Here is a 72089-nt window from a genome sequence, read left to right as displayed (position 1 = left end):
GAGCTATTCAGAGTTTTATTGGGATTAGAAAATATGGGTTTGCATCTATTTCGAAATTGCAGAAAATAGAGATATCAATTGCACACAAGCTGCTCGAGAAAATCGTTCACCGAGAGATGTAGTTTCCCATATAATCCACTCCATTTAAACACTCTATTAATTGTGAAGCTTTAATTTCTATTTGAATTTATCAAGAGGTGGGTGTAACAGTTTATTTATCCATCAATTTACTTATGTATTATTCTTTTCAAGTGTTTGGGATATATCTAATAAGTACGGGTTTGAGTGATGTAGGTATATGGTGGAGTCGGTAACTGGGAGGAAGAATTTAGGTGGAGTAGAAGAGGAAGAAGGCATGGATGTGGGTTTTTTCGTTCCTCCATTGTTTATTTTTCCCAGAGTTAATTTTAACCAACGGTGTGACAAAATCGTCAGTTGACTTTGTTGGACTAACGGATCAACGACCCAAATCCTAAAATGGACAAATTTAGGACCCAAACGCAAAGACTTACCAAAACTTACGACCCAAATACTAATTAACTCTTTATGAAAACAATGGTTCCTATTAACTTATCAATTCAAAACTCAACCTATGAATGTCTCTGTTTATTACACGTAGAAATTCAATCATCCAATCAATTAAGTTTTTTATACTCATCAAGGCCGGTCCTGCCATACATCCAACAAAATCCTTGCTTGAGGCCACACAAAGAAAATGACCACAAAACTGAAAAATTCCTTCTCGGTTTCAAATAATAAAATAAGGATTTCATGTAAAACTGATAACATATGTATGGCATAATTAAAAAAATATATTTGTAAGGGGTTACTAATTAAAAGAACTGATTTCTGGGGAAAAGAGAAGTGATATTTTGACTTTTGTATTTATAATGGTTTTTCTTTTTTTTGCTTACCGTGGTGCCACAAAAAAGAAATTGGCTTTAGGCCACTAGAAAAGCAGGACCGCGCCTGTTCTTCTACAATAATAATTTTATACTGATTGGTTGTTGGAGTATTACAATTGAAGTCGTCTGTAAGTCAAGTATATATAATAGCCTTTCGTCTTCATTCCTTTATCCAATTTCCTTGATTTTTGTCTTCGATATATAGCACTCACGAGTTTCCCTTCGTATCATCAAATCAAGCATGGTAAAATTCTTAACATATTTCGTATCCGTAAAAAATGAAATCGGGAATGAAATTTAATAAGGATCATAGTTAATCACGTGAAGATCAAAATATAAAAGCATACTAAAAAAAATGTTGCGAGAAATTTTTCCTTGAATTTCCTCCTTCATTATTTCCTAGAAGCTCTTTCCTTTTGGGATAGATATTAATACCAAACAGAGAATAACGTTAGTTGGGTGCCATGTCATTTGAAATTATTATCCATTGGATGGATAACATCTGATGGTTAGAAATTTTGTTAACATGGTTTGTCAAAGCATTTTGTTCACGTATCCCAACCGAAAATTTTATAACCTAACATCTTTTTTCTATTTGTGAACTTTTTGTTTTTCCTCAAAAGTAAAGCATTTAACGAGATTTGGAGGGGGCAGATTTTTAAATTAAATGTACGAGGTCCGACCACATCATAAATGGAGGGGTATTCAACTAACATTTATTTTTGAAAAGGAAAAATTCACGAAAATAGAAATGAAAAAACAATTCAAATAATTAAAAACATGTTTGAATTACAACTTTATTTTTTAGTCCTTATCAGGTTGCATAGATTTATTACAACTAACGGTCGTCGGAAGTAGTTAATTTCATCCACGATTTTCATTTCTTTTCTTTTTTTTTATAGGAAAATTTAGAGTGCCGAAAAAAACACATAAGGCTGATACATATAATTGTTGTTAGAATGACTGTCCATCCTTCCAGCATTGTTCTTACAAAAGAGAGCTACATTAAAGGCATCCATATTTTGAAGTCTATGGATGAGCTTAACATTAACTAAAACAAAAGATATTGGGTTAATTTCCGAATAACTTTCTTCCTCTCCATTGTTACTACATTCATAGAAGCTTAGATGGAATCTTCCTTTGACAACTTTATGGTAGAGAAGTTTGAACCGAATTAGAGTCTCCATGGATTCAACATGTATCTCCATATTTGTGTGCTATATTTCTTTGGCCCATTGGAAAGCTAGGTATGCACCTCCTGTTGCTCCCCCAGCTCCAAAGTGTCCTGGATGTCCTATGGTATCATTGATGTTTCCTGCAAAATCCATCATAGTCAGAGCAGTATAGTAAATCAAGGTTTCAGGATCTTGCAGAGTACATATTTTGATGATCTTCCCATAGTCCAATGGGACATTCTGATTCCGATTGTAGGGAATGATATTGTGTGGCATATTAGAATCTATTTCCTCGGGTAAAAGAGAGAAATCATTCATAATATGCTCTGGCATGTTGTGAATTCTGTTGTAGTTGCAAAGATGTTGTTTAATGCGCATTGAAGTGATAGCCGCATTAGGTTGAATTTTTCTGAATATCAGATCATATCTAGTGATAAGTGCATATTTCACATATATTTGGTGTCAATTCCATGCTAGTAATTGCTATCTTTCTGGTGAATTATTGTATATTACGCTTGTTTTCTTGTATTTGTCTTTCATTAGGTGAATCATCAAAAAAAAAAAAGTGAAAATAGCTACAAAAGTGAAATCACAAGTGAAGAAGGTCCAAAGACCCAGTGGAACTCGTTCAAATGGAGGATTTCTAGTTATCATTTTGTAGATGGAGAGAAGACGAAGTCAATGGCGAAAGAACGAAGTCATTCTGAGTTCGTACGAAGAAGTTATGAGCAAAACAAAGACTTGGAAGACTAGAAGGGCAAAACGTTCATTTCAATGGAAAAGTGCTATCGGAACCTCCTTGTACGTTAAGGGGCAGTCATCCTGTTAAGGGGTGGACTGTTTCAAAGGAACTAATAAAATCAGTCAAGTCAATTACTAAGGGGATGCCACTGATTTAAATAGTGTTAATGACACCAGCCATTTTACTCAGGGGCACTCTGGTCTTCTTCCCTAAAAAGAAGAAGTCGACGGAGGTTTGGTTTCCAGGAACCATTGTCGATGAAGATGGAGTTTGGAGATTAACAGGGAATGGTGATCGATGGAGTTGATCAGAGACTAAAGGAGATGGGTTTTGAGCTCATGTTGGCAGTGATGAAGTTTAGCTCGATCTGGTTGTTGCTGGCAATGATCACGATGGTGATAATGGAACAGAGTTGAAGAAATGGACAGAGGAGAAAGGGATAACGGTACTCGGTAATGATGGCTGCTGCCATTGTTGATGGATAGGAGTTTATGCCATTGGCAGTGATGAGAAGGGATGGCTCATGAAGAGAAAAAGAACTTGATGTAGCAGCGAGAGAGGGAAGAGTTCGAGTTTAAGGGACTGCTGCCATTAATGGCAGTGATAGTGATGATCATGATGGAGAACAGACGACGAAGATGAACTGATGGTTTCTATTATCGATGAATGGAGCTCGAGTATGTATGGGTGGTAAACCAATGATCCTTCTGCTCATCGGTGACGAAGAATGATAGTGTTGAGACTCGAGCTTTGCTGTTGGTGATATAAGATATGGTATAGATACTCGGTAACTGAGAAGATGAGCTTGGCAGTGAAGATGGAACTCGGGGGAGTTTGAGAAAGTTCAGGGAGCAGCTGTGAAACAGAGATGATCTGAGATGAAGCTGCAGTCTCGTGTTTGGATGGAGAGTTACTGACGGTGGAGGCTGGTTAATGAAGAAGAGCTCGATAAACCAGGGACCAAGTCTTGCCAAGTTAACCATGGCTCTTGTGGCCGTGTATGAGGCGTATAGGAAGATGCTAGGAGATGTTTTCGACACCGGCAAGGAAAAATGGATTTGGTTCAGAACCAGTACTTGGCCGAGAGTTCAGTCGATAGAGAGAGTTTAAGAAAAACAAGGAACATGGAGCTAGGGAGAGTTTATCCGTAGGAGGAGTTGTCTTATGCGGTGAATAGTGGCGATTTGCTGTATTCCCTTACAACGAGTTGGATGCATAGCTAGTATCAAAAGAAGACACGTCAGCCTATAGAGTTTCTATTGAATTACAGACCAATCATAAGCTGTGCTTACACAACTATGATGTTCCTGGTTACACCGAAACCGAAGCACATGTTTTCCATAGTTTCAAAACTCTGCTAACCGACTTTGGTTCCTTATCCGACGAGGATATTGCGTGGGCGCAAGATTTATTTCCTTGCCTATATAAAGCCTACGGATGGCCAAGTTTAAAAACACAACTTTGGAGAGTGGGAAAAATACAGAGGGAAGGAGAGAAAAGTTTTTTCAATTTTATATTTTAGGGTTTATCCCTTTAGGGGAAACCAAGATTTTCTTCTCTCTTTTGTAATATGTTTAATTAATTATTTTTTTGATTAGGGATGATTTCAAATTCCTGATTTTTCATAATGGAATTCTGATTCTTTTTACAAGTTTAGTTTAAGTTGATTTTTTTATTGTCGATTATCTATATTGTTTTTATTGTCTAAGATTATTACTGTGTTATTCAACTGACCATTTTAATTAACCTAACGGTAATTCTTCTACTAGTATTGGGATTGGTGATACGTGTAATAGTCACTCAATTTCATATACAAGTAGTACATCGTAAAAGCTGACAGAGGGATTTTGTTAAGCAATTGTGTATAGAGATCAGACTAGTAAGCAGACCGAGCTGATGCGTATGATGCTAGGATCAACCTAATTCACAAAACGTAATGCATTCGATGGGTTACACCTTGAGAGCATATTCATGGTGGCTCAGATGGATAGAATCTGGTAGTCGAGCGCTTCGGTATCCAGTGACAACAGGAATTCCGGGGATAGCAGAGCTTATTGCTATTCTACGTTTGGTGATAATAGAAAATTAACAAGGAATAAACGAGTATTTTATGTTCAATGGCGGCGAATGATTCCTTAATCATCTTTGCTTTCTTTGTTATTTTTTTTATTTTACTTTAATCAAACAATCCCTCCTTTTTGTGTTATTCTTTTATTACAATTTTGCTTATCAAATAACCTATCAATTACACAGCCCTCTGTGGGAACGATCCTTACTACCGTTGTATTACTAGTTAATTAGTGGGAAATATATCGAATTATTTGTTGCACTTACGACACGCATCATCTAGCTTTCCAGATGTACCAGCATAAATGCTGCAGTCTTGGCTGGTCACCCCATTTTGAAACCAGGAATTTAGCCATTCTATGAAGATAGTATTGTTATCAAACTGAGAATTATGGGAGCCAATGATGTCCTGCCAAACTAAAGTTGCAGCAGGGCAGTTTAGAAACATATATGTCATGGTGTCCTTATCCCCACTGTTGCAAATGGTGCATAAGGGATCAATGTAATGCAGTATACTGGCTGTTTTAGCATTAGTGGGGAGAATTCCATGAGCACATTTCCAGATGAAAATTTTATGACTGGAGCCACATTCATGTTCCAAATTTCCTCCCAGTTTCCTGCCATTATATCATTTCTGTAAAGATTGGATCTTTGCTTTATATGGAGCCTTGACTGAGAATTTTCCTGTGTCATCTAGTTTCCATGTTATGTTGTCTTCTTCATTTGGATGGGTCTTCAGGGTAATAATTTCTTGAGAAACAGAGTGACAGAAGAGAGCTTGCACTAGAGTTTCATTCCAGGATCCATTAGGAAGAAGGAGAGTCTCCAAAGTTTCCATATGGTGATGAAAATTTAGAGGTTTAAGAAGTCTTGTTGTTGTGTTTGGGATCCAAATATCTTCCCAAAGTTTAATTCTTCTCCCATTGCCAATTCTCCAGATACATTATTGTTGAATGTTGCTGATGTCTTCTAGAATTTCTTTCCGTATCCATGAATCACCATCTTTTGATTTTATATTCATGTTGAGAACATTCTTGCCCATTAGGTACTTTACATCCATAAGTTTATACCAAAGAGAGTCTTTATCTTGTTCTAACCTCCAGCCAATTTTTGTGATCATAGAACTGTTAAAAAGTTCCATATTCAAGAAGCCCAATCCTCCTAGCTCTTTAGGTTTGCAGACTGCTTTCCAAGCTTTAGGGAAGTAACCTGTTGGATTTTCAATGTTTTTACCCCAGAATAAATGTCTTTGAAGTTTTTTGATGTCTTTGCAGTTTTGCTTTGGGATCTTGAAACAGTTCATTTGATAGATACAAGCAGAAGAAGTGACAAATTTGATAAGAACCTCCCTCCCTGCACGGTTTAGGGGAACATTTTTCCATCTAGACAATCTCAGCTTAAGTTTTTCCACTCCAGGCTTAAAGGAAATGATTTTGCTTCTATGTGTGAAAATGGGTGCACCTAGATGTTTATCATCCAGCTGAAGAATTCTAACACCCATAGTGCTACTGATTTGAGGTATAAGGTTTGGATTTGTGTTTTTGCTGAAGAAGACTCCAGATTTAGTATAATTAATGAGTTTCCCAGAGGAGCTTCCAAAAATCTATAAGATATCCATTATATTTGAGCTTCAATCAAGTTGGATTTCTAGAAGATCATGCAGTCATCAGCAAAGAGAAGATGGTTGATTGATGGAGCAGCTTTGCAGATCTTTATGCCATGTATAAGTCCCAATTCCTCAGCATAGATAAGAGTTCTGGATAAAGCTTCCACGCAGAAAAGAAAGAGATAAGGTGAGAGTGGGTCACCTTGTCTTATTCCTCTGGAGGGTTTGAAAAATTTGTCAAGTGATCCATTTATGAGAACAACAGAAGTTGATGTTGAAATGCATTGCTTTATCTTGTCGCACCATTGCTCATTAAAACCAATTTTTTGCATTATAGATAGAATAAAGGTCCAGTCCACTCCATCAAAAGCTTTTGCCATATCAATTTTGATACTCATACTTCCAGAGTCTCCTTTTTTCCCTCTTTTGGATCTCATGTTGTGTATTATTTCATGAGCAATAGCTATGTTGTTAGATATTTGTGTTCCAGGGATAAAGGCTGATTGGTATCACTACACCAAATTCTAGGATTAGTAACATAAATTCGTAACGGCTTACTGACCTTTACGAAATTCCCGTTTTGAAAAGTTGTAACAGGCTTTGGTCGTTACGAAATTTAAAAAAAATAGTAACAGAGACCAGTCGTTACGAATTTTTTTCATAGGCGTGCCAGCCACACGCTTCGTCAACCTAGGTCGTAACATGTGTATTTGCGCGTGTGTTATTCACATGTGTGGCTTACTTTTTCCGCCCAATATTGGTTCAAGTAGAGGATATTTCTTCCCCCTACTTAGGTATTATTTGGTCTTCCATATCGACCATTCCTTTTCTTCTTCATTTCTCCTCTCCTCCCTCCCAAACCCTAGAGCGACAGCAAGTTTTCTTTACCAACTCTGATTTTTCTCCAGCAAATCGAGTATTGGCGTCGAAGTATGTAAGTGATGGAGAGATTGTTCTAGAAAGATTTTAAAATCAGCAGAAAAACTTGGATCTAGGGTTTCTGTTAGCGATAAAAGTGTTTTGAATGTTTAATCGAGGGTTCTGATTACTGTCTAGTACTCCATTCATTGAAGACATCTACTAATTTGCTTCGGCTAAAATCACCTTCACCTTCCACAAACACACACACAGAGCTCCCTCTCCGCCATAAACCCTAGAAAACCAAAAATTACCTGCAATTTCGTAGCCGAGAAGGAAGAAAAATTCCAATCAAAGATGTCTTCATCAAAGAAGAACCATTACAAAGAGAAGATGATGAATCGCAAAAAGTAAGAAATCCCTTTTTTTCCCATCTTTTTCTGTTCTGGGTTTTATTGATGAAATTGAGAATTAGGGTTTTTTTTATGATTGAATTTGTTTGAAATTTGATAGGGAGAAAGATAGAGGAGGTGAAGAGAAACCAGAACAGCCTGAATTGCCGAAATACCAAGACAGAGCTAAAGAAGGAAGAGAAGATCAGAATCCTGATTATGAAGCATCTGAATTGGGTTCCTTTCGTGTTGTTGCTCCTCCTGATGCTGTTGATCTTAGACATGAAGATGCTATGAAGATATCGATCGAGAATTCGAAGTATCTCGGAGGTAATTCGTGTTTTTGATTATTGTCAGTTAGATTCTAATCCTGTGCAATGAGCGGCGAGATTGTGTGAAATTCGTAGCTATAGGTGTTGGAGAGATGGTTAATTGTATGCCCAATTTGTATTGAGTGGTGGTTGTTTATGGTTTGTAGGTGATGTGTAACATACACATTTGGTGAAGGGATTGGATTATGCGTTACTTAACAAGGTGCGTAGTGAGATTAAGAAACCATAAGCGTGAGAGGAAACTGATGGAAAGACTAGGTTCTTATTTACTTATGGCTTCAAATTGTTTTGCTTCATATTTATACAGGGAGGTGAAATCTATGATGCAATGCTGAACCAAACAAATCTCTCAGACAATAATAGTAAGTTCTATGTGACTCAAGCTCTTGGCATAGTTTCTTCTTCTCCTTCATCCTCGTTTATTTCTGTTGTTCTAGTTCCCGTCTTTCAAATGTATGGTTCTTGTGTACTGGGCAGAATCAAGTCTCGTGAATGTGGTATAAATCTTTTCCCTAACTTTATCTGTGCTATTATAAACTAATGCAGAATCAGACGGTGGTGGAGATTTCATAGTTTTCACTAGATGGGGTCGAGTTGGAGTTAAAGGACAGAACAAGTTACAGGGACCTTTCACCTCCAGAGATGAAGCTATTCAGGAATTTGAAGAAAGATTTTATGCAAAGACAAAATCTGTGGTCTGAGCGCAAGAATTTTGTTTGTCAGCCGAAACCTTACACTTGGTTGGAAATGGATTACGAAGAAACCGAAAGTGAATCAGTTGTAAGTTTATCTCAGTATGATGCAGCAACGGATGATTGAAATAGGTTAGTAGTGTTTACCTCTAAACAACCAGCTCATAAACCAATTATACTATCATATCATGATATACGCCTTATGTTCTGCTTGTCCACCTTGTTAGTGCTTATAGTCATTGTTTTCCTGTGCGAATTTGTACCAACTTTCGTAACTTTTCAGGATACGACGCTGAAAAGTTGCCTCTTGGTAAGCTAAGCAAATCAACCATTTTTAAGGTATGCCGTTTGATTAGTCACTGAACAATATACAAAAAAAGTTGCCTAAATCAAATTATGATCTCACATGTTTGCCTGTTTTTTTTCCTTCTTTTGTTTAACCATCTCGAATTTGAGCTCGTTTAACCATCTCGATTTGAACTCTTGCAGGGATATAATGCATCAGTGCCAAGCGTGATAGGAAAACACTTGAGCAATTGACTGGGTAAGGTTCTGAATGTGTATTTGCTGAATAACGTTTACTTTTAAAATAATAGTTTCAGTATTGACTTATTGTTAATCTTTTACTTTTCATTATTCTCTGTTGTTTCATTGCAGAGCTTTCTACTCTGTTATCCCTCATGACTTTGGTTTCAAAAAGATGTGTAAGTTTCGTTTTGGCCAGAATTGCATTTTCTTTTTACATGTAACCTTTTTTTCCTATCTCTTTAACCAGATAATTTTACAAGTTACATACTGCAATATATGGTTTTATGTTCCAAAATTTGACGCTTTTGTATTCCAAATTTTCTATCATCATTTCATAATGTGGCTACACTTTTTTACAGGACATGGTATTTCTTGACTACTCATACAAAAAAACATTCATATTACACTGTTGATATAGTACAATTATTTAGGGTATCTAGGAAGTGTGGAGATGAAAGTTTCAGAAAGGTACATGAACGTTACAGATAGAAAAATTTGATGCTCTTCTGTAATTATTCTGTTTGTGTGTGTAGGCTGATGTTGTGCTTGCTTTTATCGGGTGGGGTGTTTTACTGAGTTTGTTGTTGGTGGTGTCCAGATTTGCGAAGGAAGAGCATGCTGTGACTATTCGTACCGCGACTGCAAAGGTGTGTTTGTCCTGCATAGGATGTGATGAACTTTTTGTTTGTATTGGTTTTATAGTTACGGTAGCTTAGGATGGGAAGGAGTTGTATTTATTTGGTTTCTGATATTGATTTCCTGGTTGTGCAGTCAGTGTATCAATGGATTGTCAAGCCACGGACTACTGTCAAGTTGAATAAGATGTTTCTTCCTGGTCGAATGTCATTTATCTTCAACATGGTAATAATCTTTTGCACATGCTCTTTAGATTTTTATAGAACTTCTGATGCCCGTTATTGAGATTGGATTTTTCGTATGACAGATGGGTTGCGAAGTGTCTTGAACTGATTTATATGGTAGTTGTTTTCCTTGTGGTGTTTTGTATATGACCTAGAGGCTAACTGGTGCTTTATATTTTCAGGTTCCCTATAGTGGGTCATGGAATTACAACATTAACGGAGTGAAGCATAACACTAATCTGATGTGTGGGATAAAGCTGGGATCGATGGTGACACTGAGAATATCAGCTTGTAAGTCCTTTATGATTATATCATACTTAACTATATACTCTTGTGGGCGTGGATTGACGCTACTGACATATTTACATCATACTTAACTATGTGGTTCTTGATAACATCTTGTTTATAGTACCGATATCCTTTGCTTTGCCTCATCTAATTCACATATCTTGATTGCAGGTTTGGTGGGATACCTTCTCTATCACGAAAGGGTTTGAATCTCCTATGGCATGGAAGTCGCCTTGGCTTATGAACTATATATGAACTGATTGGCATCTGATTGTTGCTTTTCAATGCTGTAAGTTTTATAAGTTACAATGTAGGATGTTTCTATGAACTCAGCAAATTTTTTAACTTAATATTTGATACTTCCAAGAATTTTGGTACTTGGAAGAATTTATGTTCCTTGATTGAAAGTTATATGGATTAAGTAATTAACCGAGTCTGATTATATGAATGTGACGCGACTGTGATGGAATGAAAAGGGAAGGCAAGTTATTGGAATTCCGGTGTATATCCGGCTGAAAATGAACTTCCGGTTAATATTGACTAGGTCAAAATTGGTCGTATTGACTGATTTTGACCAGGTCAATGTTAACTAGCAGTAATTTTTGGCTGTTACAAAAAAGTTCGTAACGGGTTGCACGTGTTACGACTGACAATTTACAAAATTTCGTAACGGCTGACGCCTGTTACGACTCGCCACGTAGTAACGGCTGCTGCCTGTTACAAAGTCCTTTACAACCCGAAATCTGTAACGGCCGCATTGCCGGTACAAAATAAATGCAACACCCCTTTTGAAACAGGCGAGAGCCGTTATAACCCCTTTTAGTAACGGATCACTTCTGTTTCTAATCCCAGAATTTGGTGGGGGTATGATTTTGTTGAGATGAAGTTTCATTCTCTGGGCTTTGAGTTTTGATATGATTTTATAGGTTGTGTTACAAAGGCTTATGGGTCTAAAGTGGCTTGGAGAGGTAGGATTGTCAATTTTGGGGATGAGGGATATGAAGGTAGAGTTCATTTCTTTGAGTGAGTGGCCAGAGGTGAAGAAGTGTTGTACCATTTTGACAACGTCATTTCCTACTATTTCCCAGTTGGATTTGAAGAAGTTTGGTGGAAACCCATCAGGACCTGGGGCTTTGTCACTGGCTATACTGAAGAGGATGGACTTTATTTCATTGTGATCAGGTTGTCTGTTGAGCATACTGTTATCAGCAGAAGTTATGATGGTGGGTATGAGATTGATGATTTCTGGTGAGATGTTTATGGTTTCAGCAGTAGCCATGGTGGAGAAGTGTGTAGTGAAACAGTTCTTGATTTTTTGATAGTCAGTGATCCATTCTCCTTTTTCATCTTTTATTGAATCAATCTTGTTTCTTCTAACTCTAATTTTGGTAGCTCTGTGAAATTAGTTTGTATTTTGATCTCCTATATTTATTAGTTGATCTCTACTTGTGGTTTTCCAAAAAATTTCCTTTATGTCATGCCAAGATTTGAGTTGTTTCCTTGCATCAGCTAAAGCATGTCCTCTATCAATCTTGAAGTAGTTGTTGTGGAGCCAGTTTTGTTAGATCATAGCTCGGTTGAACTCACCAAGCGTTGGTATGTCAAGTTTGGTTGTCATATTTTAGTGAGCCAAAACTCATTTAAAGAGTCGCTTGATTATGTACTAGAGTCAATTTCATATAGGTTAGCTTGAAAGTATTAGGATATGAGACATTACAAGTATTGCGAAGACTTAAAGAAGTGAAGAATTAAGGATCTACAACGACAACATCATCCTCCCACTTGAGGTTAGTGATATTTAACTTGAATTGTTTCATTCCCTAACGTATCTTTCAAGTCGTGCATATTGAAAACAAAACTGTGAAGCATGAATGATTATACTCTAGTTAGACATAGTATTAAGGAATACAATACGAGGTTTATTGTTTAACCATTAAACTTTGTAGATAAGACATCGTCATAATCGTTTGAATGCTATTATGATTATGTATGGGTATAAGGTGAAGATTTCATCCTAGGAAACAATGTTTTACATTTGTTTTAAGGAAGTAAATTCATGAACTTGTTTTGTGAATCAAAATAGAAATCATCAGGCATTATTGGTATTGTTATTCATTGCATATATTATGAACTACCAATATGTGTGATTAGTATGACCGCTCATGACTTATTTATGTTCTTGGTAGAACTATTCACAAAGGCCCGACTTTTGTATTGGTATGACTTTTATTAGTGAAACTGATCTTAAGTAATCACCTGAGATGGTATGATCGATTTAGTGTTATTGGTATGACCAACTCTGGGTAAAGGGGAATCGATCCTAGTAAGAGGTGCAACCTATCACAAAGGGGAATCGATCCTTGTATGAGGTGCAACAACTTTTTTAGCAGAAAGGGGAACCGATCCTATGGACATGTGCAGCAAGTACAAGTTAGATACCATATATATATATGGGGAACCGATCCTAGTACCTAGTTAACCGAATTTTGGAAAGCTAGTGTGACTATGCACAATACTCACATGAAGGTATAACCGAAACTTGTTTTGGTAGAACCGTGAAACCCATGATTTGTGATTGAGTGTTCTTGATCAATCACATAGTTCTTGAAAGTCAGATGAACCAATTCTAAACTTGTTTGGAAGTGTGGAAAATCAGTTTCAAGATTGTAAGTATGAAAGAGGACTTACAAAGTAAAGATGTCGACATACTTTGAACATGTGCAGTAACGTTTATCTTTAATTATTCAAAGTTATTCCTTAATAGCTAAAGGAAGAAAATCCCGGATCGAATAAAATAAATTGAGAATCTTTTATTTAAGGTTTTTAATTTTATTTTTGGAAAATGAAAAGTAATGTGTATTTGCTAGTTGGAGATTTTCTAAGATATGTTCAGTCATTATTTTGGACAAAGCATTTCCAGGAATTATGGAAACAGAATCTGGAATATATTGCATATCTGAGAATATTTTCGGTTTTGGAAATTCCTTTGTGTCCGAACTTCTTTACTCTATAAATACGAAAGTTTGCATTTCGAGCAAACTAATCCTCGTACAGCAAGAACTATCTCAGTTGTGCTGCTATTGGTAAGCCGCCTATTCGGAGAGGAGAGTAACCTAATTAGGCGAAATCTCTTACGGCCGCTCAGTGGGATTGAGAAGCTCTATTGGTATCTTTGGTGGGAAACTAGATAATTGTAGTTTATCTTTTGTTTTCGATTGATTTGATTTACTAACGGTGGTTGCACTTTGATTGCACCTAGTTTTTTATGCTTGAGAATCCTCTCTTCTGATATATGATTCACTCAAACTAGATCGAAGTTTCGACGGGTATCTTTAGACTGTTTGTAGATCTAAAGACGTCTTGTGATAATGCATTGTTAACAGACTACGTTCTGTGCGTGATTCATCACAAGAGATTCAATTTGATTGTGTACAGGTGTTTATTGAAGATCTAAGAAGATTTGAAGACAAAGAAGACTTTGAAGATTTATGATTTGGGATTCATAATCTTTGGTGTGCACAATACTTGTTTCGGTAAAAGAGGATCCAACTATAATCGGTTAATCCTTTTGGTTGATTAGATTGATTAGTTGTGTATATCGGCATCAATACAATTCTTTGTGATTAAAAGTATTGATTGCAAATCTTAACAATTACTTCGGTAGTTGATAATAAGATAGATCTAAGAACCTAACGAAGGAGTTTATTGAGATAAACAGAAGAGCCTTTGTCGAACTCACATCACTTGGTTGAAAAGAGTTGATACCAAACAGATTTGTTGTTCCTTTACTGTTTGGAATACGAACCAAAGGAATTGTTCCAAGTACGTGACTTATTACAGGTCGAAGGCGTTGGAATAAAGACGGAACTAGGTGAACTATAGGTTTAGTTGCTTGGTCTCAACTATACGAAGTTGGTTTGAATTTGTATAGCGGCTTAATCATGAGAGTATTCAATTATGGACAAGGTCCCAGGGTTTTTCTGCATTTGCGGTTTCCTCGTTAGCAAAATCTTGCTGTGTCATTTACTTTTACTTTCCGCAATTATAATTGTTATTATTATAATTTAAAGTAAATTACACAAACATTAATTCCTATTTACTTGATAAGTAATCCTATTGTGTTTGGTTAAGTCCGAACCTTTTATCAAGTTGTGGATGGTGGATTTTAGTTCAGGGCTAAAATTATAAAACATGTATTTAATGCGCTGTCACCCTGCAAAGGGTAAATCCGTTTAAGAAGTGATGAGTGCAAAAAACCTCTTCGCTTTGATTGAAGCAATTCAATATGAATATATACATGAAATTCACTCAGAATGGTGGGTGCAATGGAAATCCCAAATATTCTGTGAAATTCTATGTTTTATTAGCATTATCAATTAATGCATGATTTTCCTAGTATTTTCCGTGCTATGTTCTCAGCCGAACTCTCATCATTGACATGGCATGACGATTAAGTGTTCACTCTCAGCAGAGTAGCATGAATCTCCCGAAGTGCCAATATTAAGATACGCATGAAATACCCACAAAGACTACATCACTCTCTGACAAAGAGAGTCTCGTATTGACGCACTTTTGATTAAAGACAGCTCGATCGAACATGTTTAATTTCCTTAAGGGAAATCTTGACTGTCCATATCAGTCTTAGAAACGATCACGGCCACACAATTTGGCCGCACAATCTAACAAGCCTAGCCAAACCTTGGAAGGAATAGGTAATCATCGTGATGACCACCGTCGGGCCCACTAATACCCTGACCGACCGGCCCTCACCCATACGTCTCCCGACGTTGTCAAACGCCAACCCTATGCAGGGTGGTCGCGCTGTTTGGAGAAGCTCGATCGAGCATGGACTGTCCAAAACAGTCTTAAAAAAATCGCAACCGTCCAACTTTGCCAGCCTGGTTGGACGGCTTAGATTGCTTCCCAAGTGATTAGGGAAGTGCTAGAACGCACACCGGCGGCCCCACTTTTCCCTCACTTGATCGGTTTTCCCACGACAAGGCTATAGGGAAAGAAAACTCTTTCCCAAACTATAGCATGCGCGATGCTTTTAAACCCTAATTTTGGGTCGCGGAAGTACGCTAGGGTCTTAAATCGATCACAACCATCCAACTTATCCAGCCTATTTGGATGGTTTAGATCGTATTTTGGACCATCAGGAAGGTGCACATAAGTTCACCACCAACCCAATATTGTCCCCACGTGATAGATTTCCTCAAGGGAAGTCAACGGCATGCCAAACCTCTTGGTCAAACTCGCGTGGACGTGGCTGTATCAAAACCCTAATTAGGGTTTACGACAACGTGCTTCTGTCGTAAATTGATTACGACCATCCATCTTCGCCAGCCTAAACGGATGGTGTAGATATAGATTCAAGTGGTAACAAAGGTGTTAACATGTCCACCATTGGCCCACCTTTACATGTGACCGGCCATCCTGTGAAAACCAGGGCCAGATACCTCGAAACGCACTCCCAAAGGGTGATAGGTCACACGGCCTTCAAACCCTAATTTGTGCTTTGCGGTAATGTATTTCTGTCTCAAATTCATCGTGACCATTCATCTTCGCCAGTCGAATTGAGTGGCCTAGATCTGATTTTGATGAACCAAGAGGTGTAGACATGAACGCCGGCAGCATGCCTCCATGCATGCCTGATCGGCCCGTGTGGATTAGCAATCAGTGCTTAGGATTCAGTTGGCCAAAGTAGGGACGACGCATGGTCCCTAAACCCTAAATTTCATCAACGACAATGCATAACTGCCGTAAATCATCTTGTCCATCCAACTTTGCATGCATAATTTGATGATGTAGATTTATTTCCAGCAAACCTGCAAAGCAGCATGACAACCACCGGCCACCTCTCTTCCACAAAGAGTAATCGACCAAGTGATGGCTTGTTTACACAACTTTCAAATGATCACCCAAAGGTAGTCTGGCATGCTTCCTTTTTAAGACGCTCAATCCGCGACTTATCCAATCAAGTTTTAAAACAACAATGCTTCATGCATATCGATTGTTTTGAGCTGCTTGCTTAAAAGCGATGCATCACATGCATCGAGCATGTATGATATTTTATGAATATCAATTCCATAAATAACTTAGTTATTTAACTTAGCATCGTATGTTATTTTTTGCGGAAAGTCCCATGACTTGACCCGCTCACTCGAGACATCAAACATGTCACAAACTGGGGGATACTTACTTGGGTATTGGTCTGGAGGTTTACAGCGTACGGCGCGCAACGCGCTCATTACGAGAACGTGTCAGGAAATGACGGACGGTTAACAGTGATGAGGGAAGGGGGCAAAGGTGTGATCGTGTGACAATCACCATCCCTACATGACCCCACTACTCCATCACTTAACTTCCTAAACTTACTACGAGATGAGGATTGCGCTCAAATGACTTGTATAAATAGGTTCTTCGACCTATTTCCAAACAACACGAGAAACCAAGTTGTTGTTAACACCGTATCCAGAAACACCCAGAACTGATAGCTTACATTATGCAAGCCAGTTCAACATTCTGATACAAGTTATAAACAACCAACACCTTCACAATCTCAACACCTTCTTCGCTTCCCTCCCTAAGATCAATCTCATCTCTTTCACTTTGTGACCGAAGCAAGTCTGGAACGGCCATTTCTTGGTTTAGGCCAGAATTGTACAGATTGATCTCTCGAATCTAAAGTACTCCCGTGCAGTGCATTTTTTTAGGGTTTAGATTCGTTTCTCATCCATACACACCCAAATTTACCAAAACCAGCAGAAACAGTTTTCACCCATACACAGTTTCTCAATATTCATTCCAGTTTTCTCAATTTCGAAAGAGTAGATCTAAGATCCAATTCAATCATTAAAATCAATTTAGGTTAAACAACCAATTTCAATTCCGGTGTTCCATTCGCGCTTCACGAAAATGATCTTTCAAGCATTGCCTTGGATAGTTGAGCACCAGTAAATCTCCCATATGAAACGACCAGAAAGCCGCATGGAGACACAAGACGTGACTACTACTTAGAGGAACGCAGCAGCTTCTCTCGAGATCCGGATGGAGCAACCGCCTTTTCTACAATACCACAAGTTTTGTATGGAGCAAGCCAGAAATGCCTCAAAGGGTCCACACCCATGAAGACGAAGTGAAGGTTCGCGTAGCCGTTCCAGTATGGAGATAGTCGACAAAAAATTCAACACCAGTGGAGTCCTAGGGAGGCACCTGCAGAGGTCACAAAAGAAAAGGTCTATCTCTATTCCACCACTACTACCAGTTTAAGGTCGGGAGTATCCGCTATCACTTCATCAACAAAATGTGTAGATCCAGAACATGGCGTAATTTCGAGAATTTGTACATCTACAATAACAATGGAGGCTTGACACATCTCCAAATCATCATAAAGGGTTCGCCTATTTTGTCAGCCCGGACGAAAACGAGCCCGGGACATCTTCAGATCTACTGGTGCCGACACTTCAAGGAAGCATCCTCAAGAAGATAGCGATGTCCGCATCATCATGTCGAGAAAGAATCCGCAGCTTGGGATAATCACTCTGTCAGACTTAAGAGGAATGCTTTAGCGAAACAGCGAACATCCAAATGATTATGTCAAGAGGTCCCGAATTCAGGAACTGGAGGGTCACGATCCAAATGTGACTGAACAACAAGTGGTGTAATTATGCGTCAATAGGATGGTACCTGTCAATCGTGCTTTGTCGAAGAATCTGCGCTTTCAGACATCCTCTGAACTCCGTGAAGCTACTAAACGCTCAGTTGCGACAACACATGCCCCGCTAGAAAGAACAAGCCTGCCAGTAATGAAGAGGCTCACGATGTTCGTGGAAGCATACATCTCACCAACAGGCAATACAACCTTCAGCCTTCTGTAAGAAGTTTCGCTGAAGCAACAAGAGGAAAACCACCGAGATACAACATCCTGCGCGTCCAAAATCTCCAACTCTCCAGTACCGCATGCACGACTGCCACAATGATGAAACAACATCCCATATCTGGCTCGACGGCAGCAACATCAATGAGAGACGCTTTCAGAATTTCGTCTCCCGTAGAAGAAGTAGTTGCGTTACCAAAGGAGATTGCACCTGGGACTCAAGAGTTACATACAGATTATCCATGTCAAGAGATTCATCATATTTGCAGAGCCTATTAGTTAAGTTATTCGCATGAAGGAACTTCCCTACTCCTCAAAGACACAATCCAAAGATGATAATGGCAAAGGAGTATGACTGGGGACTGCTTAGCACTGCCCATCTCAAAGATGTTGAATTTAGAGAGATGCAAGCACGCTATCATTATGATTCCAAGATGTCCAAAGACGAGGCTATACTCAAGAGAGCAGGCGTATTGTCAAAGACCAGCGATATTCCTGTACATCTATGAAACACAACGGAGACGTAAAGACGGCCTCATGAGCCCAGCGTGGAAATATCTATCAAGTCGAAGTCTCAATGGATACTCGTGGGCAGGGGACTGTCTCCCTATTTTCCATGAGGCAACATCAAGGAAGTTATCGGCTCCATCATTAGCTTCTCCCTCTAATAATGAGACAAGCTCTACCACTATATGAAGACTGCCAAATTCGTGCCCGTAGCTATCATGCCTCTCCCTTCCAGTCTCTTCTGATCACAGCTACTGCCAAGAATCGTTGTTGCTCATTTTTTGATACCAGCCCGAGCTTCACCGTAGAAACAACCACTACGGACAGAGGTAATCCGAACTTCTGCATATTTTATTTTCCCATGGAGAAATAATAGAGTCACGGAAGCGATATGGAGATATCTTTATTATGGTAAACCCACTGACCATACAAGATAAAACCATATAAATCACACTTGGGGACTGAGGCTCAGCATGAAATTTCTTCGCCATCAGTTAAGGACTTCTTCAACACAAGAGAGATGGTCAATCAAGGAGCATGTAATTCGCAAGGAAAATTAAATTGAAGAAGAAGCCGCTTCAACGCTCTCTCCAGAAGAAGCTTCTTCAACGCTCGCCAGAAGAAGCCGCTTCAACGCTCTCTCCAGAAGAAGCCGCTTCAACGCTCGCTAGAAGAAGCCGCTTCAACATTCTCTCCAAAAGAAGCCGCTTCAACGCTCGCCAAAAGAAACTGCTACAACGCTCGCCAGAAGAAGCTGCTTCAACGCTCTCTCCAGAAGAAGCCGCTTCAACGCTCGCCAGAAGAAGCCACTTCAATGCTCTCTCCAGAAGAAGCTGCTTCAACAGTCACCAGAAGAAGCCGCTTCAACTCTATCTCCAGAAGAAGCCGCTTCAACGCTCGCCAGAAGAAGCCGCTTCAACGCTCTCTCCAGAAGAAGCCACTTCGACGCTCGGCGTAAGAAGCCGCTTCGACGCTCTCCAGAAGAATCCGCTTCAGCGCCCTCAACGCTCTCTCGAGGATCCGCTTCAACGTTTGCCCCAGAAGCCGCTTCAATAACTCAGCGAGCCACACAGACCAACCGCATGAGGTCGACCACATCACCTACTTAGAACTCAGTGACGCCTAACCAAGGCCAGCACGAAGCTGCACATCAACAACCAGCCGACAAAGTCAGATTCGATGTTTCTAGATTTACAATTTCCTCTGAGAGGGATACATGGGATGCCAAAAGTTTAGATACAATACAGATCTATCAAGAGCGACTCCCGCCTATTGGTCAACAAATGACGAATCCAAAAGGCTGCCGCCTTCATCAATTCGTCATCTACCTTACAGGAAAATACAGTGGAAGTACATCTTTCAAAAGAAAATAAGCTCGGGATAATTACACCTGGGGACTACCATCACATGATACCTTCACGTCCCTCAACCGGTTTATTTCTAATATCAGCATCATCACTGTTGAAGCTTTACGAGCCGCAGAAATTTCTAAGATAGAGACGTACATGTGCATCAAAGACTCCAAAAGTACAAGTTGGAGATATTTTCACATATCCAGCCACGCCATCAAATGATGTCTCTTGGAACGAAGTCCTTGAAGATATCCTAAAAGCAGCCTGCTTCAACATTGAGACGGTGGCGCAGTACTCAGTGACAAAGGCAACATGAATAAAGGCCAATGGCGCCTTCACTAGAGTCCTCTCCAGAAGCTGCTTCGACGTCCTCTTCGGAAGCCGCTTCAACATCCCCTCGAGCCGCTTCAACACGCTTTCCGGAAGCTATATAAACGTTCTCTTTGGGAGCTGCTTCAAAATCTTTTTCAGAAATTGCTTCAGCAGCCTTTTTAGGATATTCCTCATGATAGGGATCGTACTTCCTCATGATAGGGCTCGTCCACATCAGAGTCGAGGATTACGACATCGTCATGAATGGTTTGATCCCAACTAGCTATATGCCTAATCTACCTGGGGCCAACCGACATCATGCTAGAGGAACACTCACCTGGACGCCTCTTGAACGTGACATGTTCCAAGGACAGGACGACCCATCTCTCCTAGTAACATCTAACTTTGTCTCATAAGTTTTATCTTTATTTGTCACCATCTAGTGCTTACCCCGTAATAGTGTAACTATTACGTGCTAAGCAGGGTACTTAATGTTGATGGTGAATTTTAGTTCAGGGATAAAATTATAAAACCTGTATTGAATGCGTTGTCACCCTGCAAAGGGTAAATCCGTTTAAGAAGTGATGAGTGCAAAAAACCTCTTCGATTTGATTGAAGCAATTCAATATGAATATATACATGAAATTCACTCAGAATGGTGCGTGCAACGGCAATCCCAAATATTCTGTGAAATTCTATGTTTTATTAGCATTATCAATTAATGCATGATTTCCCTAGTATTTTCCGTGCTATGTTCTCAGCCGAACTCTCATCATTGACATGGCATGACGATTAAGTGTTCACTCTCAGCAGAGTAGCATGAATCTCCCGAAGTGCCATATTGAGATACGCATGAAATACCCACACAGACTACATCACTCTCTGAAAAAGAGAGTCTCGTATCGACGCACTTTTGATTAAAGACAACTCGATCGAACATGTTTAATTTCCATAAGGGAAATCTTGACTGTCCATATCAGTCTTAGAAACGATCACGGCCGCACAATTTATAAAGACGGGATACATACTGTTGTATTGGTCTAGCGGTTTACAGCGTGCGGCGCGCAACGCGCTCATTACGAGAACATGTCAGGAAATGATGTACGGTTAACAATGATGAGGGAAGTGGGCAAAGGTGTGATCGTGTGACAATCAACATCCCTACGTGACCCCACTACTCCATCACTTAACTTCCTACACTTCCTACGAGATGAGGATTGCGCTCAAATGACTTGTATAAATAGGTTCTTCGACCTATTTCCAAACAACACGATAAACCAAGTTGTTGTTAACACCGTATCCAGAAACACCCAGAACCGATAGCTTACATTATGCAAGCCAATTCAACATTCTGATACAAGTCATAAAAAACCAACACCTTCACAATCTCAACACCTTCTTCGCTTCCCATCCTATTATCAATACAATCTCCTTCACTTTGTGACCAAAGCAAGTCTGGAACGGCTATTTCTTGGTTTAGTCCAGAATTGTACAGATTGATCTCTCGAATCTAAAGTACTTCCGTACAGTGCATTTGTTTAGGGTTTAGATTCGTTTGTCATCCTCACACACCCAAATTTACCAAAACCAGCAGAAACAGTTTTCACCCATGAACACAAGTAAACATACTTCGTTATTGTATTATATCGATCTTGTATCCATAGACGATCACACGAAGTGTGAACCGATTTGTTTTATTGTCTCGACTCAGTCCATAGACAATCACTTTCGGAGAAAGGACTTATAGGTGGAATTTTTTTAGATTGAGGTATATTTGGGTTCCCTAGAATTATCAATCACCTCACAATAATCTTAATCGACGCGGCGAAAGAAGATATTGTGGAATCATAAACGATGATACGAAGATGTTTGTGATTACTTTTATACCTTGCCTATAGGAGATATCAATCTCAAGACAAACTTTACGATTGTAATCGTACAATAAAATATGCAAGATAAGATTACATAACTACGAGAAAGTAGTATCGGTCTGGCTTCACAATCCCAATGAAGTCGTTAAGTCGTTAACCTGGTTTACAAGAAGAAATCTAAGGTTAAAGGAGAATCGACTCTAGCCAATACAACTAGTATCACACGTAAGGTGTGGGGATTAAGTTTCCCAGTTACTAGAGTTCTCCCTTATATAGACTTTCAAATCAGGGTTTGCAATCAATATTAGTTTGGTAACAAAGCATTCAATATTCACCGTTAGACGAAAACCTGATTAGATTCAAGATAATATCTTTCAACCGTTAGATCGAAAACCTACCTTGTCACACACAAATGAAATGTATGATTTTAGGTTTGTGTAACCGTACCCAAACATGTACATACGTTGGTTCAACAATAGTTAACCAAATGGTTAGCCATATGATCACTTTCATATTAACTATATTCTTCTTTACCATAACTAGTTCAAATGACTCAAATGAACTAGTTAGAGAGTTGTTCAATTTCTTAGACATTATAGAAGTATACAAGACACAATCGAAGAAAATACGATTTGATTCACTCGAATCGATTCATGAACTTTATAGCCACGGTTTGCAAACTTGCATTCCTTAGTTTATATAAGTTTAAGTTCACGAATAATCGTCTTTAGAAATAACCAACTCAAGTACGCGGACTTAGTTCGCGGACTTAAGTTCCCGGAAGATTTTACAAATTCCAGCAAATTTTCTCGGGTCGAGAACCTCCGACAATTTGCGGACTGAGTTCGCAGACTGGTTTTCCGGTTTTCCTGATCAACAAAGTACGCATACTTTGGTTCAAGGAATAAGGACTTATACATATATGTGCTACCACACAATGCTTATATCCAACATTGGTTATATATTCTAAACTCTCATTTCAATCATTGAAACATTCTTAGAGGACGTTATATAGTTGTTATTCAGAAACCATTTTTCGTCAAAGCCATTTTCAAGTGATTGAAACTTAACATGACTTTTCGTCACTAGGTAAAGATGAACTTGGCCAAAGAGAAAGCTTACCAACACATATTTCGAGAAAAAGATAGGCGAGATAAACTCGGCTCGAAATAGCAAATGTGTATAATCAAAGTCTATATAGTAAAATGACTTTTGTGTCAAGATAGGAGATATAGTAGATAGACTTTTAAGTGATAGATAAGTTCAAGTCTCCACATACCTTTTAGTCGATCAAGTTCCACCAGTTCATTGAGTAGTTCTTCATCTTGTATGATGATCACCATGGAGTTCTTGAGCTCAACTACACTTTATATCCTAGTCCGGGACTTAGCTATAGTAGAATAGAAATCAAGACTTATAGTTTTGATCACTAACATTGAAAAACATGCTTGAGATAGCAACGCATGCGAGTTCGACCGAGCAATGCTCTAACAATCTCCCCCTTTGTCAATTTTAGTGACAAAACTATTAATACATATGGAATACGAAAATAAAAAATACACTTTTGTAGATCCCATTCCACATGCCTAATCTTCAACATTACTCGAAATATTCGTCATTTCCAAGTACTCCAATGATTCTAAAGGTTGTAAGTTCAGCATCATCGTTGTTGAAAATACGTAGCTATAACAATGAGAAAACAAAATTCTCAATCATTGTTTTATTGTGTCATAGTATGATTATGTAGTATCAAAGTTCAATTGTATCACAACTTCGACCATAATACTATGGTGATATGTATCACTCTCCCTTAGTCAATACCCCATCTCACATGGAAACCACTCCCCTTTACATAATGATCCGAAAACCATATGTATTTGTAGTGTGAACTACATATTAATTCTCCCCCTTTTTGTCAATAAAATTTTCAAAGGTACAAGAAGGGGATCCTAATGAAAATTTCCATAGAGACATTTCATGAACAAAAAAAATCACATATCAACTTATTTAGATGCAATCATATAGACGAAGCTAAATGCTTTCATCAAGGAGTTTATAAAGATACAAGATAACCCCTATAATATTCCACAGCCGCACTCCCCACAAAGATTTGGAAATTAAGCACAAGTTCAATTAATAACTCTCCCCCATAATATGTCATTCTCGAAAGAACAACAAGAGCGACCTTAATTTCGTAAGAAAATAAGAATTTCTTTGGACATAACAAATCACATACGAATATGAATTTGAATCCAATTAACACTAAATTCAATTAACCACAAGAGAACCCATGATTAAATAAATCGGAAATGCGCAACATAAGAAAATTTACGGAGCCGCACAGTACATACATAAAAATATGGATAAGGGAAGATCAATACTGCGGAATAGACAATGATTCATTCTATTTTCCATCACTATTTGCACAATGACATACAATAGACATAATCCTCGTAAACAAAAGTTCATCCTATCTTGCATCAATAATGACATAATAAGCTTCAAACTTTTGTGATGTCAAAAACTCATTCATTCTTTTATCAATACATGCATATCGACTTACGAAAGACTTAACTTTTGAAAAGGTATGGGACAATCAAAGTTCACGGACGCAAACACACATATCCCATAACATATTGCAATATATAAAACCATAAAGATTAATACTGCTAAAATCAATCTTTGTCCTTAGAAGGTAGAATCAATCTTTTCCGCATGGATTTATACCAATAGTGGTTACCAAAAGCGTATAAAATATTTTCTTAACAAATAAGAACATACAAAGTCATTAAAGACCATGCATAATAGTTCATATAAGATTATTGTGAACATTCAAGAATCCCATAGCAATGCGTACTACTGCACATTCTTGAATTTCCTTCTTTGTGATTCACCAACATCGTTCTCGTAAAAGCTATAAATGAGCTTAGAAGAGAATTACTCCAAGAATCCAAGTGCCCAAGTCCAGTAGAACAAGTGCGATGAAATGGAGCAAAACACTCAAAAACAAGATACGGGACAAAGACCAAGCTCAACTCATTCACATTTAGAATTTATCATCATTATTTTGAAGATAATTCAAAGAGGAAGAGAATGCAAAAAGAATGAGGTCATTCCGAGTTCGGACGAAGAAGTTACGGCCAAAACAAGTTTACCGAATATCGACGTCAAGTATGCATACGAGTTTTCAAACGAATTTTCGTATCCTGGAGCAGTATGCAAACGGGTATGCATAACTAAACCCCTGGATTTTCATTTTAAATGATGATATGCATACCTGGTATGTGTACCATGTAGTCCAAACATCCCGAACTATTATTTTCAAACCTAAATATTTAAGAACCTTAAACACAGATCAAGTTAGGTAGAAAAGAACGATAAGAAAGGTACGTGAATCATTATAATTTATCTAAGAAAATAAAAGCACAAATCTTGCTCAATTCTATAGACATACCTTTTAGATGAATCCAATTGAATTCTATAACCTTATCAAACATAATCTGTGCGCCCCAATTTTCGTGCTTCCCTCACCCTATACATAACAAGGCATTCCTTGGTGAGGATGCACTTAACACACTCAAGTGGTGTTGAGGTGAACAATGTCTTGCTCACCACAAGTGACTTTTGGATTATCATGAAAGAGATCACTTTTAGAACCTTTCACATCCAAATCCATCCTTCCAAAGAACTTCTTAAGTTCTAACATCATGGATATTGCCTTCTCCATAGTCATGGAATTTTGTGGGAGATAATTCCTTTTCACACTCAAAGTGTCATTGAATTTATTTGGAACCCACTTATGAGTGCGTTTAGAAACAACCAGAACCTTCTTCCCGTTACTCTCTTCAATATTTCTCGAAATATGATTGGATTTTGTATTCTTTTGCAAGTTAGTCTTTCTGCAACTGGGAACATCGGATCTTGTCTTCGTCTTTATGAAGTTATCCTTTTGATAACCAATACGATTGTGAAAAGGATTCGTATGACGTTTATAGGCAAAAATAGGTTTACCACAACACCGATTCCTTTGCCTAAAGGTTGGACAGTTACAACCTATAACATTAAGGGGATTAGCCTTAACCTATGATCTTGGTTTCACAACTTCTTGTGATTCCCAAACAAGAACATCATGAAGTTTCTCATTCCTTATACGGAAACGAAATCTCCTTTCTAGGTGACCTTTATTTCCGTAATAGTGGCAAACATAAGGAATGTTCTTACCTAGATCCGCATGTGCTGACTTTGGAGGTTGATATACTTTGCTCTTTCGATCCTTAATTTCCGTTGAAGGTATTTCACTTTTTTTATCAGTGAAAACCTTTTGTTGAGAAGAATCACTAGCCTTGACAAATTTTACCTCTTTGCTAATACTTGGAGCATCTATTCCCTTATAGCCCAATCCTCGTGTATCACGATGATTTTTACTTACTCCTAGCATAGTGGTTAATTTGCTTGAACTAGTATTGATATTTTTCAAGTCATCTTCCAACATCTTGATTTTATCAAGAGAAGCGGCTAAATCAGCCTCAAGGCGTTTTTCTCGGCCGAGACAAGCACTTTCTCTGTCATCAAAACTAGTTTGTTGAGAGTTAAATCTTGCTTTAGATTCTGCAAGTTTCTCTTCCAACAAAAAGTACTTTTGATAAAGATTATCACATTACGTAGGTTTTCCTCAGAATCCTTGAGGATCGATTCGTTGGAACGATTCGAAAAATAAACACATGCGTAACATCTTCTCAATTTCTTGTTTTCTCGACAGAGAGGAGTCAGAATACGTGAGACATGAGAAGTTGTAATATTCTTCATATTCCACGAATCCAAAAACTTAACATAGTCTGAGACTTCCTCATCAATATCTGTATCAATATCTGAATCACCTTCATCAGAAAGTTCATCCAACTGTTCTTCTAGGAGAGTTTCCCAATTAATAGTTTTTACATCAAGAGAATGTTTAGATATTTACTTAGATCTGACAGTTCTCTCAGGTGAATCCAAGCTTTCAGAATCATCTGGTAATTTCTGAACTGGTACGTTATTAGAGATAGACTCGTCCATAATCAGATCGCTACAAACACAGACTTATATGGTCTTTGACGTGTTTTCCTGCTCTGGTACCAATTGAAAATGCGGGGTTCTAACAATCACACCCAATATTTCACTTAGCAATCTGTATGGACTAACTCCAATATACTTTCAAGAGAATCAACCAGACTCAATCTTAACAAACTATACCAAAGAGTTATAATATCTCGAACTCTCAATTTAATCCTTACTCAAGCAAATAGAAACCTGCTAGTCTGATTAAATATAAGAGATATAACTTGGATGGTACCAAATACCAATATCCAAGTGTCAATCAATGTAAATCAATAACCAAAGGTTGGATATTGTAATTGATTGAACTAACGTACAACCTGTGATATTTCAATTATATAACAAAATATAATGCGGAAAAGAAATAACACAAACAACAAAATTTTGTAAACGAGGAAACCGCAAATGCAGAAAAACCCCGGGACCTAGTCCAGATTGAACACACATTGTATTAAGCCGCTACAGACACTAGCCTACTACAAACTAACTTCGGTTTTGACTGTAGTTGAATCCCAATCAATCTCACACTAATCCAAAGTATAGTTGCGCTCCTTACGTCTCTGATCCCAGCAGGATACTACGCACTTGATTCCCTTAGCTGATCTCACACACAACTAAGATTTGTTACGACCCAAAGTCGAAGACTTTAATAAACAAATCGGTATGACATAGAAAAGTCTACAATAATAGATAAATCTGTCTCCCATAGAAATACCTACGATTTTTGTTACGTGTTTTGATAGATCAAGGTGAACAGGAACCAATTGATAACCCGGACTTATATTCCCGAAGAACAACCTAGAATTATCAATCACCTCACAATAATCTTAATCGACGTGGCGAAAGAAGATATTGTCGAATCACAAACGATGAGACGAAGATGTTTGTGATTATTTTTATATCTTTCATATCGGAGATATCAATATCAAGCCAATATTTATGATTTTACTCGTATAATAGAATATGCAAGATCAGATCACACAACTACGAGAAAGTAGTATCGTTCTGGCTTCAAAATACCAATGAAGTCTTTAAGTCGTTAACCTGGTTTCCAGGAAGAAACCTAAGGTTAAAGAAGAATCGACTCTAGATAATACAACTAGTATCACACGTAAGGTGTGGGGATTAGGTTTCCCACTTGCTAGAGTTCTCCCTTATATAGTCTTTCAAATCAGGGTTTGCAATCAATATTAGCTTGGTAACAAAGCATTCAATATTCACTGTTAGATGAAAACCTGATTAGATTCAAGTTAATATCTTTTAACCGTTAGATCGAAAACCTAGCTTGTTACACAAAAATGAAATGTATGATTTTAGGTTTGTGTAACCGTACCCAAACATGTACATTCGTTGGTTCAACAATAGTTAACCAAATGGTTAGCCATATGATCATTTTCATATTAACCATATTCTTCTTTACCATAACTAGATCAAATGACTCAAATGAACTAGTTAGAGAGTTGTAAAATTGCTTAGATCTTATATAAGTATACAAGATACAATCCAAGCAAAAACGATTTGATTCACTCGAATCGTTGCACGAACTTTATATCCACGGTTTGCAAACTTGCATTCCTTAGTTTATATAAGTTTAAGTTCACGAGTAATCGTCTTTAGAAATAACCAACTCAAGTACGCGGACTTAAGTTCCCGGAAAAGTTTACAATCTCCAGCAGATTTTCTCGGGTCGAGAACCTCCGACAGTTCGCGTACTGGTTTTCCGGTTTTCCTGATCAACAAAGTACGCATACTTTGGTTCAAATAATAAGGACTTATACATATATTTGTTACCACACAATGCTTATATCCAACATTGGTTATATATTCTAAACTCCCATTTAAATCATTGGAACATTCTTAGAGGACGTTAAATAGTTGTTATTCAAAAACCATTTTTCGTCAAAGCCATTTTCAAGTGATTGAAACTTAACATGACTTTCGTCACTATGTAAAGATGAACTTGTCCAAAGCGAAAGCTTACCAACGCATATTTCGAGAAATAGATAGGCGAGATAAACTCGGCTCGAAATAGCAAATGTGTATAATCAAAGTCTATATAGTAAAAAGAATTTTGTCTCAAGATAAGAGATAGAGTAGATATACTTTTGAGTGATAGATAAGTTCAAGTGTCCACATACCTTTTAGTCGATGAGGTTCCACCAGTTCCTTGAGTAATTATTCGTCTTGTATGATGATCTCCATGGAGTTCTTGAGCTCAACTACACTTTGTATCCTAGTCCGAGACTTAGCTATACTAGACTAGAAATCAAGACTTATAGTTTTGATCACTAACATTGACAAACATGTGAGATAGAAACGCATGCGAGTTCGACTGAGCAGTGCTCTAACAATCTCCCCCTTTGTCCATTTTAGTGACAAAACTATTAATACATATGGAATATAAAAATGAATAATAAACTTTTGTAGATCCTATTTCACATGCCTAATCTTCAACATTACTCGAAATCTTCGTCACTTCCAAGTAATCCAATGATTGTAAAAGTCGTAAGTTCAGCATCATCGTTGTTGAAAATCCGTAGTTATAACAATGAGAAAACAGAATTCTCGATTTTTGTTATACAGTGTCATAGTATCATTATGTAGTATCAAAGTTCAATTGTATCACAACTTCGACAATAATAATATGGTGATATGTATCACTCCCCATTAGTCAATACTCCATCTCACATGGAAACCACTCCCTTTTACATAATGATCCAAAAACCATATGTATTTGTAGTGTGAACTATATATTAATTCTCCCCCTTTTTGTCAATAAAATTGGCAAAGGTACAAGAATGGGATCCTAATGAAAATTTCCATAGAGACATTTCATAACCAAAATAAAGCACATATCAACTTATTTTGATGCAATCATATAGCCGAAGCTAAATGCTTTCATCAAGGAGTTTATAAAGATACAAGATAACCCCTATAATATTCCACAGCCGCACTCCCCACAAAGATTTGGCAATTAAGCACAAGTTCAATTAAGAACTCTCCCCCATAATATGTCATTCTCGAAAGAACAACAAGAGCGACCTTAATTTCGTAAGAAAAGAAGGATTTCTTTATACATAACAAACCACATACGAATATGAATTTGAATCCAATTAACACTAAATTCAATTAACTACAAGAGAACCCATGATTAAATAAATCGTAAATGCTCAACAGAAGAAAACTTACGGAGCCGCACAATATAAACGTAAAAATATGGATCAGGGAAGATCAATACTGCGGAATACACAAGGATTCATTATATTTTCCATCAGTATTTGCACAATGACATACAATAGACATAATACTCGTAAAAAAAATTTCATCCTATTTTCCATAAATAATGACATAATAGGCTTCAAACTTTTGTGATGTCAAAAACTCATTCATTCTTTTATCAATACATGCATATCGACTTACGAAAGACTTAACTTTTGACAAGGTATGGGACAATCAAAGTTCATGGACGCAAACACACATATCACATAACATATTGCAATATATAAAACCATAAAGATTAATACAGCAAAAATCAATCTTTGTCCTTAGAAGGTAGAATCAATCTTTTTCGCACGGATTTACACCAAGAGTGGTTACCAAAAGCGTATAAAAATATTTTCTTAACAAAGAAGAACATACAAAGTCATTAAAGACCATGCATCATAGTTCACATAATATGATTGTGAACATTCAAGATCCCCAGAGCAATGCGTACTACTGCCCATTCTTGAATTTCCTTCTTTGTGATTCACCAACATCATTCTTCTAAAAGCTACAAATGAGCTTAGAAGAGAATTACTCCAAGAATCCAAGTGCCCAAGTCAAATAGAACAAGTGCGACGAGACAGAGCAAAACACTCAAAAACAAGATACGGGACAAAAAACAACCTCACCTCATTCACATTTCGGATTTATCATCATCATTTTTAATATAATTCAAATAGAAAGAGAATTCAAAAAGATTGAGGTCATTCCGAGTTCAAACGAAGAAGTTACGGCCAAAATTTTTTTATCGAATATCGACGTCAAGTATGCATACGAGTTTGCAAACGAATTTTCGTATCCTGGAGCAGTATGAAAACGGGTATGCTTACCTAAACCCATGTATTTTGATTTTAAATGATGATATGCATAGCTGGTATGTGTACCATGTAGTCCAAACATCGCGAACTATTATTTTCAAACCTAAACATTTAAGAACCTTAAACACAGATCAAGTTAGGTAGAAAAGAACGATAACAAAGGTACGTGAATCATTATAATTTCTCTAAGAAAATAAAAGCACAAATATTTCTCAAGTTTATAGACATAAATTTTTAGATGAATCCAATTGAATTCTAGAGCCTTACCAAACATAATCTGTGCTCCCCAATTTTCGTGCTTCCCTAACCGTATACATAACAGGGCATTCCTTGGTGAGGATGCACTTAACACAATCAATTTGTGTTGAGGTGAACAATGTCTTGCTCACCACAAGTGACTTTTGGATTATCACGAAAGAGATCACTTTTAGAACCTTTCACATCCAAATCCATATTTCCAAAGTACTTTTTAAGTTCCAACATCATGGATACTTCCTTCTCCATAGTCATGGAATTTTCTGGTAGATCATTCCTTTTCATACTCAAAGTGTCATTGACTTTCTTTGGAACCCACTTATGAGTGAGTTTAGAAACAACCAGAACCTTCTTCCCGTTACTCTCTTCAAGATTTCTCGAAATAGGATTGGATTTAGTATTCTTTTGCAAGTTAGTCTTCTCCAACCGGGAACATCGGATCTTGTCTTCGTCTTTACGAAGTTATCTTTTTCATAACCATTACGATTGTGAAAAAGATTTGTATGACGTTTATAGGAAAAAATAGGTTTATCACAACACTTATTCCTTTGCCTAAAGGTTGGACAGTTACAACCTATAGCATTAAGGGGATTAGCCTTAACATATGATCTTGGTTTCACAACTTCTTGTGATGCCCAAACAAGAACATCATGAAGTTTCTCATTCCTTATAAGGAAACGACATCTCCTTTCTAGGTGACCTTTATTTCCGCAATAGTGGAAAACATAAGGAATGTTCTTAGCTCGATCCGTATGTGCTGACTTTGGAGGTTGATATACTTTGGTATTTCGAACCTTAATTGCCGGTGAAGGTATTTAACTTTTGCAATAAGTGGAAGCCTTTTTTTGAGAAGAATCACTAGACTTGACAAATTTTACCTCTTTGCTAATACTTTGAGCATCTATTACCTTATGGCCCAATCATCGTGTATCACGATGATTTTTACTTTCTCCTAGTATAGTGGTTAATTTGCTTGAACTAGTATTCAACTTTTTCAAGTCATCTTCCAACATCTTCATTTTATCAAGAGCAGCAGCTAAATCAGCCTCAAGGCATTTTTGTCGACCGAGACAAGCACTTTTTCTGTCATCAAAACTAGTTTTTTGAGAGTTAAACCTTGCTTTAGATTCTGCAAGTTTCTCTTCCAACAAAAAGTACTTTTGATAAAGATTATCACATTACGTAGGTTTTCCCCAGAATCCTCGAGGATCGATTCGTTGGAACGATTCGAAAAATAAACACCTGCGTAACATCTTCTCAATTTCTTGTTTTCTCGACAGAGAGCAGCCAGAATAGGTGAGGCATGATAAGTTGTAATCTTCTTCATATTCCATGAATCCAAAAACTTAACATAGTCCGAGACTTCCTCATCAACATCTCTATCAATATCTGAATCACCTTCATCAGAAAGTTCATCCAACTGTTCTTCTAGGAGAGTTTCCCAATCAATAGTTTTTACTTCAAGAGAATGTTTAGATATTTACTTAGACGTGACAGTTCTCTCAGGTGAATCCAATCTTTTAGAATCATCTGGTAATTTGTGAACTGGTACGTTATTAGATATAGACTCGTCTATAATCAGATCGCTACAAACACAGACTTATAAGGTCTTTAACGTGTCTGCCTGCTCTGATACCAATTGAAAATGCGGGGGACTAACAACCACACCTAATATTTCTCTTAGCAATCTGTATGGACTAACTACAATATACTTTCAAGAGAATCAACCAGACTCAATCTTAACAAAGTATATCAAAGAGTTATAATATCTCAATCTCTCAATTTAATCCTTACTCAAGAAATAGAAATCTGCGAGTCTGATTAAATATGTGAGAGAGAACTTGGATGGTACCAAAGACCAATATCCAAGTGTCAATCAATGTAAATCAACAACCAAAGGTTGGATATTCTAATTGATTGAACTAACGCACAACCTGTGATATTTCCATTATATAACAAAATATAATGCGGAAAATAAATAACACAGACACCAGAATTTTGTTAACGAGGAAACCGCAAATGCATAAAAACCCCGAGACCTATTCCAGATTGAACACAGACTGTATTAACTCGCTACAGACACTAGCCTACTACAAACTAACTTCGGTCTGGACTGTAGTTGAACCCCAATCAATCTCACACTAATCCAAGGTACAGTTGCGCTCCTTACGTCTCTGATCCTAGCAGGATACTACGCACTTGATTCCCTTAACTGTTCTCACCCACAACTAAGAGTTGTTACGACCCAAAGTCAAAGACTTTAATAAACAAATATGTATCACATAGAAAAGTCTACAGTAATAGATAAATCTGTCTCCCACAGAAATACCTACGATTTTTGTTCCGTCTTTTGATAGATCAAGGTGAACAGGAACCAATTGATAACCCGGACTTATATTCCCGAAGAACAACCTAAAATTATCAATCACCTCACAATAATCTTAATTTATACGGTGAAAGAAGATATTTTGGAATCACAAACGATGAGACGAAGATGTTTGTGATTACTTTTATATCATGCCTATCGGAGATATCAATATAAATCCAATCTTTATGATTGTACTCGTACGATAGAATATGCAAGATCAGATCACACAACTACGAGAAAGTAGTATCGGTCTGGCTTCACAATCCCAATGAATTCTTTAAGTCGTTAACCTGGTTTACAAGAAGAAACCTAAGGTTAAAGGAGAATCGACTCTAGCTAATACAACTAGAATCACACGTAAGGTGTGGCGATTAGGTTTCCCAGTTGCTAGAGTTCTCCCTTATATAGTCTTTCAAATCAGGGTTTGCAATCAATGTTAGCTTGGTAACAAAGCATTCGATATTCACCGTTAGATGAAAACCTGATTAGATTCAAGATAATATCTTTCAACCGTTAGATCGAAAACCTAGATTTTTACGCACAAATGAAATGTACGATTTTAGGTTTGTGTAACTGTACCCAAACATGTACATTCGTTGGTTCAACAATAGTTAACTAAATGGTTAGCCATATGTTCACTTTCATATTAACCATATTCTTCTTTACCATAAATAGTTCAAATGACTCAAATGAACTAGTTAGAGAGTTGTTCAATTGCTTAGATCTTATTGAAGTATACAAGACAAAACCAAAGAAAAAACGATTTGATTCACTCGAATCAATTCATGAAATTTATACCCACGGTTCGCAAACTTGCATTCCTTAGTTTATATAAGTTTAAGTTCACGAATAATCGTTTTTAGAAATAACCAACTCAAGTACGCGGGCTTAAGTTCCCGGAAGAGTTTACAAACTCCAGCAGATTTTCTCGGGTCGAGAACCTCCGACAATTCGTGGACTGAATTCACTGACTGGTTTTCAGGTTTTCCTGATCAACAAAGTACGCATACTTTTGTTCAAGGAATAAGGAGTTATTCATATATGTGTTACCACACAATGTTTATATCCAACATTGGTTATATATTCTAAACTCTCATTTCAATCATTGAAACATTCTTAGAGGACGTTAAATAGTTGTTATTCATAAACCATTTTTCTCCAAAGCCATTTTCAAGTGATTGAAACTTAATATGACTTTCGTCACTAGGTAAAGATGAACTTGGCCAAAGCGAAAGCTTACCAACACATATTTCGAGAAATAGATAGGCGAGATAAACTCGGCTCGAAATAGCAAATGTGTATAAATAAAGTCTACATAGTAAAAAGACTTTTGTCTCAAGATAGGAGATAGAGTATATAGACATTTGAATGATAGATAAGTTCAAGTCTCCACGTACCTTTTAGTCGATGAAGTTCCACCAGTTCCTTGAGTAGTTTTTCGTATTGTATGATGATCGACATGGAGTTCTTGAGCTCAACTACACTTTATATCCTAGTCTGAGACTTAGCTATAGTAGACTGGAAATCAAGACTTATAGTTTTTATCACTAACATTGACAAACATGCTTGAGATATCAACATATGCGAGTTCGACCGAGCAGTGCTCTAACAATCTCCCCCTTTGTAAATTTTAGTGACAACTATTAATACATATGGAATACAAAAATAAATAATACACTTTTGTAGCTCCTATTACACATGCCTAATCTTCAACATTACTCGAAATCTTCGCCACTTCCAAGTACTCCAATGATTCTAAAGGTTGTAAGTTCAGCATCATCGTTGTTGAAAATCCGTAGCTATAACAATGAGAAAACAGAATTCTCGATCATTGTTATACAGTGTCATAGTATCATTATGTAGTATCAAAGTTCAATTGTATCACAACTTCGAAATAATACTATGGTGATATGTATCACTCCCCCTTAGTCAATACTCCATCTCACATGGAAACCACTCCCCTTTACATAATGATCCGAAAACCATATGTATTTGTAGTGTGAACTACATATTAATTCTCCCCCTTTTTGTCAATAAAATTGGCAAAGGTACAAGAACGGGATCCTAATGAAAATTTTCATAGAGACATTTCATGACCAAAAGAAAGCACATATCAACTCCCCCTTTTTGTGAATAAAATTGGCAAAGGTACAAGAACGGGATCCTAATGAAAATTTCCATAGAGACATTTCATGACCAAAAGAAAGCACATATCAACTTATTTAGATGCAATCATATAGCCTAATCTAAATGTTTTCATCAAGGAGTTTACAAAGATACGAGATAACCCCTATAATATTCCACAGCCGCACTCCCGATAAAGATTTGGCAACTAAGCACAAGTTCAATTATGAACTCTCCCCCATAATATGTCATTCTCGAAAGAACAACAAGAGCTACCTTAATTTCGTAAGAAAAGAAGGATTTCTTTGGACATAACAAATCACATACGAATATGAATTTGAATCCAATTAACACTCAATTCAATTACCCACAAGAGAACCCATGATTAAATAAATCGGAAATGCTCAACATAAGAAAACGTACGGAGCCGCACAGTATATACATAAAAATATGGATCATGGAAGATCAATACTGCGGAATAGACAAGGATTCATTCTATTTTCCATCACTATTTGCACAATGACATACAATAGACATAATCCTCGTAAACAAAAGTTCATCCTATCTTCCATCAATAATGACATAATAGGCTTCAAACTTTTGTGATGTCAAAAACTCATCCTTTATTTTTATCAATACATGCATATCGGCTTATGAAAGACTAAAATTTGACAAGGTATGGGACAATAAAAGTTCACGGACGCAAACACACATATCCCATAACATATTGCAATATACAAAACCATAAAGATTAATACTGCAAAAATCAATCTTTGTCCTTAGAAGGTAGAATCAATCTTTTTCGCACGGATTTACACCAAGAGTGGTTACCAAAAGCGTATAAAAATATTTTCTTAACAAAGAAGAACATACAAAGTCATTAGAGACCATGCATCATAGTTCATATGATATGATTGTGAACATTCAAGATCCCCAGAGCAATGCGTACTACTGCCCATTCTTGAATTTCCTTCTTTGTGATTCACCAACATCATTCTTATAAAAGCTACAATTGATCTTAGAAGATAATTACTCCAAGATTCCAAGTGCCCAAGTCCAGTAGAACAAGTGCGACGAAACATAGCAAAACACTCAAAAACAAGATAGGGACAAAAACCAACATCAACTAATTCACATTTAGGATTTATCATCAACATTTTGAAGATAATTCAAAGAGGAATAGAATGCAAAAATAATGAGGTCATTCCGAGTTCGGACGAAGAAGTTACGGTCAAAACAAATTTACCGAATATCGACGTCAAGTATGCATACGAGTTTGCAAACGAATTTTCATATCCTGGAGCAGTATGAAAACGGGTATGCGTACCTAAACCCCTGGATTTTGATTTTAAATGATGATATGCATACCTGGTATGTGTACCATTTATTCCAAACATCGCGAAGAACCTTAAACACAGATCAAGTTAGGTAGAAAAGAACGATAAGAAATGTACGTGAATCATTATAAGTTCTCTAAGCAAATAAAAGCACAAATCTTTCTCAAGTTTATATACATACATTTTTAGATGAATCTAATTGAATTCTACAGCCTTACCAAACATAATCTGTGCTTCCCAATTTTCGTGCTTCCCTCACCGTATACATAACATGGCATTCCTTGGTAAGGAATAAGGACTTATACATATATGTGTTACCACACAATGATTATATCCAACATTGGTTATATATTATAAACTCTCACTTCAATCATTGAAATATTCTTAGAGAACGTTATATAGTTGTTATTCACAAACCATTTTTCATCAAAAACGTTTTCAAGTGATTGAAACTTAACATGACTTTCGTTACTAGGTAAAGATGAACTTGGCCAAAGCGAAAGCTTACCAATACATATTTTGAGAAATAGATAGGCGAGATAAACTCGGCTCTAAATAGCAAATGTGTATAATCAAAGTCTATATAGTAAAACGACTTTTGTCTCAAGATAGGTGATAGAGTAGATAGAATTTTGAGTGATAGATAAGTTCAAGTCTCCATATACCATTTAGTCGATGAAGTTCCACCAGTTCCTTGAGTAGTTCTTCGTCTTGTATGATGATCTTCATGGAGTTCTTGAGCTCAACTACACTTTCTATCCTATTTCGAGACTTAGATATAGTAGAATAAAAATCAAGACTTATAGTTTTGATCACTAAAATTGACAAACATGCTTGAGATAGCAACGGATGCGAGTTCGACCGAGCAGTGCTCTAACAGAAGGCAAAAAGAGAATCTCTACCAAAAGAAATAATCAGTCATTTCTGATAATTGTTTCAGATAATCACACTGATGTGAATCATTAGGATTTCCTTAGAATGAGAAAGCTTATGAAAATCTCAATTAAAGAATTAAGAGAGATTTATCTATCTCAGAAAATTCTCACGTCAGTACAGTTTCTCCACATGATCATATCTCTAGAGTTAAAAAATATTATCGTCTTGGGAGGAAATATTTTGATCAGAAATTCCCGAAGAGAAACATGAACTATGTTTCTGATATACACTATGAGCTAGAAAAAGCTTACTCCGATGCAACCTAGTTGTATCAAAATTGTGCACTCTCATCCTCTTTCGTGCACTTTTTCATGGATGGGAAAGGCACAATAAAATTAGAGCACATTTGTTTGTGTAGCTGTTTATCAGAAAAGTTGTGACACTTTATGGATAGCTGCGAATCCATGGTTGTCTGAAAAAATGTTCATGGTTATCATGTTCTTCCAAAAATAGGTTTTATTTAGAATTTTCGAATTTTAATAAACCTTCCAGCATGAGAAGTTCGGACAAAGGAAACGAAATATATTTCTGTAATATTTTCGGATTTTCTGATACTTTCGGTCCGAGAGTTCTCTCTTCTTAAAGGGAAACTATCTCTTGCTTGTATTATTGAAACCCTGATCAATCCATATTTATATAACCGAGCATGCCTCCAATAACTCGCGGTATCACAAAGGATAATAAGGAGGAAGCTCAAAAGGTTAAAGATTGTCAAGGAATCAATACAAAGAAGAAGAAGAAAAATATATCAAAAATCATGTCTGATTATATCCAAGGTTTTGAAGAACTAAGAACCAATCTCATAATAACGGTTCGAAATCAGGACTTGCTCAAGGATAAGGTTGAGGAAACAAAAGCTGATATTGCTGATATGAAGATTCAAGTTGAAAAGCTTGAGAAACAACAAGTGGTTGCAGACAAGTCTCTGGAGACATGCTTTAAAAGTTTGAACACTGAAGAAACCTCAGTGAACAACAAGAGCACCACTAGAGATTAAGTTATATGCTATAATACTTAATCAAGGAAAATAGACATCAATGTTTGATTTCTTTCAATAATTGTGTAAGGTCTATTTCATGAATAAAACTATCTTATTATGAATAAAATTATTTGATTTATAATTTTTCTTGTGATAGTTTTTGATTTACATAGCATGTGCTTGAATGCTTTATGTTATTGCTATGTATGTTTATGGGATATTTGATTTCGGTTTTTCTAACCTTGATATTCGATCTCATAATGTTGTGAACCCTTATGTTTCGGGTGACTTTTTGGTTTAGAAGGATTAAGTTCTAGCCCATGTTGGTAGGCTTTATCAAAGGATCATGAGGGGTTCTGATAGAAACAATATGTGAAAAAGTCACAATATGTTGAATCGTTTGGTTTAGCATAAAAGCATATGTGTTTCGGGATTTTCAACTTTTGCTTGCAATAGTTAAAAACCGGTTTTCAACCTTTCTCTGGTAAATGTTGGTTGTTGTTATTCTTTTGTTTTGCATAAGGATGAACAACATAATGATATTTCGATATCAATTCTCCCTGGAAGAAGATACAAACATATTGGAGAAGTGGATGCGAAATTTGAGGTAACAATCTTGTTAATTATTTGTTTTCCTGTATAAGAAAAGCCTGATTTCATTGCGTATATATATTGCTTTTGCTTAACAAAATTTCGGAACAATTGATGTTTTATTCCAGTATTTGTGTATGGATGTGTGTGTGATTCAATTGGTTTCGGTTAAGAAAACCTATTGTTATCTTGCTTTATTGTGTGGTATCAATTGTTTAGGCTTACAAAATTTCGGTGCAATTGCGGTGCTTCAATGTCTATGTTGTTTAAATTGCTTCCGGTTGAGGTGAATAATTATGCAAGTTGATTTCTTTGGTTTGTATGAATTGTTTATGGGTTAACGAAAGAAAATGTTTACGGGATAAATTTTTTAGTCCAATTCGATTCCGGATAAGAGAAACTAAGTTAATTCTGATCTTAGTTGGACTTATCAAAGAGGAGGTTTCGGTTATTCAAGTCTAACTGAATTCCTTAACAAGAAATGCTAGTTAACTAACCTAGTACCTGTCTTGTTTAAAATTTAAAGGTCTAAGTTATACGGATAATTAGAACCTGATGAGAAAAATAAAGTTACCTTTATTTTGGTGTTATCGAACAAACGATTGTATTTGTACAATCGGTTTAGCAAAGGAACTAAGGTGCTCAGTTGATTTTTGGTTCGCTAAACTATCAGGGAAAATACTTCGGGAAATTGTTTTCTTGGTAACATATCAAAATAAAATTACTGTGTAGTTTCGGTTTTGATATTTGTTATCAAAAATGGTGTGTGGAACCCTCGTGCTTAAGTCGCAAGTCTATTAAGATTTGTAAGATCCTTTCGGTTTGTCCTTTATTTTCTCGTTTCTTTGTCATTTTGTGACAAAAAGGGGGAACAAGTGATATTGGTATTGATTTGTATTGATTGGTATCACTAAGGCAAAGGACATTGCTGCTTAAACGTTTATCTAACGAAAGAGTAAAAGCATAGACTAAGGGGGAGTAACATATCATATACTTGTAGTTGTGTGGACTACAAAGGAAATTACAAAGACGTGAAGATTGATAAAATCTACCTATCTTACCTTTAGGGGGAGTATTAGCTTTGTTATAGAATGTCAACAGCGGCATTTAAGGATTGAATGCATACAGGTTATTGTGTTGTTGAATTCGGGAATCAAGCGTATGTGTAATGAATTCTTGTAATTTGTGTTATCCATATGATATAAGAGTTTTGTCACTAAAATTGACAAAGGGGGAGATTGTTAGAGCATAGCTCGGTTGAACTCACCAAGCGTTGGTATGTCAAGTTTGATTGTCATATTTTAGTGAGCCAACACTCATTTAAAGAGTCGCTTGATTATGTAATAGAGTTAACTTCGTATAGGTTAGCTTGAAAGTATTAGGATATGGGACATTACAAGTATTGCGAAGACTTGAAGAAGTGAAGAAGTAAGGAGCTACAACGACAACATCATCCTTCCACTTGAGGTTAGTGATATTTGACTTGAATTATTTCATTCCCTAACGTATCTTTCAAGTCGTGCATATTGAAAACAAAACTGCGAAGCATGAATGATTATACTCTAGTTAGCCATAGTATTAAGGAATACAATACGAGGTTTATTGCTTAACCATTCAACTTTGTAGATAAGACATCGACATAATCGTTTGAATGCTATTGTGATTATGTATGGGTATAAGGTGAAGATTTCATCCTAGGAAACAATGTTTTACATTTGTTTTAAGGAAGTAAATTCATGAACTTGTTTTGTGAATCGAAAGAGAAATCGCCATGCATTATTGGTATTGTTATTCATTGCATATCTTTTGAACTACCAATATGTATGATTAGTATAACTGCTCATGACTTGTTTATGTTCTTGGTAAAACTATTCACAAAGGCCTGACTTTTGTATTGGTATGACTTTTATTAGCGATCTTAATTAATCACCTGAGATGGTATGATCGATTTAGTGTTATTGGTATGACACAAACTTTGGCTAAAGGGGAATCGATCCTAGTAAGAGGTGCAACCTATCACAAAGGGGAATCGATCCTTGTATGAGGTGCAACAATTTTTTAGCAGAAAGGGGAACCGATCCTATGGACATGTGCAACACGTTTTTAGGCAAAGGAGAAACTATCCTATGGACATGTGCAGCAAGTACAAGTTAGATACCATATATATGTGGGGAACCGATCCTAGTACCTAGTAAACCGAATTTTGGAAAGCTAGTGTGACTATGCACAGTACTCACATGAAGGTAGAACTGAAACTTGTTTTGGTAGAACCGTGAAACCCATGATTTGAGATTGAGTGTTCTTGATCAATCTAATAGTTCTTCAAAGTCAGATGAACCAATACTAAACTTGTTTGGAAGTGTGGCAAATCGTTTCAAGATTGTAAGTATGAAAGAGGACTTATAAAATAAAGACACCGACATACTTTGAACATGTGCAGTAACGTTTATCTTTAATTGTTCAAAGTTATTCCTTAATAGCTAAAGGAAGAAAATCCCGGATCGAATAAAATAAATTGAGAATCTTTTATTTAAGGTTTTTAATTTTATTTTTGGAAAATAAAAATTAGTAATGTGCATTTGCTAGTTGGAGATTTTCTAAGAGATTTTCGGTCATTATTTTGGACAAAGCATTTCCAGGAATTATGGAAACCGAATCTGGAATATATTGCATATCTTGAGAATATTTTCGGTTTTGGAAATTCCTTGGTGTCCAAACTTCTTTGGTCTATAAATATGAAAGTTTGCATTTCGAGCAAACTAATCCTCGTACAGCAAGAACTATCTCAGTTGTGTTGCTACTGGTGAAGCCGCCTATTCGGAGAGGAGAGTAACCTAATTAGGCGAAATCTCTTACGACCACTCAGTTTAAAGAATTCTTTGGGATTGAGAAGCTCTATTAGTACCGTTGGTGGGAAACTAGATAATTGCGGTTTATCTTTTGTTTTCGATTGATTTGATTGACTAACGGTGGTTGAACTTTGATTGCACCTAGTTTGTTTATGCTTGAGAATCTTCTCTTCTGATATAAGATTCACTCAAACTAGATCGAAGTTTTAACGGGGATCTTTAGACTGTTCGTAGATCTAAAGACGTCTTGTGATAATCCATTGTTAACAGACTCCATTTTGTGCGTGATTGATCACAAGAGATTCAAGTTGATTGTGTGCAGGTTTTTATTGAAGATCTAAGAAGATTTGAAGACAAAGAAGACTTTGAAGATTTCTGATTTGGGATTCATAATCTTTGGTGTGCACAATACTTGTTTCGGTAAAAGAGGATCCAACTATAATCGACTTATCCTTGTGGTAGATTAGATTGATTAGTTGTGTAGATCGGCATCAATACAATTCTTTATGATTAAAAGTATTGATTGCAAAATCTTAACAATTACTTCGGTAGTTGATAATAAGATAGATCTAAGAACCTGACAAAGGAGTTTATTGAGATAAACAGAAGAGCCTTTGTCGAACTCACATCACTTGGTTGAAAAGAGTTGATACCAAACAGATTTGTTGTTCCTTTACTGTTTGGAATACGAACCAAAGGAATTTTTCCAAGTACGTGACTTATTACAGGTCGAAGGCGTGGGAATACATACGGAACTAGGTGAACTATAGGTTTAGTTGCTTGGTCTCAACTATACGAAGTTGGTTTGATTTTGTATAGCGGCTTAATCCTGAGAGTATTCAATTCTGGACAAGGTCCCGGGGTTTTTCTGCATTTGCGGTTTCCTCGTTAACAAAATTTTGCTGTGTCATTTACTTTTGTTTTCCGTAATTATAATTGTTGTTATTATAATTTAAAGTAAATTGCACAAACGTTAATTCCTATTTACTTGATAAGTAATCATATTGTGTTTGGTTAAGTCCGAACCTTTTATCAAGTGAACATACTTCGTTGTTGTATTGTCTCGATCTCGTATCCATAGACGATCACACGAAGTGTGAACCGATTTGTTGTATTATCTCGACTCAGTTCAAAGACAATCACTTTCAGAGAAAGGAATTATAGGTGGAAAAGTTTTAGATTGAGGTATATTTGGGTACCCTCGTCTTTTCAAGTTTAAATATTTCTTGCATTCTTCAATGTTAATTTTAATGTTGCCATACACATCCCTGTTCCAAACTCTGATTTTGAGCTTTATATCTTCGAGTCTTATGGCAATGATGAAGGCACTGGAACCAGAGAGACCTTTTCTCCAACATTCATCTATAATCTTCTTGCAGTCTTCATGATCCATCCAAGGACCAAAAAACTTGAAGAGAATCTTTCCGTTTTCCCAGTGTGGATTGGAGTTCAGCAAGATTGGATGATGGTCAGACCCAATGGCTAACATATTGGTGATAGTGGTGTTAGGATAAAGGGCTAGCCAATCATCAGTTTCTAGACCTCTATCTAATCTATGTTCAGTGAGAGCATGACCCCTTCTTTTGTTTGACCAAGTGAATGGACAACCAGTACATCCAAGATCAATCAAGTCAAGGTCTAGGATTTTGTTTTGGAATAAAACTGCTTCGGAGTTATCGATTGGGTTTGTACTGAATTTTTCAGTATCATGAAGAATAAAGTTGAAGTCCCCTATTACCAGCCAAGGTAATTTATTGGTGGCTGCAGTTTTATCTATCATTTTCCAAGAGTTAACTTTAGAAGAGGTGTCATAAGGACTACCATAGTAACCTGTGAAAATCCAAGGGGGGCTATTGGCATATTTGATTATGGCATTGATATGGTTTAAAGAAAAAATCCAGAATTTCTACTGAAATAATATTTTTTCATATCAAAGCTAATCCACCAGCAGTGCCACTTGCCCCTCCTGGACTAACAGACCAGAAATTGTTGACACCAATGTCATGCATAGTTTTCTTAAGCTTGTCATGTTTTTATTTAGTTTCAGAGAGGAATATGATGTCAGGATTTAACTTATTAAGCATATCATTAAGATAGCTCTTAACATCCCTTGTTCCCAATTTCTGACAGTTCCATGCCAGAGCAGTGAAGAATTGCCAGAAGTAGGACATATTTGGGTATTTGGATGTAAGCCTTCTAATGATTTGGTCATGGTAAACTCTTATGATGTAATGAACTATTAAGAAAAGGTGTAGAGATCCTTAAAAAAAAAGGGGTGGGGGAATGTACCAGATTTCCAGAGGAGGAGTTGTCCAAGGTACCATTAACCATTAAAGTAGGAGGGTTGCTCAATTGTTCATTTGTATCTTCAGTAATGTACCAGATTTTCATCTCTTCGACAGTAATGATTATGGAGAAGTTTATACTAACTTGTGAACTAGTAGGGTTTTTTCATGAAGATGAAAATTTCATGCCCATAACTAAACTGAATTTACTAGAATCTCCTCGTTTGTCTTTCTATGTTCCAGAACAGTTCCATAAGGGACATTCTAATAAATTAAAAGTGGTAACTAGAAGTTGTTTAAAGAAATGAACAGATTGGCAGTTTGGATTTTGTTGGATCGGATTTTACTTTCTACTTTCTTTTCAATGGTGTGAGAAAATAAAATCAATGCATGTGAGAAAATCGTAAGGTCATCAGTTTTAAATTCACCATGATGGAAATGGTCTATGGCGTCAGCTGTGTTTCTAAATCTGGACAGTTTTTCATTTTATGCGTATGTACCCAGTATCCAGTGGTGTTTGACATAGTGATGAGACATTTAGACATGATGTAACTTGATCACATGTTACGTAGAGCAACGCAGCAACCATAGTGGTACCAACTTCGGAGGATCTTCATTGATGGGTAAAAATCCATTGTCTATTTGTCTATATCAAATTTAACTCTTTTGGAAAATTAAGGAGGTTCTGGACAGACCGTCCATTTGAACCAAAGGGATGCTGCACACTGAGGATTTTTTTCTGAAAAATTCCCCATACACACAGCTCCTGGGGCTCACACCCATAAACTATAGGGGTGGTTTTTGGTCTCTCCATTTTGTGTGTTGCAGGAGAATTTTCGTGAGAAAATCCTCGAGACATAAATCATTTCGATTTGAACCACCCAAAAACTGCACAGAAACATAAAGGAGGACCAGCCTCTTGGGGAAGAAACATGGGTCTGCTTTTGATTTGTCTTTGTGTTTGTGCGGTTTTTTTGATAGTTTGTTCAGAATTTTCATTTTACGAAAACTTTTTTTTCCTATTAATTGTCATTTTTCTCTTAATACATTTTTTTACCCATATATAATATTTATCTAGTTCGGCTGAAATAAATTCGAAAAAAAAGACAAACAAAAACTGTGTTTCCGTTTGGCACTTCTTATACGGAAACTGAGTTTTCGTGTGATTAAACTAAAGGATGCCCCTCCCCCACAGTGAAGTGCACCCTCATCGCATTTAGCTTGGTTTAGATTTAGCTATTGCTAAGCGAAATGATGCCCATTATGCTTGGCCTAAGTGGAATGGTATAGAGTGGATTCCAAATTTATATCCTTGAGCAACAAAAATGTTTCCTAATTGCTCAAGTGCAATTTTCATTTTCTTCCTTTTATGTTGATGAATCCAATGCTATGCAGTAATAACAGGTTGCTACTTGAATCCACTATTATTAAAGCAGGGTCAAATTGCTTTCGCAGCATCAGCATGCTACCTAAGTTCATGGTCCTGTCAATATTCCAAGTTTTTAGTCTAAGCTTCTGCTTTCACGTGATCCCCCGCTCCTTACTTCTTTTTTTTGACTGAAAAGGGAAAGATGTATTGAAAAATAGTTAAGTCACAAAAGCTTTGACAGAAACTCAGAAAAAAGACTCAGTGGATCACTGCATCCTAGTTACATATGATTGTTGAAAGCGAAAAACCTAAGAAAATGTCAGAGTTTAAAGCCAAAGAATACAACAAACACTTAACTGCTGTAATTAGCTGAGAAGAAGATCTATTATGGTTCTTATATAGCATGTTATTACGCTCTTTTCAGATAGTCCACCAAATTACAAATGGTAATAAACTCCAAATTTTCTTCCATCTGATATTTGAATTCTTAACTCCCTACTCCCAAAGATTGGACTTCACATCACCAGCAAAACTCCAGTTAATACCAAAGCTACCAAGAAAGTAAGATCAAATACTAGTTACAGTATTACAGTGAAGAAACAAATGTTCATTTGTCTCTGCACATTGTCTACAAAACAAACAGTTTGAGTCTTGTACTAAACCATCTCTCTGCAAGAAATCAAGAGTAGGTGCACCTCTATAACATAAAGTGCAGACATGGAAAGAGACCTTTAAAGGCACTTTAGAATTCCATAGTTGCTTGTCTGGAAATCTCAGCAAACCATCAACTTCTAAAGCATTGTATGCATTTGAAACTGAAAAAGAATTTCCATGCCTCCAATTTCTGATATCATCAAGAGCATTCACAGGAGGTTCACCAATCATCTATAACAAGTTGGCCACTTGAATAATTTTCTGATCTTTTAAATTTCTAGATAATTTGAAATCCCAAGCTCCCACATCAGAAACCACATCCTTCAACAAAGCTTGTTTAGTGTTAGCAATCTTAAACAAACTATGGAAAATAGTTTTAAGATCAGAATTACCAACCCAAACATCCTCCCAAAAGAGAATAGAATTACCACTTCGCACAACAAGAATTGAACCTTGTTTAACAAACTCTCTAGCTTTGATAATTCCTAACCAAAGACTGTTACAAACAACTCTATTAATTTGTTTTGGAAACAAAGCATCAAACTCACCTCCAAACTTTTCATTAATGATTCTTCTCCAAAGAGCCTCCTTCTCAGACCCATATCTCCAAATCCACTTAGCATATAATGTTTTATTGACAATCTGCAATTTCTTTATACCTACTCCCACTCTACATTTTGGCAGATTGTCTTTTGTCCAAGAAACCCAACTTCTTTTCTTCACAGAGTTAGTAGAACCCCATAAAATCTTCTCATTATCCTTTCCAAATCTTTAACCACTGAAATTGGCATTTGAAACATAGATAAATAGTAAAATTGGTAACCTAGCTAGCACACTTTGAATCATTATGAGCCTCTGACCCTTAGATAGATAACTCTTTTTCCAAGTTGTTAATTTTTTCTGCATTCTAAGAATAATCTCAGCCCAAATCACCTTACTTTTAGACTTACTACCAATTGGAATACCAAGGTAATTCATGGGAAGAGAAGAGCTAGAACAACCAAAAATTTCTGCACAAATCTCTCCATTATGCAACTGACCAAGACCCACTATAGTACTCTTCATATAGTTCACTTTTAAACCAGATATCATCTTAAATGCAGTCAAGATGTGTTTCAGATTCTGAATCTGCACTTCATCATCTTTGAGAAAAACAAGAAGGTCGTCAGCAAACTGCAAATGACTGATTATAGTACCTTGTTGGGAAACCTTAAAACCAGTAATCAAATCATCATCAGCAGCTTTCTTGAACATTAGAGATAAAACTTCAGCCAGCAAAATGAAAAGGAAAGGAGAAATTGGATCTCCTTGTCTGATCCCTTTTTTACTTTTAAACAAGTCAGTTGCTCCACCCTTTAACAGTACAACAAATCTTGGTGAAGTAATGCACCATCTGATCCAACTTCTCCACTTCATTCCAAAGCCAAATATTGCAAGAGCAATATCAATGCAATTCCAGTTCAAATTATCAAATTCTTTCTCAAAGTCTACTTTACAAAGCAACCCAGTATCGTGCATTCTCAATTTTGAGTCAATAAGCTCAGAAGCAATTAAAATCCCATCTTGAATTTGCCTACCATGCACAAAAGCTCCCTGAAATTCCGAGATTATAGAAGGGAAAACTAGCTTCATTGTTTCAGCCAATAACTTGGAGATGATCTTATACACACTACCAATTAATCTTATTGGTCTAAAATTATGTAGATTCACAGCCCCATTACATTTTGGAATTAGTGTAATGTTTGTGCAGTTAATTCTCCAATCCAACTTGCTTGTAGACTCAAACTCCTTCACCACCTGCATTATATCATTTTTGATTATATCCCAAGCACACTTGTAAAATTCCATTGTAAAACCATCTGGACCTGGACTTTTGTTAGAGCCAAAATGGTCCACCACCTTCTTTACCTCTTCTTCTGAGAACGGAATTTCCATATGAATGCTGTCTGAAACAGAAATCTTAGGAACTTCAAGATTGTCAAAACCAGGTCTAATCTTATGATTCTCAGAGAATAAGGAGGAATAAAAAGATTTAGTTTCACTAGCAATTTGAGCTTTATCAAAACATAAGACTCCATCTATCTTAAAGCAATTGATACTATTAATTTTATACTTGAAATTGGCTATTTGATGGAAATAAGCTGTATTTTTCTCACCATCCTTAGACCATCTTTCTTAAGCTCTTTGAGAAGCTCTTCTTGCCACATTTAAGGATAAAGAACCATGTTGTCACTTTGCTTGCTCTCTTTCTACAACCTTAGCATCAGACAAAGATAACACCTCCTCCAAATTATCAAGAACATCAATCCTTAGCTCAATATTATCAATCTGAGACTGGAGATTACCAAAAATTTTGCCAATTTTTTATAAAACAATTTAGCCCCTGCAGTTTTTTGGAAAATATAAAACTTGGAGTACCAGTAAAAGTTAAATTATCCCACCAAACTCTTAAGTTATTAATGAAATCAGGATGATGGAGAATAAAATTATCCAATCTAAAAGGAGATTTCCTTTGATCACCAAAATTGCAATATAACATAATGGGAGCATGGTCTGAAATAGGTCTTTTTAATCTTACTCGTATAGGAGAAATAAAATGATTGATAAAATCAGAGCATAAAAGGAATCTGTCTAACCTTACCAAGAAAGGAGGTTGTTGAGAGTTGGTCCAAGTAAATCTCTCACCATCCATTGGAAAATCTATTAGAGAAAACTGCTTCTATGCCATAAACCAAAGAGTACGGAGTCATACCAGTGGGTGTACGGATCGAGGTACGATAGGCCCATAATGCATAAGGTAACTTCTCACTCCAATCTTTGTATGTTTCGGTCATCTTCTTCAAGATTCTGCCTAATGTCTTGTTTGCAGCTTCCGCAACACTATTGGTTTGCGACCTATAAATAGTTGAGTTCCTTAGATGGATCTTGTACTTTGCACACTCCCTTTTTACCTCCTTGCTAACAAAATTAGACCCATTATCTGATATAATCTCATTTGGCAATCTGTAACGATGTTGTTCGTGAGGAACTTAACAGTCTGATTCCTCGTAGGATTCTTTACGGATATTGCTTCTACCCACTTTGTAAAATAATCAATTTCCACTATGATGTACTCATGCCCATTTGATGCAGAAGGATTTAACTTCCCAATCACATCAATGCCCCAAATAGAAAAAGACCATGGTGATGTAAGAGGGTGCAACTCGATCGGTGGCAAATGTAATAAATTGGCATGCATTTGGAATTTATGGCATCTTTTCACGTACTTGAAACAATCGGATTCCATTGTTGTCCAATAATATCCCATTCGAAGAATTTTCCTTGATAACATGTGTCCGTTCATATGTGGGCCGCAAATTCCTTCATGTATCTCACTAAGAAGGCGTCGAGCTTCATCTCCATCTACACACCTCAATAAAATCCCATGATAAGATTTTTTTATAAATCACTCCTCCGATGATGATGAATTGAAAGGACATGCGCTGTATGTAACGACGCTCTTTTCTGCTCAATCCGTCTGGTATCGTTCGATCCTCTAAGTAATTCTTGATATCATGGTACCATGGATTTCCGTCAGGTGTTTCTGCTTCGATCTCAACCGCGTAACAGTAAGCTGGTTGCTCTCTTCGTGCCACCTCGATGGGTTTGACTGTGGAATCTCCTGGGATCGGGATTAGTGATGCTAAAGAGCCACTGCATTTGCAAACTGATTCTTGTCTCTATAGAGATGATGAAAAGTAATGCAATCAAACTTCTCCACCATCTTCATAAGGCATTCATGGTATGGAACTAGCTTTTCTTCCTTGATCTTCCAGACTTTCTGTGTTTGGTTAACAATCATCAAGGAATCTCCATATACCTCCAACTTTTTAACTGATAACTCTAAGGAAGCTCTCAAGCCAGCAATGCATGATTCATATTCAGCCATGTTGTTAGTACAGTTGAAATTCAATCGAATAAAAATCGGAATGCGTACCTCATCAGGAGATATCAAAATTGCTCCTGCTTCTTTACCAACTGGGTTCATTGCTCCATCAAAATACATATTCCACAATTCACCTTCTTCATCTTGTTCAACAACAAGGATATGTTCATCAGGAAATTATGTTATGAGTGTCTCACAATTTGGAATAGGTTGTGCTGCTAAGTGATCTGCTATTGCTCTTCCTTTTATTGACTTTTGTGTCACATAAGTGAAGTCAAATTCTTCTAGCAACAACTTCCACCTGGCAATTCTCCCTGAGATCATTCGCTTTTCAAATAAATATTTAAGTGGGTCCATCCTTGATAACAACTGCACCGAATGAGATAACATGTAATGTCTAAGTCGTTGAGTAGCCCATACAAGGGCAAGGCATGTTTTCTCTGATGTTGAGTATTTTGATTCATATCCAGATAATGTCTTGCTGATATAGTAAATCGCCCGCTCTTTCTTACCATCTTCATCATATTGTCCTAAAACTGCCCCCATTGTTGAGTCAGTTACTGATAAATACAACAACAAAGGTTTCCCAGGGACCGGAGGGACCAACACATGTGGATTGGAAAAATACTTCTTTATCTGATCAAACGCCTCTTGACACTCTTCATTCCACTCCTTTGGTGAGTTCTTTCTTAACAATTTAAATATTGGTGGGCAAATCGAAATTAGTTGCACCATGAATCGACTGATATATTGAATTCTTCCTAGAAAACCTCGCACTTCCTTCTCGTTCTTGGGGGAGGCATATTGATGATTGTATTCGCTTTCTCTGGATCAACTTCTATTCCTCTGTTGCTGACAATGAACTCTAGTAGCTTTCCTTAGATCATTTGGAAGACATGAAATTACCAAGCTTCTATACTTGAGATTTGGGCTCCGTCACCGAGTTCCTACCATTGTCGTTTCCACGGTTTCGTAACTAATAGTCTAATACTGCAGTGTCAGTGTGCAAGAACGAGATGAAGGGCTGTAAATTCAACCCAATTGTGCAATAAAATAAATGAATTCCAAACTCTTCAGCTGAGTGTAATAAGTGTCCAGTCTTTTGGGCTAATTTAGGGAGATATATAGGAGTAGTATTTTCTCGGTCAATGAATCCTAATTAGGGAGATATATAGGACTAATAGGAGTAGTATTACTTTCCCGGTCAATGAATCCTAATTATGGAGATATATAGGAGTAGTATTACTTTCTCGGTCAATGAATCCTAATCTGGGAAGCATTTATATTTGGTGTCCGAAAAGTTTTTATTATGGTTCAAATGATTCCTATATTCAGTAACTTTTCTCCATAGTGGATGAGCTTAAATTTAGGAGAGGTTGCTATGAATGAAAGGTGTTCATTTGAAGTACTAAAATTACAATAACAAACCGTAAATCATGCAATACTATTTCAAGGACTTTCTCAAACCCTGGAACTACTATTTAAACCTATCGGATGTTACAACTTTTCTTCATTCTTTTTTGATTGCAGTGTTTCTCATCGTTAATAAGAGAAGCGCTGCACCAATAAACAAAGAAAGAATCAATTTATTTTACTACTTTGTATCAGTTTCGTAAATAACTTATCAAACAATGGCACGTCAAATCATTGTTCTTGCCCTTATCTTCGTCGCAGTTGTCGGCTCAGTCGTTTCTGCAGCCCAAAGCCCAGCTTCTGCTCCATCAAAATCTGAATCACCAAAAATTGCACCAACAGCATCAGAAGTTGCACCAGTCTCATCACCATCCAGCGACAGCGAAGATGTAGCCGCCACCCCATCAGCCAGTCCTAAATCCTCCGCCGAAGCCCCAATTCAGAAATCTCCATCTCCCAGATCATCCATCTCACTCGCACCATCTGATGCTCCATCTGGTTCATCTGACCTGAGATCTCCACCTGCACCCACACCTGAGGCTTCCGGACCTACCGCTGATGCACCTACTACTACCGCTGATGCTCCTGCCCCCTCAAAGCAGAGAAACGGTGCTAGTGGTTTGACATACTCTGCTGTCGTCGGTGGTGCTGCTGCTGCTGCTTTCTTTTTCTAAGTTGTTGATATGTAATTTTTTTTTTGTGTGTGTGTGTTCATTTGATACATGTAGATACAGTTCATCAAGAACAAGGCATTTGACTTGAAGAATTTATTTGTTTGATAAAATTCTTATTGTACTGAATACCAAATACAAGGAAACATTTTTAAAAAGATAAAAACTTCCGATTTCCAGCTTTTCTCCTAACCAAATTGTCCCGTTACAGTCTAATCTCGATACATAAATAGCCTCGCAACCAGAAAAAAATACAAGGAAATACAAATGGGTCCTAAGAATAATATATTAGAGAAAGTCTAGTCCAATTGTCTGTTTGGTCCTATTTGGTAATATAAATTATAGTTTGGTCCTAAAAATTATAGTTTAGTCCTAAGATGATGTCATGGATGATGTAAATGTCATCTTGTAGTGGCAAAAATACCCTTTTGGGACCATTACATCATCCATGACGTCACCATATGATATATATAGTCAATTATCAAGAAGAAGATATTCTTTTCAGATTTATTTTCTCTCACCTCCATATTTTCAGATCTACTTTCTCTCTCCTCTTTTTTCTTCTCCTGCTGCTGCATAAACAATGAAGATTGTGTGAGTTCTAGGCTTTTGATTTTGCAGAGATGATGAATACGATTTGCAGAGATGATAAACGTCATGAGTATATCAAGATGATGAACAAGACGACGATTTTTTGACAAAGATTTTATGTTTTCTCCCTGTTTTGATGTTGTTTGTGGTTGAAGATGATGATGAACACGATGAAGATGATGATAACGATGAAGATTTATGTTCTTCTTCGTCACTGCTGGTGCTACTGTTGAAGACGGTGAATTTGATGAAGTTCATTCTTGAAATGAACTCTGTTTTTCTCCCTGATTTGATGTTGTTGTGGTTGAAGATGATGATGAACATGGTGAAGATGATGAAAACGACGAAGATTTATGTTCTTCTTCGTCACTGCTGCTGAAACTGTTGAAGATGATGAATTTGATGAACTCTGTTTTCTTTAGAAGATGATGATGCAAACGAATGAAGATAATGAAGATCTTGATTTTGATGATAAAGATCTTGTTATTGACGATGATAAAGATGACGATGATTTTGATGTTGAAGATCTTTGTTACTAATGTTTGCTGCTCGTGTTAAAGATGAATTTCTGCTGATGTTGAAGACGATGATGTTTTGCTGCTGCTGTTGAAGTCGATGATGTTTTGCTGCTGCTGTTGAAGACGAAGAAGAAGATGAAGTTGATGATGTTGCGGTTCATTTTTACGAATGAACTCTCTTTTTATCAGGAGTTCATTTCTGGAATGAACTCTGGTTTATGTAGGTTTTTATCAGCAGTTCATTCTGATGAATGAATTCTGGTTTGTATAGGTTTTTATCAGGAGTTCATTTCTGGAATGAACTCTGGTTTATATGTTTTTTTATCAGCAGTTCATTTTCTGGAATGAAGTCTGGTTTATATGGATTTTTATCAGGAGTTCATTTCTGGAATGAACTCTGTTTTTTTTAGGTTTTTATATGGAGTTCATTTCTAGAATGAACTCTGTTTTTTTAGGTTTTTATATGGAATTCATTTCTGGAATGAACTCTATTTTTTTAGGTTTTTATATGGAGTTCATTTCTGGAATGAACTTTGTTTTTTTAGGTGATTTCTGAAAAAATAAGTAGAAATTAACAGGAGAAGAATGAACTGCTACAAAAAAAAACTAACACAGAAGGGTATTTTTGTCCAGTTAAATATTTTTAAATAATTATGGACCAAACAGTAAAGGCGTTTGACCAAAGGACTAAACAGACATGGGCCCACCTAAAAAAGTACCAAACGATATTTTTCCCAAAAAAATATTTGTTCAGTGAGGTTATTTATTTATTAATAAATGAATAAATATATTCATTTAAAGTGTTTTTTCTCTCATCTTGTTTAATAATGTCATCTCTAATTTACGTTATAGAAATGTGATAGACATCGAAGATTTTTTGAACTATCGACCTTAATGAGAATTACGCAGTTATGGAATCGCATACCAAATTAACTGGGTATACCAAATAAAATAAAATAAAATAAAACAGGGACATTAGGAAGTAAAACTCAAATCCCTTAGCCAAATAGTTTTAAAAGTAACTAAATTACCGTTAAGTGATAATTACCACTAGTTTAATTTACATGATTAGGTTGGTTAAATTTGTTTGTTGATTTATATATATGATTTTGGAAATAATTGAGAAAGAAAGAGAATGAAGTAGTAGAAGAAGTTTTGCGAGAAAAGTTAAGGTTTTGAGAATTTGGTTAGATGAGTGATTTTAATCCTAATTTTGAAGTGGGGGAATCTTCTACGACACATATAGATGAATCTATGTATGATAATCTACAAAATCGTGATGAAATGGATTATATGCATGATCCTCACTTTTATTTTCCTCAAACTCAAGATGTCTACATAAATGATGAATCTTTTGAGCCAAATGAAGTATCGAATGACCAAGAAAAAGAACTGGGAGCTGAAAATAATCAGGTACACGCCTTAAGTAGTGAAGTCTGTGATTTTTTCATGTTTGAATCGTCAAAGGATGGATAAGTTTTTATTTTTTTCAACTTTTTGTTGTCCAGTGTCGTCAAGGTCGGCTTTGGTCTAACCCTGACGACTATTATGGTCGGCACGATTTTTATACAAAATCGGACGACTTTTGATGAGTCATATTCCAGTCGTCACGTTTTAAGACCAGAAAATTTCGGATGGTTTACTCTTGTTGAAGTCGTCACGGTCGATATTATAAACCTTGTCGACTAAATGTATATCACTGCACTGAGAACTTTGTTGTGAAATATGTTTCGTTCGTCACTATTTGTATATGTAGACCGTGAAGACTATTTTTTGGACGTCAATCTTTGTATATGACGAACTTTTCGACTATTCTTTGGTCGTCAATATATGTTTTTGTCTGTCGACCTTGCCGACTTGTATTTTTTTTTTTGACCATACGTTATATCTAACTTGTGATGTTTTTGTAGATTGTATTGGCGTTAAATGATCATCCTGAAGATCACAGTGTTAGGGGGCCTGATACTTCTGTGAATTATGCTAATGGTTTGGCATATTAACAAATCTTGACATGTTATTATAAAGACCCTCAAACTCGTCACGCTATTAGACTAGTCAAGAAACGAATTAACCGATAACAACTAGATTAGTTTAACATGAACATCAATTATTAGAAATTAATAACAAAGATATAGATACGAAACTAGTATCGTGGATCTCGAAAAGTTACGCAGAGTGGACTACTCAAACGTGTCAATCAGATACCAGACGAAGAAGTAATCATCAGATTGGTTTGAAGGGCAAAATAATCTTTTCACAGATAGACCGACCTGGAGTTCCCTTAGCGAAGAGAGTGGGTGCAATAGTATTATCTTTGATCTTATCTTCACCCGATCGAGAAGATAAAACTCTACTTCTCTTCTTCTTCTTCATTCTTCTTCTTCTTCATTCTTCTTCCTTATACTTCTCTTCTCTTTCCTTGTTACTCTGTTCTTCTTCTCCTGTGAGTTGTGAGAGATCTAATGGAGGTTTGGTAATCGGCAGGAGGCGGAGAAGATCATGGAGTGGTTTGTAGTGATGATGTTATCTGTTATTAACTCAAATTCGAATGAGATAACGAATTAAGAGTTAGGGTTTCTGTGAAATCAATTGGAGTTTGATTGGGTGATGATTAAGAGAGAAATTAAGGGTTCTGTTTGGGTGAGATATGCAATCGATGAGAGATCAGTTGACATAGAAGATGTTGATAAAGAAATGGAAGTGGTGATGATTGTTTTATCAAAGAATTAGGGTTTTTCAGAAGATTGTGTAGAAGTTCGATTAGAAGATGAATTTGATGTTTTACGAAGGGGATTTAAGATGGGTTTTGATAGATAGAATGAATTGTGGTTTATGATGAAGAATAATTGGAGATTGAAGAGCTAGAGTTTTCATGGAGCCAGTGATGGTGTTGAAGATTGTGGGTATGGATTGGGTGAGCTGAGCAGTTCTGAGTGGTCTTGAGATGATCTGCTGAATTGAGTCAGAAGCAATTGCTTGAAGAGAACTTCTTTGAGGTAATGGTTTCTAAGTTGATCTAGTAAAGTTATTTACTTCTTTTGATTCAGTATGTGTAGTTGATAAGGTGTAGGATTTGAGATAAACAACATAGGTATAGAATGTAACTGCGTGTGGATTTGGAGTTGTATAATTGGAACTGTACATAAGTGGTTATGCAGGTGGTTGTGTTGAGATTTGAGTTACAGGAATAAATGTGACATGCTGGTGGTGATGATATGAACTAAGTTTGATTAAGGCTGTGAGAGTTTGCAATTGTGTTATTCAACTGAAGATGGTGGATTTTGAATGAGTTAGTAAAGGTAGTGGTGATTGATCCTATTTGAGATTGTAGTGAGTAAAAGGTTTTGAAGATGGCGATGGAACTGAACTGGATTTGAATGTTATCGTGTTGTGATGATTGACAATGCAGTTAAGGTGTTGGGATTGATTGGGATATCAGTTAGGGGTATGTGTTTATTGTTGCAGGATATGTGTGTTTTCTTGAATGCATTCGTAGTTGTTAATGGAGACTAAATGGTTGAGGTTCAATGGACTGGATTGTGTACGTTTGAACTGGGGGTGTTGAAGATGGTTGTAAATGTGAAGTTTAGAGTTGCAGTCACAACTTAGAGGTGTTGTTGGTTTGAGAATGATGTATAGTCAAGTCAAATAGTGTTGCAGCTTTGAAGATTGGGGTTATGAAATTATGGAACTGAGTTTGATAGTAATAATTGTTGAAGTGAGTTACAGGGAGGTTTTAGTGGTTTGGATTGGTAAGCTTATATAAAAAATGGCTGGGGGCTGAGTTAAGAGGTTTTAGTAATTGGTTGTACTACTTGTGAGGTTGTAGTGATACGAAGTTGCAGGCAGGGAAGGTATAGCTAGGATAATAGTTGTAGGATTATAGTTAGGTGTTTTCCTGTGAAAGCTTGGGAGCCTGCAGTTACTGCAATTGCAGGTAAACTTACTTAGTTTGTAATTAGGTAAATGAAGTTTCTAGTTTATTTAAGACTGAATGAATTGTCGTTGTAATGTTAAATGGGAAGTTGTGAATGTAAGAAATAGAGTTGAAGTGTGTCTGCAATATAAGTATGCCTACTAGTTATCCCAGTCAGAAGGTTCTGACTAAATTGTTTAGCCGACTCAGGTAGTCTAACTGAGTTGGTATGCGACTAGGTGTTGACCTTATTTAACTCGGTAACCAGGAATTGACCTAGCATGGCTCAATATACTTTTACCTTTGACTTAACATTGACCTTTGATTAACGCCGACTGTTAGTTGACCCTTGACCGTCGGTTTAACCGTTAGTGACGGTTAGTTGATTCAGATGGACTGGACCTTAGTTTAACAGGATGGTTAGTTGGGCTTTGGTTTTGACCTAGATTTCCTACTGAACATGAATTGGACCCTTTATGGTCCGAATTAGCCTTTGGTTCCTTCTACAAGGTTTTACATATTCATTAGACCTGTCGAATGGACTGTGGAACCAATATAATTGAATTAGTAACTCTGAGTTATGCTAAAGATAGATAATAAAAGGTGTAAAGTCATAAATGGGCTTAGAACCATTAGATAGACTTGTATGAGCTTTGTATGAGCCTTTTGGCCAAATTCTTAGAGTGCTTATATGATTAACAGTTAGTCTATTAACTTCGATCGATTCAAAGGATGAACCAGTGGATCGTGGATCTCGAGATAGGCGTGGCTTGTCATCAAAAGAGGTGGGAATACATTTGACTCTTTTGTAACCATTGTTGTTTCTTTTACAAAAGTTTATGCTTAACAAACTCATGCATTGTCTAGTGTGCATTCCATGCTTTGTTTAAATTGCTTTACTATACTTTTGTTGATTTTGTTAATCTTTCCATGGTTTGGAAAGGACTTGTAATGTTGTTTTTCATATGAATTGTTATGGGAAATACGAATTTCCACTTGTGGTATATAGGATATGCTCCTTCACATTTATATCTACATGAATTCAGCTTTTATTGCTTAGAGTGGGTCATCATAGTCTTGGTGATATCAATAGATAATGAGTGTGGTTAGCACGAATATTATACATTGTTTGAAGAAGGAGTTTGTCCATATACATGTTTGTTTATTTCAGTGACTTGGTCACTTCTTAATGTTTGGGAAAACATTAATGTTTTCCAAATCTTGCCATGATTACTTCAAAGTCAAATTTTGCCATGATTACTTGAAATTTAAATGTTATTCCTATTGGGCACCCCTTTTAGGGATGATGTGCTCACCCATACCCACTTTCAGTTTCAGAGACAGATCAGAGTTGTGCAGCGGAAGCTTCAAGGGTTGTTTTCGTTAGTTGGTTAACTTCTTTTATGTTTATTATTACATATTGTATCTGTAAACCAAATGATTATTGTATATGTATCATTTGAGAGGACTCCTTGTATATATATGTTTCAGAGCGGGTTAGTTTTTGGGTTAAGTTTTGTATCGCATTTCTTAATTGAATGCTTAAGTACATATTTTAGATTCTTAGTGCCTCTTTATTTAGTTAATCTCTTGGATTAGTCAGCTGCTATCTTAGGGGGCGCTATAGTGTTGGTATCAGTGCTCACTATTAGATCTTATATGGGAAATAATAGGAATAGCCTGTGTCAGCTAGAGAACTAGATTAATTTAGAACTGGGTTGGGTTGTGAGATAAATCTTAATCACTAAAAGCTATCAATAATTAAAATATGTATTTGATTGATTGATTTGTTTGTTTGTTTCATTATTTAATGAAGTAAAAATTGTAGGGTACACCAGTAACTTTAGCTAATAAAGGTTAGGGAATAATCAGACTAAGAAGTATGAACACGTACACAATCCAATACTAGAAAAATAGTGAGATTAACACAATTGATAAATCTTGAAAGTCATATAGAAATTTATTGGCGCACCTTGACTTATACGTAGGGTCAACAATTTATGATCACATAATTGTTAATAATATTATTGGAATTTAATAATATTTGTCAGGGTAGTTAGAATAATAGTTCAACCATCGTTGTTGATAATAAAAATATGATAATAATAGTTATAAATGATAATAATTTTAATAAAGTAGTGTTAGCATCCTCGGTTAGTATCATATTGAACTTAAGTTAACTAAAATCTCATTAAAGATATATATAACGATAAAATAATAATTATGAGCAATAGTTATTGGAATTTGATAGCACTTACTTATGATTAAGTTTTATAAATTAAACTAATTAAAAATTAGAGAAATATGTTTTGCGGATAAACTAGATGATTAACATAATACTTATTAGGCATTAGACTTAAGAAAGCGAGGATATAATATATAAAAAAAATACCAATTTTGTACCGAAATTATCTTTAGTCTAACAAATGATCCAGTAAATATCTAAAATGAAACAGATATACATTAAGTAGTAATAATAGAATTCTGATGCTTAGTGTAGTATTAGAATTAAAAGAAGATAGATTCGTATATTAATAGGATACTTTACATATTAGCAAAATCTAAGGCTATTAGATATAGTATAATTTTATGCAGACTCAAATTTATATCATATTAAATTACTGACGTTAATATTTAACAAGATATAGTATACAGATTTAATATGAATAAATAAAATCTATGGTATCAATCTTTACATGAACGTAGAGTTATATGTAAAAGGTTAAGGCTTAGTGTACCAACTAGACTATCAACTTAAGAATAATGAGAATAATAATACAGTTGATAATAGTATTCGAATAATTAGACTAGTAAGAAATTTATAGTAGCTTATATTTGGAAAATTTATATATGGTATTATAGTAAAGTTAAACTATCAGATATTATAAATTGACATGAAATCGAATTTGGATTACGTATATTGATAAAATAAATAAACAATAATAATAATAACAATAATCAAAAAAATAAGATAAGATAAATTCCGATGATTAAATTGTTTAAAATGCTGTGAATTATGTATATAATTTATGAAGTAAAATTTTAAGTTAAATCAGTTACAATAGAATTTAGAAATTAGTTAGTCATAATAAGTTAGCATTTGATTAATCCAGCACTGGGGAATAGTGAAGGTTGTATTTTTTCTGTTCGTGGGAAGGCATTGTTGGGCTTGGCCAACCTTGACAGGGCAACTGCATTCAGAGATGGCCGATCATAGAAGTTTAGTATAATTCTTTAAGAAACCGGTAGATATAATTTCACTTAAAAAGATTCGTAGGAATCTCCCTTGTAATCAGAGACATGTATTTTATAAAATAGAAATTAGTGTAAAGAGCTTAGAGACTAAAATTTATAGTTTTCCATTATAGAAATTAGTATCAGAAACTTAGACTTCCCTCTTGGGTAGGACTTAAATTAGTATAGTTGAACCTAAATCTACGAATTTTAAATTTTAGGTGTAGAAAGCCATATAGGTTTGTGCTTTTTTTATATTGTTTGCGTTTAGATAGGAGATAAGATTATTCTATAAGGTGGGGATTTTTGAAGACCATAAGGATGGTTTGATTTTCGAGAACGAAAATGTATAAGGTGGGGAGAATATAAAGACCCCCAAACTCGTCAACGCTATTAGACTAGTCAAGAAACGAATTAACCGATAACAACTCGATTAGTTTAACATGAACATTAATTATTAGAAATTAATATAACAACGATCTAAATACGAAACTAGTATCATTAGATAGATGTCAAAAAGTTACGCAGAATGGACTACTCGAACGTTTTAATCAGATACCAGACGAAGAAGTAATCATCAGATTGGTTTGAAGGGCAAAATAGTCTTTTCACAAATAGACCGGCCTGGAGTTCCCTTAGAGAAGGGAGTGGGTGCAATAGTATTATCCTTGATCTTATCTTCACCAGATCGAGAAGATAAAACTCTACTTCTCTTTTCTTCTTCATTCTTCTTCTTCTTCATTCTTCTTCCTTCAACTTCTCTTCTCTTTCCCTCTTACTCTGTTCTTCTTCTCCTGCGAGTTGTGAGAGATCTAATGATGAGTGCTAAAAAGTGCATATTTTTATATATTTTTCTTGGCATTTAACTCATCTCTTGTGCATTAATTCTACATTTTATCCCATATTCTGTGTTTTCGTTGTTTTCAAGAATAAATATTTTTATTAATTAATTTTGCATTTTTAGGTAATAAATAAAGTTTGGATGAATAGCGGAGCGGAAAAGAGCAGAAAAGCGGTGAAAAGCCGGGAAGAATTACGCAAGGAAGCCGCAAAGAATGGAGCGCAAGACCAAAAAGCTAGGAATGGGCTCAAGAAGGAAGAATTGTTCTTAAAGAAGATATGGGCTTGGCATACCCAAGGCCCAAAACCCTTACCCAAACCCATTTTCTATATCCATACCCGCCTCCATTCTCAGCCGTTAGATCGGATCCATCTCATCATCCAATGGTCGCTTCTTCATCGTTCATCAAAATCTGAAGTCCCTGCAAAACACCATAGTACCTAAATTCCAAGCCTTCAGATTAGATCACATTTAGATCCTACGGTCGCTTCTTTGCCTGCTCATCAAATCTCGATACTTCCGCTTAACACTACAACACCTAACCTCGATCTTCGCCGTCAGTTTTGATGTATCTCGTCATCCAACGGTCTCCACTCATCCATTTCAATCGCGCCGTTGGATCATTCCATCATCCTATAATCCTACGGTCCAGCTTCGCGAAACATCAAAATCCTCTACACCTGCTCAACACCCTAGTACCTAATATCTATACCCGCAAAACAAACAGCCCCTTCCTCAAACCCCATCGACTCCATCTTCTCTTCCCCCCCTCTCTGCAACAGAACCACCATCCCCTGCCGTACCACCACCTACTCCACTTCCACAACCACCACTACCTACTCCTCTACCACCACCACACCTCCACCATCATCACCCCTACCTTCCTACAACTATTACCCATCTTTATAGCCCCCTAATTCGTCAATTTCTCCCCTGCCGAAACCCTAGGTGAGTGGTTGACGAATTAGTGAAGCTAGAAAAGCAATTGAAGGCATGGAGAGGAGCAGGAGACCGAGGAGAGGAATGGGTTGAAGAGGGAAGCGTCAAATCGCAGGTTTGGTAAGAAAAATCCCTAACCCTAATTTTTCTGATTTGGGAACTTTTTGGGGGAAATCAATTGTACGTCTAATTGAAGCATGGGTTGGTTGATTGGGTTGTTATCAGTGTGTTAGGTGAGTGAATTTTGGATTTTTGGGTACACCCTAGCTTCACTGATTTTTGGGGATTTTTCTTATATGTAACTATAAATAGAGTTGTGATGTGTGTAAAAGGGGTTATGCCTGGATTAGCCAGAGCACCACCTCAGAGGCCTAGACTAGCCAGTGCCCTCAATTATCCATGTTCTGTGAATTTCTATTATAGTTCTTAATTCAGTTAATTTCCATTTCAAATGTTAATTATGTTTATCATGTTTTTGTAATTGCTCACCATGTGTGTGTTGTTTGAATTACCTTGTATGATGTTTATTGTTGATCACAAGATTAGCATGAGCTAAGTTGCACTGGCTAAGGCTCAGATGAAGCCTAGTGCACTGTTAAATGATGAATTGCTAGGATAGTCGTCTTAATGCTTGTCTTGCTTGAGTAATGGGAAGAAGTCAGTGCTCTGATATGCCTGTGATTGGCTGTGCTGTCAAAAGACAGTCAATACTAGGGGCATATCAGTGAGCAAGCTGATTCTCCTCCCATTCTAATGTATGCTTAAGATCCTAATTTCAACCTAGAATTGCATTGCTTGATTAGGACACAAGGTGGATTCTAAGCCCTTAGATTAACCACAAATCCCTTTTACAGTCACTTATAAATTCAATTCTGTTTTGCTCCCTGCTCAGCTAAATTTCTTAGCTATCTTGCTGTTTATTTCTTGTATTTTGAAGCTTGATGTGCACTGAAATCAGTGCACTGCCTTCCCTGCCCTTGGCTCATAGCCTTGGTTCCTTGCTGTTTTACCATCTCTGTTTCACTGTCACTGCAACCTTGTGACCTTGCATTTAGTTTTGCATCAATTATCAGCATAGTGAAACTTCATAACACCCCAAGTCCCTGTGGAATGACCCTGTTATTGCACACAAGCTACAACTGACCCTGTGCACTTGCAGGTATCACTGTAGGCTGTCTTTTGCTCTTATTTTATACATATCCCAAAGCCTACCAAGTTTTTGGCGCCGCTGCCGGGGACTTGGCTGCCGTGTTTTTGAAGTTTTTCTTGCTGTTCTTTGCATGCTCATACCTGTTGTGTAGTTCTGATAAGCATCTTAGTGTACTCATCTTGCATATTGCATCTGTAGCTGTAACTTAGTACCACCTCTAGTGCATCTGCATCATTTGCATAATCTCTTCTCCTTTGCTTCAACTGCATCATTCTGGGAACTGAACCTCTTCTCTGAGTTGCCAGGTGCTTGTGGTGCTGCTGTTGCAGCCTGTTGCTGCTGAATTGCTCCTGTTGCTGAAGATGTTGCCCCTGCTGTTGTTGCTGTGACCTTGCTGTGAGGCTGAGAACAAACCTCTGGTGCTGATGTGCTGCTGTGAAGCCCAAATAGAGCTGAGCTGCTTCTCCTGCTGCTGCTCCTGATCCTGCTGCGGTGCCTCAGCTGTTGCTGCTGTGCAAAGGCAAGCTGCTGCTACCCCCTGCTGGTCCTGCTGTTGCTATGATCCAAAGCCCAACTGGGCTGATTCCAAGCAGCTGAAAAAGAACAAAGCCCAACTGGGCTTTGCAACTGAAATACCCAACTGGGCCTCAGAAAAGCCAAAGCTTAGGATGATCTAAAGCCCAACTGGGCTTTTGCAACCTAACTGAGCAGCTGGGCTGTGCTTAAGCAAGTAAGCCTAAACCCATTAAGAGAACCCAACCTGTGGGCTTCCATTTTTAATTTGTGGGCTTGTAATAATTTTTGTTTTTCTTTATTTTTTATTTGGGCTTGTAATAATTTTTCTTTTTCTTCTTTTTCTTTCTTTTATGGGTTTGTAATTATTATTGTTGTTTTTATTTTATTTTATGGGTTGCGCTAATTTATGCTAGGCTAAGTGTAATAAAAAAAAAAAAAAATTGCTCCTTATTTCAAAAACCAAAATTTTCCCAAAAATCCAAACCCATTAAAACCAAATATTTTTCCCAAACATCCAAACCCATTAAAACCAAATAGTGGGCTTTGTGTCTTTTCAGTATGGTCCAACCTAATACTCTCCATGAATACATGTATCCCACAATAAAAATTCCATTATCATGTATTGTCTTACCTCAAACCAATAACCCTTTTAAAATAAATGCAAGCATGATACAAATACTTCCTTTATTTCGAGGGTTCGATTCTGAGAACCCCTATACTCATGTAAGAGAGTTTGAACAAATTTGTCGGAATATGCAACCTGATCATATGTCCGAAGACTCTCTGAAATTGCGTTTGTTTACATTTTCTCTAAAGGAAAGGGCCAAAACATGGTTTTACGGTTTGAGACCACAATCAATCACCACTTGGGAACAACTCACTAATCAATTTTTCCAAAGATTTTTTCCACATCATAGGACCATCGCTATTCGTCAAAATATCAATTGTTTTGTCCAGTTGGATGAGGAAACTGTTTTTGACTATTTTGAACGTTTTAATGATTTGTTGAGCGAATGTCCACACCATGGATTTGAGAAGTGGAGACTTGTCGCTATCCTCTATGAGGGACTAGACTTTAAATCTCGAGCCATGGTTGAGTGTATGTGTAATGGTGAATTTCTTGATAAAACTGTGGATGATGCATGGAAATTTTTAGCTGAGATTGCAGAGAAAACCCGTCAATGGGAATCCATTAGGGAAACTGAGACACTATCACATGATATAGGTGGTAATGAATTGAACTTTGGAAATAGCATGTCTAGTCCTTCTCATGTGTATGATATTGAATATGAACCTAATCTAGAGGAACATGAGTTGACTAATGACACCACAACTGCTAATAGGGACAAGTATGCATATTACTATGATGATGATGATGATGATGATGTTATGTTAGAAGAACATGTCTATGTTGAAAATGTTGTGGAGCCTTTGGTTTCAAATACATTAGGCTTTTCTGCCCCGAACTTCATGAATGATATTTCTTCTAATATTCCATATGCATGTGATGTTGATACTGATTTAGATATTGTACAATTATCCTGTGAAGAGCATGACTTAGGTAAATCTTCTGTTGACACTAATGATCCTATGCATGAAAACATAGTTGATGTGTCTGATTCCATACTTAAGCCACAATATATTGCTTCTGTTGATGATAATTTGAATATATCGGATAACCATGATTCTGAATTAGGACTTGTGCAAATTTTTTGTGATGATGAGCATGCTACACATCTTGAGTGTGACTTAGATAATGCTGATGTGACTGATAATATTGATACTCTTGATCTCATGCATGTGAGACGCTTAGATGTCACTTTCTTGCCTAAGTCACAATCTGATACCCTTGCATCCTACCTAGATTTAGTTTGTCACAATATTGTCAAACCAATTTTCATGAGAATACCTAATCTAGGCCTGGAACCGTGTGCCTCTCAAGTCCTCTTGGACTATTTTGCATCTAAATACAATACTTTCGAGGAGCCACAGTTAGGATATGCATGTTTGTCCGTCCCTAGCAAAGTTCACTTTGAGTTAGACCTTGTGCATGATGAAACCCCAAAACTGCGAGATTTTGTATCCAAAATTTTATCTGTTGAAAAATCCAGGTTTGGGGGTAGCTCATTTTGTTTCACAGCTTCACTTGCATGCCTATCATATTATTATTGTGTGAAGCTGTTGAAACCTCTACACTTTGTCTTTTGGGTTGATCCTCAACTCTTTAGATTGTTAGTGTATGGTGAATTTTTGTATATAATCCAGTAGATAAAATTTCTTAAAAACCTTTTTGTTCCTTTTGTATATATTTTGCTAATCCAATATGATCTCGGCTGACATATGTTGGATTTTTGCCTTGAATAATGGAGTTCAAAACTTGCTTTCGCCAATATCCGGTAATCTCTTTCTTTTTTCTACACTTAGCATCGTTCTCATGGTATGTGTTATAATCATGTTTATCTTTTGAAACATTGAGGACAATGTTTAGTTTAGGTTTGGGGGTGAAAAGTAGATACTTTGATAACATGCTATAATCGAAAAATAGAACTCTTCCTTTTTGAAAAAATTAAAAATTCCAAAAAAATTAAAAAATAAAAATTAAAAAATAAAAAATAAAAAAACATAAAAATGGAGCTCATTTACCTTGAAATGTTGACTCTTGTGCAAATATGTAATTTTTAGGAGTCTTAGTCTAGATATTTAGGCACCCTGATTCTAGCACAATTCACATAGTGATAAGAAATTTGCACGCGCACGATCTACCAATACATGTATAGCCTCGATCTTCAAGGTGTTTGATAGGAAGTCACGATTGCCAATCACTTTAGAATACTGAACGAAACTTGACTAGCTTGTTCTTTGGTTGGTTGGGATAGAAGGTGGAGGTTACATTAAGAAAGACAACCATCGAATTTAACTGGGTGCATCAAAAAGGGCTACCTCTTGCAAAGTGTCATGTAATCTTTTGTTTCCTTTTGTATATGTATCAAAAGCGTTTCTTTATCAAAAAAAAAAAAAAAAATGTATATTCAGAAAAAAAGAAAATATCAGAAAAATACAAAAAAATCAAGTGTTTATCAATTCCATTCTCTCTTGTTCCAAAAATAAAAGAGAGTAGTCAATGTAAATAAGAGTCATGTAAAGAGTCATCTTTTGTGTTTTATTGTAATAAGCAAGGAAGGGTGTATGCCATTGATGTACAACGCGAGTAATTGTGAAATACCTCCAACTCATTCACAATTCTCGTAAAGTCCAGACAGCTAGCTAGATTTCGACCTTGGTTCTTAGCCTGAGAAACTATCTCTTGGTGATTAGTAGTCATAACTTCAGATCTTTCTTTACACATGTGTAGATACACTTTACACTCTTATCACATGTATTTTTTTTGTTATCAGTGCTAGGATTGTGCCTTTGATAGCTAGATTGACATCTCCATTTTGCTGTGAGCTTAAACTGTCTTGCACATGTCACATTTGATGTAATATGAGCTTATATTTGACCTAGAACTTTGTAGGTACGTTCTAAGCAAACCTTCACGAGACTTAACTCGTCCACTAGGGACACTTAGTGGTTTAAAAGTCTTAGTGCATACGCTAAATGCATTCGAGAAACCAGCGACATTGGTATAGGTAGGATTTCCTTAGTTTTGTTTTACTTGAGGACAAGTAAAATTCAGGTTTGGGGGTATTTGATGAGTGCTAAAAAGTGCATATTTTTATATATTTTTCTTGGCATTTAACTCATCTCTTGTGCATTAATTCTACATTTTATCCCATATTCTGTGTTTTCGTTGTTTTCAAGAATAAATATTTTTATTAATTAATTTTGCATTTTAGGTAATAAATAAAGTTTGGATGAATAGCGGAGCGGAAAAGAGCAGAAAAGCGGTGAAAAGCCGGGAAGAATTACGCAAGGAAGCCGCAAAGAATGGAGCGCAAGACCAAAAAGCTAGGAATGGGCTCAAGAAGGAAGAATTGTTCTTAAAGAAGATATGGGCTTGGCATACCCAAGGCCCAAAACCCTTACCCAAACCCATTTCTATATCCATACCCGCCTCCATTCTCAGCCGTTAGATCGGATCCATCTCATCATCCAATGGTGCTTCTCATCGTTCATCAAAATCTGAAGTCCCTGCAAAACACCATAGTACCTAAATTCCAAGCCTTCAGATTAGATCACATTTAGATCCTACGGTCGCTTCTTTGCCTGCTCATCAAATCTCGATACTTCCGCTTAACACTACAACACCTAACCTCGATCTTCGCCGTCAGTTTTGATGTATCTCGTCATCCAACGGTCTCCACTCATCCATTTCAATCGCGCCGTTGGATCATTCCATCATCCTATAATCCTACGGTCCAGCTTCGCGAAACATCAAAATCCTCTACACCTGCTCAACACCCTAGTACCTAATATCTATACCGCAAAACAAACAGCCCCTTCCTCAAACCCCATCGACTCCATCTTCTCTTCCCCCCCCCTCTCTGCAACAGAACCACCATCCCCTGCTGATTTAAAGATTTTTCGGTGGTTGTAGTAATAAAGGTTCGAACTCTAAGATTTGTGAAGGTGAAGGATTTTTAGATTTATAAAAATTATATACAAATATAGACAAATTGGTAGAGAGGTACTGGGACTAAAGATTCGGCCATTTTTCATTTTCAAGTGGTTCAGAAATTAATTCTAGGCAATTATAATTTAAAACAAAATGAAGATTAACTCTATTCTTTGCCAAAGTAGATTTTATAAAATATTACTTGTATTTCTTAAGCATGGCATATCAAAAATCCCTAGGACTAAGCATAAACCATCAAATGAAATCACAAATAATTAATTAAAATCTTAATTCAATTAAAATTGGTGCAAAAAGTAAATATAGAATTAAATAAAATTACCCCAAGTATGAAGTTTGGCCTCCTCCGTCGTCCCAGTGTTGGGGTTTATCTCATCATAGTAAAAATGCTCTCAAAATATTTCATTGATGCTCAAAAGTGTTTTACAATGAAGAGAAATACAAGAAATTGATGAAAAACAGAACTCTGCGACCCACAGAAGGCGTCCAGAATCAACGACAGAGCTGAGTTGCTGTTGTCGTTGAAGAACTACGACCCACAGGACAGTCGATGTTGCTGTTGATAAACGACTGCTTCTGCGAGTCCGTTCTTCGTGTTCTTCAGGCGTGTTAATGGCAGCAGCAGCAGCAGGTAACTTCTCTGCAACTCCTACGCCTCTCTGCTCGCCTCCAAACCTCCCCAAACTCTCGACAGCCTCTCTGTAGCACATTAGGAACATATTTATACGTAATTGAACCATTGAATCTCCTCCATTAATCCAAAAAATCTTCCCATTACTCGGCAGTGAATGAAAATATTCCCGATATTTTTTCTTTAATTCTCTGATTTGTTACGGATTGTTCCATGTTTTATCTCTTCTCACGCGTCATCCTTGAGCTGTAGGGATTGTTTCCAGCCAATAAAATCAACCCATGCACGTCTCTTCCATCCAAGAATTCCAAGAATAGAATATTTTTCTTATTTTAGAATATCTTCCCTGATTTGATTACCACCGGTTATCTAACCAATTTTGACCGAATCCAACACCCATACCAGCTCTATCTAGGCCCTAGGAACAAACCCATTTAATTTGGGCCATTGAATCTCCTTTAATCCCGTCCAAACTTCCAACCCTAAATCTGCCAGTTGATAACAATTTTTTCCCGCCAATTTTGTTTTTTTGAATTTGGGAAGAAGATGTCCTCCCCCTAACCAGAACTTGGGTGCGAATAGCAGCTGCCTTGGGGTGACCTGGGGGTGCCCCTTAGTAATTAGGTTACCCCTTATCCAAAAGCGAGAGTCCGAATAACACTTGTCCTCCGGGTGACAAAATCAACTTTTCGAGCAGAATTTTCCAAAAATGTTTATTTCCAAAAAATACCTACAAATACATAAAATAACAAAATTAGTACAAAATCGAGTGCCAACAATATATAGTATTGAGATCAAATTAGACACAAAAATGTGTCTATCAAATACCCCCAAACTTATTATTTGCTAGTCCTCGAGCAAAATTTATTCTTGAAAAGTGACCGAGTTAATCTCGGGTGGGTTTATCAGAGGTGTACCCACAAAAACCAATACTCCAGACCCCAGCTATCTACGCAGAACCTTGGAAAGCACTAAAGAACCTCCTTGGTTGGCATACAATTATTGACTTTAAGAGGAAGAACCCTGATGCGAAATTCCAATTGTTGTACACGAGTTTGCACTCAAGCATACTAAAATTCATATAAGTGACAGAGCTCTACTAAGATAGTTTCACGATGGACATCATACTCGGAGTCAGACTAATCACATGAAAAGATTAAGAAGATGGAAAAAGAAAAATGTAGATGGTTGAAAAGTGAACGGTGTTTCCCATATCTGTCTGAAGGCCTCTGCCAAGGTGAACCTAACCTAAATGACTGAGATACCGGTCTGACTAATATTAACACACTGGCATATACAAGGGAACCAGTGGTCAATAACTTAAATCTAGATCAACAAACTGGCAAATACAAGGGAACCAGCAGTTGACTACACATAACAATAACCATTTTTTTTTTTTTTTTTTTAACTTAACGGCATGAATAGATCTTTTGGATCCAAGTGCATGCTTCTTGTCAGCAGATTACACGATAGTTCCCACGGGTCCTGCATTCCACGCTTGCTTAGGCGACGGAAACAGGGAGAACACACGCATATTGCTATCCAAGTGTTAATACTTATTCCGATTGGTCTAACTGGTCCGGTCTTTTTTTTTTTTTTTTTTTTTTTTTTTGAAAAAGGTAACTCAGTCACTCTATTTCACCCTAGCAAAGGTAACAACTTGAATCGTGTGCCCCACCAAATCACTTGAAACAAAAGAAAACTAAAAATAGAAAGTGAAAAGGACTCGACAAGATATGGCGAAACTATCATGTTATTTCTAACACCTGAGCTCTGTGCTTTTATGAGATAGACTCTATAGATGTTTCCATCTAGTCAGATTGGTTCCTCAACTCCAAAACAAAAATGTTTCCATCCACTTAGATTGGTTAGTGCTATCCTT

General features: G+C 36.6%; 2 protein-coding genes and 1 non-coding gene across 5 annotated transcripts; 2 read left to right on the top strand and 1 right to left on the bottom strand.

Annotated features, from left to right (window-relative positions):
- The first annotated feature begins 7367 nt into the window (after positions 1–7367).
- Positions 7368–10940, top strand: LOC113301629 (suppressor of mec-8 and unc-52 protein homolog 2-like). Of its 3 annotated transcripts, XR_003336395.1 has the most exons (11): positions 7368–7763; positions 7867–8075; positions 8224–8279; positions 8385–8439; positions 8624–8901; positions 9053–9108; positions 9259–9313; positions 9831–9944; positions 10069–10158; positions 10340–10448; positions 10617–10940. XR_003336395.1 is itself a non-coding variant. In XM_026550416.1 (6 exons), the coding sequence occupies exons 2-6, from the start codon at positions 9749–9751 to the stop codon at positions 10652–10654; spliced, it is 303 nt and encodes a 100-aa protein (XP_026406201.1). In that variant the 5' UTR covers positions 9488–9514; positions 9657–9748; the 3' UTR covers positions 10655–10940. The 3 variants fall into 3 exon arrangements, 1 of the variants encoding a protein (XP_026406201.1); XR_003336396.1 differs by lacking the exon at positions 9053–9108; XM_026550416.1 differs by lacking the exons at positions 7368–7763; positions 7867–8075; positions 8224–8279; ... (2 more) ...; positions 9053–9108; positions 9259–9313 and adding exons at positions 9488–9514; positions 9657–9765 and having other exon boundaries at positions 9896–9944.
- Positions 10941–52721: 41781 nt separating this feature from the next.
- LOC113304833 (classical arabinogalactan protein 11-like) lies at positions 52722–53464 on the top strand. Its single transcript, XM_026553974.1, has one exon. It carries the CDS (start codon positions 52846–52848, stop codon positions 53299–53301), a length of 456 nt encoding a protein of 151 aa, XP_026409759.1. The 5' UTR covers positions 52722–52845; the 3' UTR covers positions 53302–53464.
- Positions 53465–65930: 12466 nt separating this feature from the next.
- Positions 65931–66034, bottom strand: LOC113307276. Its single transcript, XR_003339073.1, has one exon. It is a non-coding gene; the product is annotated as a small nucleolar RNA R71 (small nucleolar RNA).
- Positions 66035–72089: the final 6055 nt, after the last annotated feature.

The sequence above is a fragment of the Papaver somniferum genome, chromosome 8 (assembly GCF_003573695.1).
Source record: "Papaver somniferum cultivar HN1 chromosome 8, ASM357369v1, whole genome shotgun sequence".
Taxonomy (NCBI): domain Eukaryota; kingdom Viridiplantae; phylum Streptophyta; class Magnoliopsida; order Ranunculales; family Papaveraceae; genus Papaver; species Papaver somniferum.
The sequence above is the reverse complement of the archived record's forward strand: the minus strand, read 5'-3'. Positions and strand labels throughout refer to the sequence as shown.

Coding starts and splice junctions, on each gene's coding strand:
- LOC113301629 (XM_026550416.1), top strand. Junction 9,945..10,068: donor TTCGTACCGCGACTGCAAAG/GTGTGTTTGTCC, acceptor CTGGTTGTGCAG/TCAGTGTATCAATGGATTGT. Junction 10,159..10,339: donor TGTCATTTATCTTCAACATG/GTAATAATCTTT, acceptor TTATATTTTCAG/GTTCCCTATAGTGGGTCATG.
- LOC113304833 (XM_026553974.1), top strand. CDS start 52,846: ATGGCACGTCAAATCATTGTTCTTGCCCTTATCTTCGTCGCAGTTGTC.